Source organism: Camellia sinensis, chromosome 4 (genome assembly GCF_055761805.1).
Source record: "Camellia sinensis isolate YWXY chromosome 4, ASM5576180v1, whole genome shotgun sequence".
Classification (NCBI taxonomy): domain Eukaryota; kingdom Viridiplantae; phylum Streptophyta; class Magnoliopsida; order Ericales; family Theaceae; genus Camellia; species Camellia sinensis.
The window spans coordinates 220,981,857-221,053,945 of record NC_138964.1 but is presented as its reverse complement, the minus strand read 5'-3'; the positions used below and the strand labels follow the sequence as shown (position 1 = coordinate 221,053,945).

At 35.4% G+C, this 72,089-nt stretch overlaps 2 protein-coding genes across 2 annotated transcripts; one reads left to right on the top strand and one right to left on the bottom strand.

The window, feature by feature from the left end:
• Window positions 1-55,555: 55,555 nt before the first annotated feature.
• On the top strand, window positions 55,556-58,964 carry LOC114316243 (pectate lyase). The gene is made up of 4 exons (XM_028262905.2): window positions 55,556-55,760; window positions 56,838-57,578; window positions 58,291-58,429; window positions 58,558-58,964. The coding sequence occupies exons 1-4, from the start codon at window positions 55,642-55,644 to the stop codon at window positions 58,777-58,779; spliced, it is 1,221 nt and encodes a 406-aa protein (XP_028118706.2). The 5' UTR covers window positions 55,556-55,641; the 3' UTR covers window positions 58,780-58,964.
• A 5,341-nt stretch (window positions 58,965-64,305) lies between these two features.
• On the bottom strand, window positions 64,306-64,755 carry LOC114316302 (uncharacterized). Its single transcript, XM_028262973.2, has one exon. The coding sequence runs from the start codon at window positions 64,753-64,755 to the stop codon at window positions 64,306-64,308; it is 450 nt and encodes a 149-aa protein (XP_028118774.2).
• Between the last annotated feature and the right edge of the window lie 7,334 nt (window positions 64,756-72,089).

Sequence of the window (72,089 nt, the reverse complement as noted above, 5' to 3'; positions counted from 1 at the left end):
GCCGGTCTCAAGAGCGCGCTTCAGATGCAAGCATCCAAACTAATGGTTTACAGTGATTCCCAGCTTGTGGTTAACCAAGTTTTTGGGGTTTACGAGGCAAAGGATGACAGAATGATGAAGTACCAAGCTCTGGTCAGAAACCACATCAAGCGATTTCAAGCGATCAGGGTCCAACAGATTGGCCGAGAAGAAAACGGCCGAGCAGATGAGTTGGCCAGCCTTGCTTCTATGGTCGACAGCACATCTCCCAACCCTCTTTTGATTGAATTCCTTCCGAGGCCCAGCATTGAGGAAGCCGGGCAGACAGAAGTACTCTGCGCCGAGCTAGGTCCTTCTTGGATGGACCCCATAATCCTCTTTCTCAGAGAATGGACCCTTCCAGCCGACAAGAAGGAAGCGCATAAAGTGCGGGTGAAGTTCGAGCGGTTTTGGCTCTCTCCATCAGGCGCTTTATACAAGAAGTCTTTCACCGGTCCCTACCTGAAGTGTGTGCACCCGAGTAACGTGAAAGCCTTTGTCACGACCCAAACCCGGCCCTATGGGTTTAGCACCGTAACCGGCCAGTAATTCGAGATTACCGAAGGCCTGCCTAATAGTAATCCAGTAAAACAGAGTACAGGGCCTGGCGGAAGCCAATACAGTAAATAAACAATGTCCAATGAGCTGTGACAGTCTACACATACAAGTACAATCATTCAGAACAGGGATCTAATTCCTAATAAACGGTACAGTAATAGTCTATACAGTCTATACAGTAAACAAAACAGTTACAGGGACAGACGGGGAATATTAAAACACCCCAAAGCCGAAGCTTGAACGGCTTAGAACCTCACAGTGAGGCACAGTGGTTGGCTGACAAAACAAAAGCTTGCCTGACGCTCCTAGCAGCGGTCCAGTGCCTGAACACCTACATATATATATGAGCAGTGAGCTAAAGCCCAGTGAATAACATAATGCGTAAAGAGGTTTAGGATGAATGTCTTTTCAAAATTTAAACAGTTCATTGATTCAGTATATCGGTCAGTCAGTTTGTGGCTCATATTGATGCCGTAACAGTCATTTAGAAATCATAGTAATCGTACGTGGCACATCCGTTAGCAGTACTAGTAGCAGTGTCAATACAGTAGCAGTAACGGTAACAATAAAGTAGCAGTAACAGTAACAGTACAGTAGCAGTAACAGTAACAGTAACAGTACAAGCAGTACAGTAACAGTAACAGTACAGTAGCAGTAACAGTAACAGTAACAGTAACAGTACAAGCAGTACAGTAACAGTAACAGTACAGTAGCAGTACAGTAACAGTAACAGTGCAGTAGCAGTACAGTAACAGTAACAGTACAGTAACATTTCAGAAAACAGTACAGTTCTTATGGATTCAAGAGGTGTCTCGCACAGACTCTAGAGGTGGCTCACTCTGTAGCACTTAGTTCCGTGCAGCACTTTGCTCCAAGTTTCACAGATTATAACAGTCATATGTGGTACATCCAATAGCTAAACAGTACAGTAGGTCTTAACAGACCAGGTCTTAATAGACCAAACAGTGAATGATGGCCATCATATCAGTAAACAGTAGTGGTTCCAACATGGGAACCGACAGAGATCTCTGTAACAGTAACAGTAAGCAGTAGTTGCTAAGGATGCCACAATACAATTCAGAATATAGGTCATACATTCATTCATTCAGTTAACAATAACAGTTCAGAAACAGTTCAGTTTAATTGTTCAGAAGATAATCATTTTGAACATATCTTTACACAAATGTTACTCACAGAGTTCTGGGCTATAGTAAGCTAGAGCGTCTCCTCGGAAGTCAACCCTACACAGTCAACAGATCGAACACACACTAAGCTACACAGTTGGGAAAGATAATAACTTAACCCCTAATTTGCCTTGGTGTGCTCTACATCTATATCCTCATTAAGATGTCTTAAACTAGGCCTAGGAATGCCTAGAATGGGATGAGGATGCAAAGATGCACTCAGAAAACATTTTTAGAAAATCAGAGGTCCCGCTCGAGCGTGGATTTCCCCGCTCGAGCGGACATGCTGACAAAGGTCTACGCTCGAGCGTACATTACTCCGCTCGAGCGGACTGTAAAACAGTGCAAGATGCTGGGAGCTCGAATTCCACGCTCGAGCGGCACTTCCCCCGCTCGAGCGGAAGTGCGAAATCTGGAAAACCCATATTGCACCTCCAAGCTCAAAACCAAGTTCAAAAGCATCAAAACTCGACCTCTTGGGCTAAATTTCCAGAAAACATTTGTAAACTCATAGTTAAACATGATTCAAAACTCAATTTGAGAAATCAAAGCCCAAGGGTGTTTCATTCAATCCCAATTTCAAACCAATTTTCAAGAACAATCCTCAAACATGACATGCATGATCTTAAGTCATTTTCAAAGCTTTAATGCTGTTTCAAAAGAGCTCAAACCTTCAAAACAAGATGAACTCATGGAGTATGACCAAAAGATGGACATGCATGTGACAATTTGCCATGAATTCAACTCAAAATCCAACAATATTAACATGCATGCATGAAATGAGCTTCAAATCATCAACAATGAACCAAAACATGACTTAGTTCTACAATGAAGCATGAATCATGCAAGAACTAGCTTAGTGGCAACAATAAGAAGATGAGTTTCCTACCTTAGTCTTGTATTCAAGGTCAAGGAGCTCAAATAAGAAATCTACACTTCAACAATTCTTCAACTTCCAAGCAATTCACAAGGTAGAACTCAATCTCTCTCCCTCTCCCTCTCTTGGTCGGTTAAGTATAAGAAATGAGCTGAGCAAATGTTTGATCTAGGTGTAATGAGGCTCAAATATGTTATATTGAGTGGGCCACTAAGTGTGGCAATTTGGTAATTAAGTCCAACTCTTTAATTAGCTTATTTTAATCTAATTTAATCATACCTAATCAGTTTTTCAGGTAAATACACCATAAAATCACATTAATCATGACGATCATAAAACATTAATCGGTTTCTAATTCGGCCGCCGATAAGGCCTTCAATTAGCAGTTTAAACATATAAGCATGAACAGATAATCATACAGTCAAACAGATAGAATGCAATTTAACTAACATATATTCAATCAATTCGGTTTCCAATTTCAGTCAGTCAGTTCAGTACTTTTACCAGTCCAATTATCAGTCATAATCAATTCAGTTTAACGGTAATCAGTGTTTATTGGTAAACAGTAACGAGGGTTGTTACAGCCTTCCTTTACGAAATTCACGAAGGCATCTGTGGCAGTCATGTATGGGGCAGGTCCTTGGCCTACCGAGCTATTTCGCAAGGCTATTGGTGGCCGTGCATGCAAGCCGACGCCTAGAAATATGTTCGTAAGTGTGAGAAATGCCAGAAGTTTGCCCACCAGATCCACTAGCCAGCCAGGGAACTTCTTCCCTTCACCAGCCCTTGGCCCTTTGCGATGTGGGGGCTAGATATAGTGGGGCCGCTACCAACTGCACCAGGCAACCGAAAGTTCTTCATCGCAGCCACAGACTACTTCACCAAATGGGTTGAAGCGGAGCCTTTGGCATCAATCAAGGAGAAAGACGTGAAGCGATTTGTCTGGCAGAATGTGGTCACGCGGTTTGGCGTCCCCAAAATTCTGATCTCTGATAACGGCACCCAATTTGACGGCCGTCTGTTTAGGGGGTTCTGTGAACATTTGAAGATCGAATTCTACAACTCTACTCTGGCTTACCCGTAGTCCAACGATCAAGCCGAGGCTTCGAACAAGACCATTCTTGATGGACTGAAGAAGAGGCTTGAGAAAACCAAAGGAAAGTGGGCTGAGGAACTCCCCAGTGTCCTTTGGGCATACCGAACAACCCCGCGGCGATCTACCGGGGAAACTCCTTTTGCTTTGGCATATGGGATGGAGGCGGTCATCCCTTTAGAAGTTGGTATGCCCACCCTCAGAAGTGAAAGTTTTGAGCCCGAGCTGAACGCCGAAGCCATGGCCTTGGAATTGGACCCAGTGGAAGAACGCCGGGAAAAGGCTCTTATCCATGTGGCCGCCTACCAACAAGAGCTTTCAAGGAAATACAACAAATCCGTGCACCCCAGACCGTTCAAAGTGGGTGATTGGGTCTTGCGGAAGGTCATGGGCAATACCCTGGTGCCAAGCGAAGGCAAACTAGGGGCAAATTGGGAAGGACCCTACAAGATAACCGGTCTGACGGGCAAGGGGGCATATCACTTGGAAGACTTGGATGGTAGAGGAATACCCCGGCCTTGGAATGCAGCCAACCTCAAGTTGTATTATTTCTAGCTTTTGCTCTCTTTTTTGTGCAAAAAATTTTTTTGCCTTACACTTCATGTAATATTCATTTTTGTCAATATATAGAAGTGACTCATCTTTGCCTTGGCATTTTTTTTTTTGTTGCTTTGAGTTTTGCGTATTCTCAACTGAGATGATTTACTTCGGCTGCAAGAGTTGATGTTTTGTTCAACTTAGGTACTCTCAACCGAGATGTCTATTCCGGTTGAAAGAGTTGATGTTTTGTTCAACTAAGGTACTCTCAACCGAGATGTTTACTCCGGTTGAAGGAGTTGATGTTTTGTTCAACTTAGGTACTCTCAACCGAGATGTTTACTCGTTGAAAGAGTTGATGTTTTGCTCAACTTAGGTACTCTCAACCGAGATGTTTACTCCGGTTGAAGGAGTTGATGTTTTGTTCAACTTAGGTACTCTCAACCGAGATGTTTACTCTGGTTGAAAGGCTTGATGTTTTGCTCAACTCTGGGTGTACTACCGAGATGATTTATTCCGGTTATATGAGTTAGTTAATGAAATTTGTCTTGCCGAGATATTTTGTCCTGTTGAAGTTACTCAGCTCTAGGACCGTGCAAACACTTGGTAAAACTAGATCTTTTTCATTAATAAAAAAAAAAAGTACAAAAGGAGGGGCAGAGAGCCCGGTTACATGTGCAGAGCAAAAAAATAAAGAAAAAAAGAAAACTACACAAGGGGGGAAAGATTAGTGAATTCGTCATCATCTGTCTCCAGGTTGACCGTTGTTTGCTCTTGGACACCGGTCTCAGTTTCTCTGGGCTGCTCTTGGCTGCTTCCTTCCTCGGCATTGGCCTCGATTTCTTTGGCAAGCTCTTCCTCGACCTCAGCTTGCAACGCGCTGAAGACATCGTTGGCATAGGGCACGAGGTACACCGACAGGAAGGCAGCCGGCGAAGAGGTAAATACATCGGTCTCGGGACCTTGACCGAGTTGAGCACAGGCAGACTTCCAGCTCGTTTTGAAATAAATGTCTTGAGTTGCAAAGACCTGCTTCATGTAGCTGTCCTCGGCTTCCTTGAAGCCGGCGTTGTTAGCATCTTCGCACTCCTTCTCCCTTGACTTCTTGAGTGCATCCAACTCGGCCTGGAGCTCATCTCTCTTCTTCTCAGCTTCGTCAAGCTGGCCGAGCAACCTGTTGTTGTCAGCATTGGCGATTTGAAGTGAGGACTTTGCTCAGCCGAGCTCGGTTTGAAGACTCTGGACTTGGCCGGCAGTGTCATTCGCCTTTTACTGCAGTCGATGGATTCGCTCCATGATCAAGTGTTGCTTCTGGATGGCTTGCAAGAAGAAAGTCTGATAAGAGAAGAAACCGTGCAAACACTTCGTAAAAATTTTAGTGAAAGATTGAGACTTACCCTAACCATGGACTTAACAGACGATTTCACAAACCGGGTGTCAGGAACGTGGTCGTTGTCGACCACGTCACTCGGTAGGAGAAGGGTTTTGGAAAGGTCAAAGGCGAGCAGGTGCTCTTTGTCACCCTTGATGGAAGCGGTAGCCGGTATGTCCTTTCCCCGGGGCTTTAGCTGCGATCGCCACGGTGGTGTTGGGTCGACAGTGAGGGTGGTTAGCTCGGTGGTTAGCTCGGCAACCAGCTCGGCGGATGGGTCTGCGCGAGGCCTTTTGCCAGCCCGGCGAGCTTCTTGTCTGGGTTGCCCGGCACCTGGAGATGCCAAGGGGACCACGAGGCCGCTGGATTGTCCGGCAGCTTGAGAGTGGGTGGTGATGCTCGGTATCTCGGCTGAGGTTGCTCTGAGGAGGTTCTTGATGTGGCTTTGTTTTGCCATCTCTTGTTCTTCGGTCAGCCGGATTAGCAGCACGTCGGTAGAGTTGGGTCCGGAGGAGGTGTTGGAGCACGGAGAAAGTCTGTAACTTTGCTCCGGCGTGGAGCTGAGTATCTGTAGGTTGGAGTATAGTCGAGCAACTCGTTACAATCCCGGTGGCTGTAACGGAGCACGGTCCGGATGGCTTCTACGTTGGGATATTGGTAGTTGGATTGCAAGGCTTGAATTGCTGCAAAAGAAACAGGAAAAATGGTTAAGTACAAAATGTTGAAGGCAGGAAATTAACCGAGCAAATAGCGCGGTTACATGTGGAACCAAAGTTCTTGCTGATGAACCAGGCCGGTACATCGGCTGTTTCATAGTTGTCGGACACCCAGAAGAAGTCGTCATCATGTAAGTCCTTGTCCGGGGTGCCGGTCACTATTTTCTCTTTGCCCGGTCTTATTTTTAAATAATAGGCCAGGCCGTCGCCGGTGTGCCCAAGGGTGTATTGTCGTAGTATCTCGGCTAGACCTAAGTTTGTTCCTAGTCGATTGTTTAGCTCGTGCACGCCGTTGATTATTCAGTAAGTATTGGTCAAAACTTGGGTGGGTGCTAGCCCGGTGCGGCGCAGAAATTCGGTCATCAAAGGGTTGACCGAGAAGCGGAGGCCTCCTTCAATTACTGACAGCACGGTGAAGGGGCATTGGTCAAGCTTGCCCTAAGGGGTTGTTTCCATCTCGGCGAGCTCCAAATGGACATCTGCCAGGATACCATATTCTTCCCTGAAGGCGGCCAAGGTAGCAGGTGTGTCCACAAGGAAGCGGAATTTCCCCATGTGTGACCGACTAATTTAGCTCGGTTGAGGTGGTTTGGCACAGGCTGGGAATTAGTGGCTGCTCGGTCCTTAAGAGCCTCAGAATTGGTCTTTGGTCCTCTTGGACTCTGCAGGAAAACGGAGGGTAATTGTAAGTGGGAGCGTGGTCGCGCAAAACGAGCTAGACTTGAGCTCGGTCATGGATTGTGCCAAACCACCTCGGTCGTAAAGGTTAGCCAAGGAGCTCGGTCGCCCAAGCGAACCAGAGATTAGCCCAGTCGAGCGGCCAAGTCCTTTTTGCTACCCCGGTTTCTCCTAAGGTTGGGACAAACTAAAGATTTGCTCGGTCTAAGTGATTTTTTGGATCGGATGAAGATCTGGAGCTCGGTCCGCCCCAGATCTTCATTGTTCATCAGGGAAATTGAAGAACAGCGAAGAAACTAAAGGGCATTGAAGGTTTTGGGTGGGAAAGACCCTAAAACCTATGGATTTGGTGCTATAAAGAAAAACATACGAAATGAAAACAGTAATAACAAGGGCTGGGGGACTTACCAGTGTAAGGCAGAGGCTCCTTCTTCGAACGCGAGTTCAGGGATGACGAGAGAGAAAGGGCAAGGGCTCAGAGACGCTTGAAACGGAGAAATGTCAGTGAGATGAATCAAAGAGGGAGGGGGCATGTTTATTGAGGAAGAAAAACCGCTCAAATTCGAATTTCAGGGGACGACTGGGTTGGCTGCTCGAGGACCAATGAGAGATTGACACGTGACCCCATTAATGGCAGTGTCAGAGTTGAAGACTCAGGAAGGTCAGACGAAGCGTCGACCGAGCAAGACAAGGAACCAAGCGCGGAAATTAGCCCGGTTTGCCTCTTGCAAATTATCGACCGAGGAAGAGTTTATCCCGGTCAGAACAGGTAATCCCGGTCACCCTGGCACGGATGGAATTAAGGGGCAATTGAGAGGGAAAAATATGGTCTGGATTGGGCCATGGTAATACCAGGCAAATTATGGGTCGAACACATTTGGGCTGTGGTATCCCAAGTCCACCCAGAAGTGATTTTTGCTCGGCAATAGCAAGGGCATATGGAACCGAGCTACTTCACCTTGTCGGCATGGAGGCCGGTCAAATGAGGGTTCCGCGGTTTATGCGTTGCATGGTTGGAAAGCACGCATCTATAACTCGGCGTAAAGGCTCATGCCTGAAGCTCAGCAGGAAGGACTTTGGTTGACCGGTATGACTAATCTCAAGCTTGGCTTCGCCGAAATGCAGTAGAGCATGGCTGGAAAGGAGCTCGGTTGTGGGGGGCACCTGGGCATGAATCGCATCATGGATGTTGACAGCCGAGATGTTGAAGCCCGGCTGCGGAGCTCTCAGAAGAGTGGGCTGGCAGTCGGGTTAGGTGATGTTCAGCAAGATTTGTGCTGACAGATAGGGTAGCAGAACCACGTGTCGAGAGATCACTGGGAGTAGATTTGGGGCGCAGAAGGTATATAAGCAAGTCTGCGCCCCCCATGCTGGACACACGAACATTTGGTAAGAGAAATACTTACACTCGACTCTCTCTTCACTCTCTCTACCCTCAGGTGTGTACTAACTTGATCGTCGGAGGGGTTTTCCGGCCACACACCGCCGAGTAGCTCACTGCTGATTGTGCACGCAGGTGATCGGATAGAAACGGAGCTTGGAAGAAAGGAGTGCGGGCTTGCCTGAATATTTACTCCCCGCACATACACTAATTAGTGTATTAACTAGTGTACCAATTGATGATGTGACATAATTTAAGAGGTTTTTGGTATTTGTAATTTGTATAATGAGTGAGATCAATAATAGTGTCATAACTAGTGTTGATATACTAGTTAGTACTTTAATTGGTACATATAACACCACCGTTTGAGTATTTGTAATATTACTTTTATTAATAAGAAAAACTTCGTTGGTAATGTATAGGTACTTAACAAACAAAACCCTCTCTCCTTCAGAGCCAAATGAATTTTTTTTTTTTTTTGTTTTTGTTTTTTTTTTGTCAGTTGAAAACACGTGTTCTTGAAATAAGTTTAGGTGATACTTCAAATTAATAGCTATTTTAATCTCAATTATAGAACTCATATTGTTTTTGTGTTGAATAATGTTATATGTACTAATTAGTGTACTAATTAAATTAGTATATTAATGGATGATATAACATAATTTAAGAAGTTTTTGATATTTGTAATTTGTATAATGAGTAGGGTCAATAATAATGTCATTACCAGTGTTGGTACACTAGTTAGTACATTAATTGGTACATGTAGTACTACTATTTGAATATTTGTATTTTATATAATAAGTAAAATCAATAATAATAATATAATACTAATTGATACACTAATATGCATATTAATTGATATACGTAAAACTATCGTACTTTTATTAATAAGAAAAACTTCGTGGGTAACGAATGGACACTTAATAAACAAAACCCTCTCCCTTGGGAACCAAGGTGGGTTTGGAGCTAAAATAGTCATAAAAAACAAAATAGACTATTTTAGTCATAATAAACAAAACATCACATCCAATCCATAATCATTACATTATTCTCTCACAAAAAAAGTCAAAAAAGCCAAAAAGCTTTTCCCAAACTAAGTTTTTTAGCCCAGGCTAAAATAGCCAAAAAAACTAAAAAATCAAAAAATCAACCCACTTTTCAAACGCCACCGAAGTTTTTTTGTTTTTTTTTTTTTGTCAGTTGAAAAAAACGTGTTTTTGGAATAAGTTTAGGTGATGCTTCAAATTAATAGCTATTTGAATCTCAATTATAGAGCTCATATTTGTTTTTGTGTTGAATAATATTATATGTATCAATTAGTATACTAACTAAACTAGTGTATCAATTGATAATGTGACATAATTTAAAAAAATTTTCGTATTCATAATTTGCTTAATGAGTGAGATCAATAATAATGTCATAACTAGTATTAATACAATAATTAACATACATGCACGTAACACCACCGTTTTGTGTTAGAATTTTCAGAGATAATATAAATAATGAAACATTCTCCAAGTGCACTGAGTAATTTCTTGCTCATAGAATTCTGAAATTTAAAGTTGGGTGTTACGTTTTGGGAAAATTACAAGCAGTATTATTGATTGGATTTATTTATTCATAATCCCAGAGTAGATTTTTATTTCATTTATTATTATTTTTTTACATATTTGCTAATCGTTTTGATAAAAAAAAAAATTTTAAGACTTTTTAAATATGTTGATTTATTTTTAGTTTACTAGTGTTAGTTTGTATTAAAATATAATAAACGGTAAATTTATCATTGAAAATTAAAACATAACTTTTAAATAAATAAATCCAACCCATAAGTTCGGCTCATGACTATCCAAGTTTTACTAAGGCCTCGTTTGGGAACAGACTAATTTAATAACTTTTTAACTATTTGGCTAAAATATGAGTTAAAAAAAATTAGTATGTTTGGGATAACTTTTTGACTTTTTACGAAAAGATGTGCAAAAAGTAGAGAGAAAAAAGAATCTTTGACTTTTTGGTATGGATTGACTTTTTGGCTAATTTAACTTTTTAGCTTTTTGGCTAAAAGCGAGGGTTCCCAAACGAGGCCTAAGTCCAAGAGTTGGAGTGTTTTTCAATCATCCATGGCCTATCGCATCCTAATTGGGCCCAATGAATCTAGTTAACAAAGACTGAACTTAAAAGGCCTGAGCCGGGAAAGAGAAGCAACTTGGGCTTAAAATTTTTGAACCCTTGAACTTGTAGCCCACAAGAGTGGTTGGAGGTGTTCAGATCCTAATTTCAAAAGCCCAAACAGATTTCTCTTTAAATTGGCCCACTCTTTGTTTCCATATTATTTTCTTTTTGGCCCAAGAACATTTTTGAAAATTCAGAAACAACTCGAAAAGTATCCTTAAAAAATTTAATTTTTTAATTTTATTTGAATAAAAAAAATATAATTCATTTAAACTCATTTATGCAAAATTTAAATAAATGAAATTAAAGGAATTGAGATTGAGTTTTGCGACCACCAGTGAAATCATTAAAAGCTCATTCCAACTTGGGCATGAGATGAGATAGGCAAGCACAATCGATCCATCAAAACTTTTCGGACTCTCGAAGAAACTATGGCCCACAAGTTAATGAATAATAATAAGGGGGAGTTATGGATTGGTCCTTTGGACCGGACTTAACTCCTATGAGGTCTTGACTTAAAAAAGATTTAGTGCATCTTCCCATTTTACCTTTGACATTCAGTCCAAACAAAGAAATTACTCAACCGTTCTACTCTCTCTCTCTCTGTCACAACTGTTCAAATATCTCTCTCTTAGCTGGCCACCGAAGACCACTTCTGACTGCCGGCGACCATCATCGACTTCCAATGACTCCTTTGACCTTTATCTTTGACTGTCGGCATCCATTACTAACCTCCAGCAACTACCTCCGAATTTTGACAATATTTTTTTGTGTGGCCATTTTCCATCTCCACCATGTCAATATCGCCAATACTTCATCAAACAAGATGGCAACAAGAGAAAAAGAGAAGAATAAGGATAAAGAAAATGAAAGAGAGAGATGAAGAATCCTTACCAAAAAATAATTCTTCACATTTATAGATTAACACAAAGAATCAAAGACAAATCTAGTAAAAAAATTTTTATCACTGACACATTCAGTAATAAATTTAACCACTGTCTGCTTGTTAAAAATTAAAAAATCTCATCATTATCGTCACAAATCAACACAAGATTCAAAGACATCTTCAGTAATAAATTTGTCAATGACAGTTTGTTAAAAAATTACAAAAATAAAATCTTGTCATCATTGTCGCAAATCAATACAACATTCAAAGACATATTTAATGTTAAATTATCACTAATAAACACATTCACTGAAAAATTTCTCACTGACTGTTTGTTAAAAAATTATAAAAAGAAAATCTCGTCATCATTGTCACAAATCAACACAAAGATTCAAAGACATATTCAGTGATAAATTTATTACTAATGGACACATTCACATAAATTTTTCACTGACTGTTTGTTAAAAAATTATAAAAAGAAAATCTCGTCATCATCGTCACAAATCAACACAAAGATTTAAAGACACATTTAGTGATAAATTTATCATTGATAGATACATTCATTGATAAATTTCTCACCGACTGTTTGTTAAAAAATTACAAAAAGAAAATCTCATCGTTATCGTAACAAATCAACACAAGATTCAATGACATATATTAGTGATAAATTTATCATTGATATATTAAACCTTTATTTGCAACAGATTTGGTTTGAAAGAAATAAAGAGAGAGTGAGAAATGGAGAGAGATGCGAGATTTGGAGAATCAATGTTGCTTGTAGTCGTTTGAAGTTGATTTCACAGTAGAAACAACTAGATCAATGTAGATCTAGGAGGGAGTATAATGTGAGATTTGGAGAATCAATGTTGCTTGTAGTCATTTGAAGTTGATTTCACAGTAGAAACAACTAGATCAATGTAGATCTAGGAGGGAATATAAGGTGAGATTTGGAGAATCAATGTTGCTTGTAGTTGTTTGAGGTTGATTTCACAGTAAAAACAACTAGATCAATGTAGATCTAGGACAGAGTATAAATCAGTGATGGCGAAGGTTGTTGGTAAATAGTGGCGGTGAATTAGAGCTGGTGAAGTATAGACCGGTGACGGTGGAGATGGTTGGTGAACGATAGTAGTGGTAGTGGCCGGCAAAGGGGGTGGTAGTCAGTGACAGACAACGGTGGTGATGGTGGTGGTATGTGGATGGTCATGACCATGGCAACGATGGTGGTATTTTCTAGAGATAAAGAGAGAGAGAGGGAGACAAAAGAAGGGTTCTGAAAAAATGATCAAGAAAGAGAAGTTAATAAAAATTGAGAAAATTAATGAGTAATAAATTCAATGAGGGTGTTATAGGCAACTAAGGACTTAATAGTACATTTATATAATAAGGGAGAAGGGTTTTTGAAAATGTCTAATTTGTCTTAGAGATACATTTTGATCCAATGGTTTAAATTGCCTCATCTAAACTTCATTGGTTGAGATGTCAAATATCTCGCCCAAATGCTTTTTGAGCATCAATGGTTGAGATCAATTACCATCAAGATCTAATGGTCCAAAATGTAAATTGAAGAAAATCTCTCACTCTCTCTCTCTTATCTCCGTCACAGGTACTCATCTTCTCTCTCTCTCTCTCTCTCTCTTTGATTTCAAATTTTGAACTCTCTCTTTCTCTCTACCTGCATCGGAGCCCATCCCTTGCGATGACCACGGACCATCACGACGCCGATGACCACTGACAACCTCTCCTTTTTGTGTCATCCTCTCTCGACGACACCACCGACCACCTCCTCCTCTCTTACCTTCCTCTTTCATCTCTCTCCTCTTACAAGGTAAACTAGAACTTCCAACTTTTGCAATTCATGATATTTTTGTGGGTTTGGTCGTTTCTAATTGCTTGAATCTGGATATTTTTGTGGGTTTGTAAAGTTGAATCTGGATATTTTTTAATCTTGTTATTTTTGTTGAATCTGGATATTTTTGATATGTGGGTGTTTGGTTGGGTTGATTTTGAAATGAGAAATGAGTTTTTATTTTTGAAATAGGTTTTGTTTCTTAAATGGATTTAAATTTAAATTTTTAAAAAGTTTTGGGTCTGAAATGGGTTTCACTTGATATATATACATGTATGTATAGTCCAGTGTATAAATGCGCTTTTTTCTCAAGTTCATGAAACCCCATATTTCATCTCTTCTCATTTCATATATACATGTATGGATTTTGATTTCTGAAATGGGTTTGTCAAGGCTTGAAGCAAAGATTTGTAAGTTTGTTCACGAGAGATACACAAACCTAAGAAGGCTATATTTAGCTCCGAATTCAAATTCAATTAACTCTCAAGTAATGCAATTAACTCTTAGGTAATTAATTTCTAAGCTTTCTCTAAATTTTTGGTTTTGATTTTTGTTCTGTCTCTGCTCCATTTGTTAATCAAATTGATGGGTATGTTAATTTCGTTCATGGGTTTCATAGATTTTTCGAATTGGGTTATAAATTCTATTGAGTTTTGTTTTTTTTGATGTTTTTGTGAAGTTTAAGGTGCCATTCATGGGTACTATGTTTCATGAAATTAACTATTCTGTTTTCATATCCCTATTATATAAAAAATGGGTATAGGCTGATATGTTGTATTTACTTTCCTAAGATTTGAATCGGAGAAAGAAAGAGAAACTTTTGTAGTGGGGAATAAAAAGAAGATATTTGTAATATGTTTCTCTTCAATTGATTGATGTTTGGTCCTCTCACTTTCTTTTTTTTCTCTCTATTTCTTTGAGGAACATGTACGTGTGTTTAGCTAATATTTGTTTGGGTTCAGGAATTTGCTTACATTAATTTTAAGTTTGATTGAATTAGCTGGAAATTCTATTAGGTAGTTTCAATTATATTCTTAGCAACAAAATTTGATGTTATCTGCCACTTTAACAACAAATTTAGTACATCACTAAATTTGTCTTTCTTGGATTAATAAAAATCTTGGTGGTATAATTCCAAAGGGAATAGTTACCTTATGTATATGATTTTTTGCTTCTTTTTTTTTCTATAATTTTTTTTAAAAAAAAATTCTATTAGTAGCCATGCCTATGAGCTTTATATCTTAATAAATACTATTCAATCATCATTTTTGGTGCTTCAATTTCCCATGGGATTGAATTGTGGAGGTGCTAATATGACCTTTTTCTTTTCTTTTCTTTTCTTTTTCCCTCTCCTGTAGGAATATTGCTTAAGATTAACATAGTTATGCTTATGTTTCTTTTTAAAAGATATATTTATGAAAATGTCTATGTTATGGATGTGTTGTATAATCTTCGTAGGTGTGTTTGGATTGTGGATTTTGATAGGATTATGAAAAGATAGAGGAAAAGAATGAGTGAAATGTGAATGAAGTATAAACTAAATTATTTTTCTATTTTTCTTTCCCTTTCCAAATCCCTATCTAAATTCATGATTCAAACACAGTTTTAGCATTAAAAGAAAGTAATAATGTAATTCCAAGTCTGATAAAATGTTCAAATGAATGTTATCTATTGTTGTCTATTTTGACATATGTAAGTCGTGAGTATTGCACTTTAATTCCATTTGTTGAACAAAAATAATTTAAGTAACTCATAATGCTTTGAGTTTTATAGGTGAGTAAAATTGCTTTTCAAGCCTCTCTATCATGGTATATGCAAGATTTTGGTATGAACCTATCACCAACACTATGACGCTCTAATTTTGACATGGTAGTTAGAATGGAAATGAATGCCAAGTTCATATTCTATATATTTTTAGACTTTGCAATGTGTGCCTTCTAGAAATCAATAGCACTTAAATGTTTTGACATGAACAACATAAGTTAATTCATATTTCAAATTCATTATTCTTTTATTTGAAGCAAATGGGTTGACTGGTTGATTAAATTCTAAAATTTTTGAAAAATAGATTGGTTATTAATTGCTGAAATTGTCTACCTCTAAATTACATTTTAGACTATCATGGATGTAAAAATAAGCAAAATTTTAAGAAACATATTCTTGAAATTGAAAGCAAATACTTTATAATTGATGTATTTTATGGATATGAATTGTAGTGTTGGTAGACGAGAAGGAGGATGTTCATGGAGAGGAAGTATTCTTTTTTACACAAGGCACACAGACCAAGTGAGCCTTTTAATTTTTTCCCTAGACGAGACAACATGTGAAAACAGGGAGCTAGACTGTGTGGTGGTGGTGAACTAAGATACATTATATATACTTTTGAGCAGTTAGAAAGTTTATTACATACTATGTGGCATGATTTGGAAATACTGAACATTAGGCATTTTTTCTACTAAATAGGTTTTCTGTTTTAATCCATCTAATCTAACTTTATTTTTGTTTTTTAAATTTTAATTTCTTTATTTCAGGTATGGATACTGGGATGACTATTAAATGACTTTCAAATCCTTTTGACTTTGGCTTTTTTTTTAGGGCAACAATTTAATTTTTAAAGTTGTCTTTAGTTTATGTAATTGATAACTTTTACATTAATCATCTTTTCAATAAATCTTTGGTTTAGCCGCAGTCAGCCATTATATGAATGCAATGATTTTTGTTGACAACTTAACTTGGTAAGTTGGATCATAGAATGGATTTGCTTGACTTAGGTTTGAATATATACCATATATGCCTTCCAAGTTTAAAGTTTCACAACAGTGATTGTGCTTGATTGCTATTTACTACCTCCAACTTGGTTTGTTTCTTTATATGTTCATAGAAATGATTTTTCATGCTTTTTGGCACTCACATTTGTAGATTGAAATGTCACATTTGTTTGGTTACTAATTCATAGTTGTAAAGAGCATGCATTTGTCTCCACTCTCTCAAGTTGGCCCCTCTATAAAACATGTATTGGTACCATTCCATCAACAAAAATAATCATGCTTAGTTATGTGAGGTTGTGTTTGAATCATAATAAATTTATATTTCCCTCATCTTTTCCTTTTCCTTTTCAAATTCCTATCTAAATTTAATTTGATATTCTCGGACATTTCAAGTTCTTAGCTGTTGACTGTTAACTACCCTAAAGAATTAGTGCTTCAACCTATTTTGTTTATTTCATGTGCTCTAAGAGGGTGCAGACTAATTTACATCTTTTGATTGCACCATTATAAAAATTTTGTATCCTTGAAATCAGAATTTTGTTTGAATATTTGATTTGATGATACATAAAACATCTTAGGATAAAATTTGTCTTTTATTTATTTATTTATTTACAGGTTTTTGATCTTAAAACTTTGTTGTGGTTTAATCTGAAGCTAAACATTGAACCAAATGAAGCAAAAAAATTTTCCAGTATATCTGGTCACAATATGGTAAGATATTAAGACAAAATTTTTATTCGATTGCTATTTTGTGTCTATCTGATTAAATAGACATTCACTTTCATAAAAAAAAAAAAAATACAATTTTTTGAAAATGTCCATCGCTTACAATCAGTTAGAATTGTTCATATCATTATCTCACTTTACAACATTAGTTCTATGCGACACATCAATGGTGTACCACACATTAAAGTAGGTGGTCTTTTTTTTATTTATATTTTTTAAATATACTTCTTTTCCCCTTTATAAGTTCCTTCTAATAAAATTTTCTATTTTCTCGAAGTGACAGGTGTTTAAGACAATTTCAGTCTCACATTCAAGTTTGGAAGTCTTGAATCTCTTCTTTTATAAGGTTTCATTTTAATTTTTCTTTTTATTTTTTGAGGTTGCAGAGCACTGGTTAGTGTGTATTGTATATTATTTATTTTAAATTTAATTTTTTATTATTGTAGAGCACTAGCTAGTGTGCATTGTTTGTTATTTAATTTTGAATTCTATTTTTCTGGATTACATAGCAGTGACTGGTGTGCTTCACTTGGTGTTTGGTAATTTATTTATTTTTTATTGTTAAGTATTAGATATATGTACAATAGCTTTGGCTCGTATTATTTGGTAACAAATGAATAATGAAAACAAAATATTTTTTATTAAACAACAAATATATATACCTGTGCCTAGTGGTTGTTATTTTTAATTGAGTTATGTAGAGTATGTGATACTAGGAAAATTGTTGGAAGTGTTTTAAAAACAATATATGTACCCGTGCCTAGGGGTTGTTATTTCTCAATGTCTTAGTTTTTGGCATGTTTTTTTAATAAATTACAATTGTATTCAACTACATTTTGATCTTAATAATTATTTGCATCGTGTCTTTAGGAAAGTGAGCATTGTTTTGAGGATTACAAAAAGTCCTGAATTTATGAAAACTTTGATATATAATTAAGATTGCAAAATTAATACTTTTTCATAACTTGCTATCTCATGTAATGATTTTTTTTTCTTCTCATTTTTGGCTGTTTGTTTGTGTAATATTAGATAATTTGATAAGCTTGAAGGGATTGAATTAGCTTGAAATCCAGTAAAACTTCATGATGTCTAAGAAAGCCCTGAAGATCTAAAGAGGTATTGTGAAATTCATCTGCTGAGGACCTTGACTAGATTAAGTTGTTTTTGTTTATTAAACTCTATCTTTCATTATGTATGTGCTTGGGTTTCTCTTTCTGTTTTTAGGTTTGTGTTCTGTTTATTTTTTTATGTTCTATTTCTTTTTTATTTTCCTTTTTGTGTTTTGTGTTTTTTTTTTTTAGTGTTTTTTTGTGTTTTTTTCCCCCTCCGTGCATTGCTGCCAATAAAATCTCACATTGTTGTGTTCAAAATACCACTTGAAATTAGGTTGGCCCCTCTTCCATCTCCTCATTTCTCTCTAAACTTGAGAATTTTATTCTGGGTATTATGCCTATTTTGGTACAGTCGAGCTCTTTTATTTTGTATCTTTGTACATACACCATGTTCTGTAAATTGCCTCAATTAAAATAGTTTATTTTCTTTTGGTTAAACCAGCTACTTATATTATTCAACTTTTTTGTTGGTCAAATAGTGAGTGAATCTATTATAACAGGCCAAGTAAATGATTAAACAACCTTTTCTATAGAGAATTTGATTAGCAGTGTGTCAATGCTCTAAGTGTTGGTAATGTCTATGTTATGACAGAATCAAATAAGATATTAAATTATGATAGATTCAATCACTATTTGGGGGGAAATGGTAGATTCACTCACAATACTTGGCCTATTATGATATCTTCTTTCAAATTGTGAATGATATATTACTTGGGGGGAAAATGTAGATTCACTTACATTTTTTATAGAGAGTTTGATTAACTATGCTTGAATATAACGATCCCGGTTTTTTCCTTGATATTTACTCTATTCCGGACTCACTACTACAAAAACAGATAAAGATCACACTTTTTTTGTGTGATGTGTGTTATTTAATCACACATTTTAAGTTTTATTAAAGTGTGATTAAAATGGGTCATTTTTAGTCACACATTTTAAGTGTGATTAATAACGTTTAGATCACACATTTTAAGTATAATTAAAAATATTTAGATCACACTTTTTAAATGTGATTAATAATATTTAGATCACACCTTTTAAGTGTGATTAAAAATATTTAGATCAAACTTTTTAGTCGCCAAAAGCTCATTCGTGAAAAAAAAAATAAAAATAAAAAATACACTCACTAGCTTCTCATTTGCTCTTGTAGAGATTCAAACCATCAATCCCTCTCACACTATAAACTTTGTACAACACACTCTTTCCATTACGCCTCTATAATACCACATTATTATATATGCAACATATATTATTTATATAGTACATAGACCCGTGTTAATATAAAAGTATATATATAAAGGTAATTATTTTTTATTAAACATAATTTATGTAAAAATAAATTATTTACTAGAAAAAAAAGAGAGACCACTTTTGGCGACTAAACATAATTTTAGTCGCCAATTCTATACTTTTAGCTACTAATTATTTTTTAGTTGTTAAAAAACTTAATTCCCGGGCTAAAATTACCACTTTTAGTGACTAAACTTCTTTTTAGTTGCCAAAAAGCCTCACTTTTGGCTACTAAACATCTTTTTAGTCGGCCAATGCCTCAGTTTTGGCTACTAATTTTTTTTTAGTCACCAAAAAGCCTCACTTTTGGCTACTAAAATTTTTTTAGTCGGTAAAAGCCTCGCTTTTGGCGACCAAACATCTTTTTAGTCGCCCAATGTCTCACTTTTGGCTACTAAATTTTTTTTAGTCGGTAAAAGCCAGATATGGGCAACCAAACAGATTTTTAGTTGCCAAAACCTATACTTTTTTGGCTACTAATACTTTTTTAGTCGCCAAAACCAATACTTTCAGCGACCAAAGATGCTTTTTTAGTCGCCAAAGATGCTTTTTCATGTAGTGGAGTGTGATTAAATATATATATATATATATATATGATTACACTTATTTAAAAAGTGTGATTAAAAAGTAGTAATGTATATATAATCACACTTTAATTAGAAGGTGTGATTAAAAAATATATAAATAATCACACTTTAATTAGAATGTGTGATTAAAATATATATATATATATATATAATCACACATATTTAAAAAGTGTGATTAAAAAGTAGTAGTGTATATATAATCACGCTTTAATTAGAAGGTGTGAGTAAAAAATATATAAATAATCACACTTTAATTAGAATGTGTGATTAAAAAATATATATATAATCACACTTATTTAAAAAGTATAATTAAAAGTAGTAGTGTATAATCACACTTTAATTAGAATGTGTGATTAAAAAAAAAGTATATAATCACACTTAATTGAAAAGTGACATAAAAAATGAATATTATCACACTCAATCAAATTAAGTGTGATTAAAATATCAATCTAATTTTTTTTTATCACATTTCCAATAAAAGTGAGATATTTTTTTTTTATCAAAGTGTGATCTTTAACTATTTTTGTAGTAATGACTCGAGTTCCGTGGTTGTATGTTGTTGTCTCATCCTTGTTTCCATCCTTAAATTCTTTGTATTTGAGTTTTGGGATGTGTTGGGCAGGGTTGTAACAGGTTAGTTGTGAAGTGAAACAAATAGTTGTTGCCCAAAAATTGGCTTCTTCGCTCGGGCAACCCTTTTTGCGCTCTAGCGAGGCCTCGGTTTTTGCTTCTTTGCTCGAGCGAGCTTTCTTGCGCTCGAGCGAGAATTGAGAGTCTTTAGGTTCCTTTTCAGATGTAACTTCTGCTCGAGCAAGCTTTTTTGCGCTCGCTCTCGAGCGAGCCTGGTCTGGTGTGTCTCTTCGCTCAAGCGAGAACTCTTGCGCTCGAGTGTGTGTCTGCGTCTCTTTTAGACCTGAAGATTGGTAATCTTCGCTCGAGCGAGATTTCTTGCGCTCGAGCGAGCAAGCTCTATGTTTTGTGTTCCTTCGCTCAAGCGAGCACTCTTGCGCTCGAGCGTGCGTCTGGGTTGCAGACCTGAAGCTTTGAATTGTGCGCTCGAGCGAGGCTTATTGCGCTCGAGCGAGGTGTTTGTTGTGTCTGGTCGCTCGAGCGACCACTTCTTTGCTTGAGCGAGCCTCGCATATATCAGATCGTAGCAACAGTTCTCTTCTTCACTTTTTAATCTCTTTTCATCTTCAAACCCTAATTTCGGTTGGCTCTCTTTACACACTCTCTCTCTCTACAAATACGCCTTGTTCTTGGGTCTCTCTACCTTAGTCTCTTTGTAAGAAAGTTAGAGCTTTGCGTGGGTTACATTTTGATCCGAAAATTCTTGAATTTAGAGCATCTCAAGTTTTTTTCATCTTCTCTTTCGGGCTCTTAACTTTGAGATAGGGATAATCTACTCTTTTTTATGAGTTTTAACATAAATGTTCGGCATTTGTATAAATGTAGAGATTTTGGAAAGTTAGGGTTTGATTTGAGATTATGAAAGAGGGGTTTATTGGCTTTGGATTCCATTGTGAATGTGAGGTTTTGAAATGGGGTTATGGGTGTATAATTGATGGAGTTGAGCCTTAGAAGTGTTATTTGAGAAAGAAGGAAAAATACCCTAATTGGGATTAAATGAATTATTTGTCAAAATAATGAAATTAATTATGGGAATATATAATTGAGATGAAAATGATGAAATTGGGGAAAAATGTAATTAATTGGTATAGTTGGGTTGAAAATCGCTTACCTATGGAAAATGTATTAATTTATCTGTTTGATAAATTTAATTATCTATTTAGAAATAACTGTTTTGGGCTATCGGTGGAGGATAGCCATGATTGTTGTAGAGTTATATGATGATTAGGTAAACTAAAACTAATCAATTGGAATATGTCATTGAATATGACTTTTGGAATAACACATTGAATATGTGCATTAAATGATCATTGTATATGATGAAGTATTTAAATACATTGCATATGTATCTTTATTTGGGAGGAGATAGGGGATGTACTCTATGGTTTGAGAGGGGATAGTGGATGTACTCCATTGTTTGGGAGGAGATAGGAGATGTGCTCCATTGATAATTAAGTTGGCCGGAGTGTCCAGGGTGAAAGTCCTGAAACCTTATACACATCTGAATGATGTTGATGATTGAAGTGTTAATAATATGAGTTGCAGTCTCATTTTGAATTGTTGATGAATTGAAATGTTATCTTTATGAGTTGTAGTCTCATTTGAATTTCTTGGATAAACGAACCATGTCAATAAAGCGAATTGGAAGTAGAAATGAAACCGGGTTAAAAATGAATATCAATGTGAAGGGTTATGAAAATGGTGTAAACCAATGTACATGTGTTGAACATTTATCAAATGCTAATGTTTTAGTTATTTCTCATATTTAGTTTAGCATATCTCTACTGGGTTTGGCTCACCCTACTTAGGAGACCATTTTCAGGGACAGGTGACATGCCCCCTCCAAGATCATAGCTTGGGAGGTCTCGAGGCTGAAGTCTCTGTTTTGGTTGTTTTGTATATGTTATATGTTTTCATTTCAGAGCCAAGGGCTTAAACTTGTAAAGGGCTTCTGACTCTTTTTTGTTGTTCCTGTTTGGTGAAACTTATAAGCTGATTATTTCAGCTTATGGCTTAATTTAAGCTAGAATGGTGTGTTTGGCACAGCTTAAAGCACCAGATTATAGCTTAAAAAAAGCCATTTTCGGCTAATTTAGAGAAGCTACTCTGGAGATGCTTACAGATTTCCGCTTAAGCGCGCAGCTGTTTGGAGGGGCATGAAATGACTTAAATGCCCCTCCAAAACTTCAATAATTACGGTTATGCCACTATATAGGCCCTCTTTCGTTGCCTTAGCCCACTCCTCTCCTCACACTCCTCTTTTCATAAGGCTGAGCAAGGAATCCGTAAAATCCGTAATCCAATCCGGTCCAATCCAATCCGATAGGTTTGGATTGGTTTTTTGAATCCGTGGTTCGGTTTCGGATTGAAATTTTCAAAATCCGTAGGCCACGGATCGGTTCCGGATTGAACCCCACGGTTCCGGATTGGAACCGATCCGGACCATCTAGAAATAATCTATATTTTTATATTATATACCTTCTCGCACCATATAATTTCTTATCTGATATAAAAACTAAAATGTAACTTAACCTAATCCAGCAACCTCACCTATTCACGCCTCTCACTCTCATCTCAGGTCTCTACATCGATGGTGTCTCTCTCTCTCTTCTCAGTCCCATCTCAGACTGAGTTCTCTCTCACACTCTCATCCATCTCAGATCAGATCGATGTGCTGCTGCTCGTCTCTCTCTATCGGTGAGCTAGCTCTCTCTCTCTCTCTCTCTCACAGTGTTCTCATCTCTCATCTCTCTCTCTTTCTCTCTCTCTCTCTCTCTCGGATCAGTGACTATTTTTGTTCCTTTGTTCCCAGATCATCCATCTCAGATTATTTTTTTTTTTTTTTTTTTTTTTTTTTTTTTTTTCTGATTTCATCTCTGTTTTGTGTTATTTGTTTGATCAGTCTGATTGTATTTCATGTAGATATTTTCTCTATTTTTTCATCTTTTATAAATGAAGGGAAAAAGATTATAGAACAGGGGTTGTTATATGCTCTTGTTTTTCCATTTTTTCCATATTTTCTCGACATTGGAAGAAAGGAAAAAGTTATATGCTCTTGTTATGTTGGTTGCTGCTATTATTTTTGTTTGTAATCAATCTCAAGCAGGTTGAGGCATTAAGATTGGGCTTGGGTTCTAGGGGAGAGCCTCTACAAGAACACTTCTGAACTTCTTCATTAAGAGATGGGGTACATGTAGAGGCAGTGTTTGGGTGACCCTACCCTACATCTGCCTTGATTGGTGGTTCATTGGTGGTGATGGTAAGGCTAGTACTCTTTGATTGAGACTCACCTATGCCACTGTTTGGTTTGATGGAGGTTTTAGGTAAAGATGAGAGACACATCTACAAAGTGTGTTAATAAAATATATTTTTTGATTGGTTTAAAATTTTTGAATGTTTAAATTTTGGTGGGATCAATATAGTTTTTGAATATGAGATTCATAATTTTGGACTAATTAGTTCGTGACAGATTTATTTTTGTTCATGGAAATGTAGTGTTGCAGTTTTTGAGAAAGCAGCCAAAAAATTTCAAGCTGATTTGTGTTCTAACTATGAGAAATATATGGAAAAGAAACACATCTGCAGAAGAGTGGAAAAGAGAAAAGAATGAGAGAAAATAGAGATGTACAAGTACTGTATTTGAAATTTTAGTGGACAACTCATGGAGTTCTTCCAAACTTCAATTTGTAATTGTATCTTCAATCTCATTTCAAGTCATGTGTACTTATATAATATTGTTTACAGATTTTCAGCAGCTATGTTGCTATTGGAATGGAAATGCTATTGGAATGGATGTTGTTTATTTATATTGTTTACGGGCTGCTATTGGAATGGATGTTGCTTAATTATATTGTTTACAGGTTTTCAGCAGCTATGTTGCCATTGGAATGGAAATGTAATGTCTATATTTTTTTTGTTATTTAATTATTTAAATCCATGGTCCTAAACCGATCCAATCTGTGTTTCAACGGATTGGTTCGGATTAGTTCCACAATTTAAACGGATTGGATTGGTATTAATTTTTCAAGAACCGTAGATAACGGATTGGTCCTGGCTTTCTCCCAATCCGGACCAATCCGGTTCATGCTCACCCCTACTTGGCGACGAAAGACGATCCTCCACATCCCTCCAAGATCAGCCGATCGAAGTTGAAGATTTCTCCAAGATTTGCACCAAAAAGGTAAGAGTTCATGCTTTTTGTTTGTGATATATATACACACACACACACACACATTGAGCTAGGGTTTACATAGACCAAAATCAGATCATACTCTCTCTTCTTCCTTCGATTCACCCTTTGGTTTCGAGTTGAAGCCGGCCTCTCCGTCTGAATTTTCCTCTTCCATCTTGCCCTTGGCTTTGCCTTCTCTCTTATCTGTCATCTCTCTCTCTCTCGAAGAAATGTATCCTCTTTTTCTGAAGCGGAATTGGTTTATAAAAATAAGTAGCAACTGTCTTTTGTGATCTCAAGTTCTTCTTGTTTTGTACGATTCTTCTTACTGGAGGAACTCTAGTCGTATATAACTGAATATATGTTATTTTCTAATTCATACCAAATACAATGACTATTTTTTATTTTATTTTATTAATATCCTGATGTTGTTGCAAGAATTTTGTCAAATTGCATTATGATCTTTAAAAGTAGGTATCATTTTCTAATTCATACCAAATGCATTGTCTATTTTTATTATATTAATATCCTGATTTTGTTATTGCATTATGACTGAATATATAGATGTGGAACTTCTTCTTATTTCCCCCATTTCTTTTCTCTGAAATTTGTGTGTGTTTGTATGTGAAGTGTGAACTGAAGTTGAAGAATGTTATTTATATATTGATTTTATTTTTCTGTCATTCAGTTTATTTTCGTATATAGATGTGGAACTTCTTCTATTTGATTTCGTTATTGTGTTCAAGTGTTGAATACCCAAAAAAAAAAAAAATTAAGAAAAAAGATATTTGTGTATCCCTTTTTGATTTTTAGGGAGTTTTGTTATCTTCTTTACTACAACTTACACTTTTCATCTTGATTTTGATTTTTGATTATTTAGGAATGGAATTATGAGTATTGTAGTATAATAAAAGTCTATGATTATCAGAACTGTTGTTGAACAATTATCAGTTATAGTACAAAGCTCCCTTTCTATCAGAACTGTTGTTGAAAAATTCTATCAGAAAGATCTCTTGTTATCTTCTTTACTCTTGTTATCAGAACTATCCATGGTTTTTAATTTCAAACTATTGTTTTATGCTTTATCGTTGCTCATTACTCTATCCTAAAATTTCACTATATGACGTCTTACAAGTTATAACTTAGTATAATACCATGATAATCAGTGCAACTTTGAATATCACCTTTATTCTTATAAATTGGAACCAATGTACTTTTCCTCCATTCAACAAAAGTCCTTGTAGTATTTAAGATTTTGTTAAACTAATTGGTCAACCAAACTATTCCAGCATCATCCAAACATTTTCAAACTTGATCCAAATTTCATCTAGTCCTCCAGCTTTTCCCATTTTAGGTTTGGGTTAGGAAGTTGTAGCTGAACCAAAAACATGTTTTGTATCAATAAGGGTTACTTAATCCAAAGTGTTCAAAGTGTAGTTGAACCAAAAACAGTTTCAAATTGTTTTTTTTTTTTTTTTTTTTTTTGTCTTTGCAAGGCCAAAGTGTGCAAATATTTTCATTTTAGTATCAATAAGGGTTACTCAATCCAATCCATGAAAACTCTTTCCGTTTACATAGTTGGTCATGGACAATAGTGTTAGTCATGTATAACATCTTTAAGTTCTCAATCAATTTTAGATGATTTGGATTCAATTCTTCCTAATTACTGCAGAGGCATGTCATCCTCTAGTAACTATTCTTCCAGTGCTGAGACCTTGGATTTGAGGTACGAGGCTTTGAAATGATAGTGTGGTGTAAGAGCTGCCATAAGGGTTACCGAATCTGAGAAGCCATCAAAAGGAAGACTGTATGTAATTTGTGAGAAGAGAAATTATCAATTTTGGAGGTGGTGTACCCCAAAATCTGTGACGATGGTAGAGAGGCAGAGGAACGAGATAAATCTTTATCAAAATCAAAACATCGAGATTGTAGGACTAAAAGTAAAGAACCAAATGCTTGAGCAATCCGTAACATTTATGAAGCAGCTTGTTGTGGGTTTGCTCACAATTTGTATTGTTCTGTCAGTTGCATTACTCTTCAAATGATTGTAGGTGGCTTTTAGATCATGTGTTTTTTTGCTAAGATGTGTACGCAATGATGAGACGTCTATTGTAGTTGTGATGTATGGTTATTTTGTACTAATCTTATTTTTTAATGCAACAAATGATGAATGAGTATGTGTTAAACATTTTTTTTTCTTTCATAGAATGAGTACCCAAGAGGAAACACAATCTGAAAATAAGAAGAATAAGGGAAAATCCTCTCAAGTACCATCTGTTAAAGCTCATTGGGATGCAAAATCAAATGAAATCTTTATTAAGATTTATGTTGAGCAAGTGAAGGTCGGACATAGACCTAGTACACACTTAGATAGGGTCGGGTGGGAAAATGTCATAACTACGTTTAAAACTATGACTGGAAAAGCATACCAACGATTACAAATGAAAAACCATTGCAATGTGTTGAAAAAAGATTGGCTTTTATGGAACAATTTGTTAAGGGGTGAGACAGGCTTAGGCCGTGATACATTGACTGGAGCTATATCTGCATCTGATGAGTGGTGGCGCAAGAAATTTGAGGTATTTAAATTGCTTAATGTACATATTCTATTTTTTTTTTGTTTGTTTAAACACACCAAATTTTGATACTTGTAAATGTTAAATTTTTTCTTTGTAATTGTTACAGAGGTATCCTGATGCTGCTAAATTCCGACGTATGCCGTTGCAATTTAGTGAAGACTTAGACATACTATTCACAGATGCAGCTGCTACAGGAGAATGGGCATACACTCCTAGCTCAGGGGTCATGCCTGACACTAATGAGAATGTGGAGGAATTTCATACCCCACATGATGCTGAATATGATGATGATGATTTGGAGGTGGTTCATCCTTCTGAGTTAAACAAAAAGCATTCATCAAACACTGATGGTTCATCAACCAAGAGCAAGACAAAGAAGAAATTTACTGGTGCAGCTCTAATTAACAAGACACTTGATCATATAGTCAATGTGGTTGAGTCATCTTCAGCAACTTCAACACAGACCTCATCAAGATATCCTTCAATTGCAAAATGTTTGGCGAAGTTGGAAAACATCCCTGGTGTGTCCCCGGATGATGAGCTGTATGTATGGGTCGCCTGATTGTTCTTACGAGACAAGCGTCGTGAGTGCTTCATGACTCTTCCTACGGATGAAGTTTGGCTTAGGTTTCTAAAGTTGGAGATTGAGATGGAGAAGACCACCACAGGTTATCGCGGCTAATTGTGGACTGCCCGGTTGTTCTTAAGACTTTTATTAGTAATTGTGGACTATTCTGTTGGACTTTTTATTTTACTAATTGTGGACTGTTGCAATATTTTCCTAATTTTTCCTTTTATTAATATTGACTATGTTGGACTTTTAATTGTGGACTCATTATTTCGAATTTTATTAATATTATGTTGGACTTTGTTAGTTAAATGGTTGAATGGTTGGTGGATAGGTGACATTTTTTCAGTTGAATGGTAGGTGAATGGTTGATAGAAATGAATGTTAGTTGAATATGAATGGTAGATGAATGGTGAAGATTATATGTATGTATATGTAGGTGAATGGTTTACTCAATTCATTTTTGTGCTTTACATTTTTTTCCTTTACATTTGAAGCTCTCCAGGTATAACTTTGTGAAGTTGAAGGTATAATTTTGTTGAAGTTGAAGGTATAATTTTCTTGCTTTACATTTTAATCTTTCACCTATGTCATTTTTGTATTTTCATATTTCTTTATATGAATGATGTTTATCTGTCCAGGTATCCTGAATGATATTTACATATTTCTTCATTTTGGTATTTACAATGATGTTTAACTCTTGCCCAATGGTGCCGTTCTCTTCATGTGTCTTTTTTTGAAACCTTACAGTTACTTATAAAAAATACAGAAAAAGGAGATGACTAATATAGAAACTCATTTCAATTTGTCACTAAATATTTTGATGATTAATCCTGCTCTCCCTAATTTGATTGATTTTCATTAATCACAGCCATCATCATTTAAAAAAAAAAGGTTAGTAAAAAGATTGAACAACAGAGATCAGTAGCAATTGAATCTACATGTCTGCATCATCTATGGCATTCTCTATAACATTAATGCAAAAGCCCACAGATCTTAGCAATGTAACTAGTCTCAATGACATCAAGTATCAACCATAACAAGTGTAAGCATGTATGATAGTGAGGAACAATAATCTGTTGTTACTCAAGGAAAAAAAACATTTGCTCAAATAGAAACAAGGTTGTTCTTAATAGAAACACTATCAAATAACTTTACTTTATCTCTTAGTCACTTTTATTTGTTCACGTTGTTTTGAATCTTGCTGTGAATATAGTGGGTTTGATTTAACAATTTAAATTGCCAATTTTGAATTTTTATTAACTCTTTATCTCACCCTATTTTGGTTTGAATTGAATAGTAACTAAACCTTTTATAGAAACTAGGTATTTTAAAGATGAGTAACAATGATGAAGAACAATGGAATGATGACCATGATGATAAAGATACTGACGATGAAGGCAGCACATCGCAAACCCAACAAAATAATAATATGCTCTTAGCTACGGCGGCTACAGTTGCAGCGACATATGCAACAAATTATTTGATAAAAGAACCATGTAGGACATCTTGTTTAACAGGAGGGATGTGGATGGTAGAATTACAAGAAGGGAATTGGACAAGAATATTTGAAAATTTTCGAATGGAAAAAGAGGTATTTTATCAATTGTGTAATTTGTTACAGACAAATTATGGCCTTCAAACTGGACGACAAGTCTCGGTTCAAGAGCAAGTTGCAATATTTTTGTTTATTGTTGGTGGTGACATTCGAAACAGAAATGTCCAAGAAAGATTTTAACATTCCGGCGAGACTATTTCAAAATATTTCAAGAAGGTGTTAAAGGTTGTTACAATGATGTCCATTGATTGGGTAAGGCCTCAACCGACTAATGGTGTGCATTCATATATCTAATGCAACCGCAAATATTATCCTAATTAATGTTGGTAGGATATTTCTACTAATCTGTGGCTAAAAATATTTTTATTCATTATTATATAATAGGATTGTATTGGAGCAATTGACGGAACACACATCAAAGCATATATATCTCCAGATAAGCAAGCTCGTCTAATAAGTAGAAAAGGATATGCGACTCAAAACATAATGGCCGCATGTGACTTTGATATGTGTTTCACATTTTGCTTACCAGGATGGGAAAGAAGTGTACACGATACTCGGATCTTCTTAGATGCAATTAGGAATCCTAGTTTTAATTTTCCAAAACCACAAAGAGGTAACTGTTTTATATTTGATTGCTACAATAGATGCACCACACTCACATCTTCATATTTATTTTTACATTTGTAATTGCTTACTTTAATTTCATTTTGGAATTTTAAAATAGATGAGTTTTACTTGGTGGATGCTGGTTATCCAAACATGAAAGGATATCTTGCACCTTACAAAGGAGAGAGATACCATCTAGCTCAATTTGAACATGGTCAACCCCCCCAAAGTGAACAAGAAAAATTCAACCAAGCACATTCATTACTTAGAAGTGTAATAGAAAGAACGTTCGGGGTTTGGAAAGCAAGATGACCGATGATAAAGGATATCCCACCAAACTACAAGTGGCCGACCCAAGTCAAACTTGTTTGTGCAACAATGACAATTCATAATTTCATCCGACGAAGTAAGCTCCGCGATATTGCATTTGACTCTTATGATAGATTCACGGATTATGTGCCTAATGAAGAGGAAGGATCTTCGTTTCAACAAGCACGCCATGGAAATGATGTTGTATGTGATGACAACGAGATGGAAGTGAGGAGACATAATATTTGTATGTCAATTTGCAGACGAAATTAAGAGTTCTATAAATATCTATGAAGTTTTATTTTTTTTTTTTGCCTTAATAGTAATTTATTGTATTTTTATTGCAATGACATTTTTTTGTTTTCTTCTCAACTCAATATTATTACAAAAAAAATAAATAAAAATTTGAGGTAATGAAATGTACCAAATTAGGTACTAATTAATCAACTTCCATTAATGAAATAACTTTTTCAAAATTTAAAAAGAAGAAAATGACAAAAATGACAAATTTCTTGTTCATAAGGGCAAAAATGACAATTACATAGCAAAAAGCTATTTTACAGCTTATTTATCAAACACTACTCTGCTGCTTAAATCTATAATCCCACAGCTACACCAAACAGGTTACCAGCTTATACTCACAGCTATAAGTTATAATCTGTTAAATTATAATCTATAATCACTTTCCCATAGTTCTACCAAACGGGGTCGTTGTAACCAAGTGTTGACTTGAAAAATTATAAGCCCGTAGGGTATTTACTTTTGTTGTTAACATATAATACTTTTGGTAATGAACACTCTGATGAATGAATATATTGTATTCTCTTATGCCTATAAATATTATGAATGAATGATTTATGGTTTTATTTTGAGGGTGTTGCATTGAATGCTCTAAGTACTAGTAATGTCAATGCTATGACAGAATCAAATAAGATATTAAAATTATGATTTATTCACTCACTATTTAGGAAGAAAATGTAGATTCACTCACAATACTTGGTCTGTTATGATATCTTCTTTTAAATTGTGAATGATACCTACCTTGGATATTTGGTTTTTCATACTTATAATGGGAATAACCAAGAAATTGATATATATATATATATAGATAGATATTTTTTTTCCTTTCCTTTCAATGCTTTCTGGAATAAAGAAACATACATCTGATATCCATTTGCCCCTTTTTTTCTCTAGAATGAAAAAAAAAAAATTCCTCTATGTTTATGTACCTTCTCTTCTCATCTTGATTGTAACCCATTAAGTATTTCTTATCCATGACAGTTATTTATTGAAATTAATTTTTGTATTTTATTATTCGATTTTGATACTAAAATTGTTAGAAGTTCTCCAAGTAGAATAATATTTATTTATATTTTTTTCAATGTCTTTATCAAAAATCAAAAAATATTACAGATTCCATAAATTTCAACATAATACATATAAATTATAATAAAATTTTGATCACAACATTATTTACACAGTACCTTCAGGCACGGGCATACACTAGTAAAAATATAAGTCAGGACCTAATAGGTAATAAGGTTAGAAAGAGAGACTGGCTGGTAAATTACCCTAATAATAATAAGTACAATACAACTATAATTACACCATCTTAAAAATAAAAAAATAAAAAATAATTATACAACTATGCCATTTTAAAAAAAAAAATTAAAATTTTAATTTTTTTTAAGAGTTAAAAAAAAATTAATGCCCATGATTGGTTTAATTTTCAAAAATTTGTTTCATAATTTATTTTAAAAAGTTAAAAAAATTAATTTTGTGAAAAAAATTAAAAAATAAAACCAAATATGGCAATGCATTTGGAAATTTGTTAAAAAATAAAAAAAATTGATGTGTCATTTTACTTTTTTAATTAATGACAAACAAGTAGCTATTCACTTTTTAAGTCGAAAACTAACTTTTTGTGAGGCTTCAAGCAAGGTTGTATATATTAATAATAAACAGAAATCCTATTATTCCAGGAAAATTGTCTAAGATTTTTTTGAGTAACATGTTTTGGTGGTAGAGATTGAATTAGTGGGTTATGAAATTCAAATATGAATAAATTTGATAACATTTTTTTTTTTTTGGCTTTGTATATCCAATAATTATCCAATTCAAGCCCCAAAAATTTGTAATTTTTTTTTTAAAGAAAAAAAAAAAAGCAGAAAAACTAAACCAAAACAGAGCCACAGGCAAGTCAAGCATCCTTCCGCAAAATCAGTTATGTGGGAAGAAAAGAAAAGAAAAGAAAGCAGAAGGGAGAGATAAGTGTGGATTATTGACTAACTCGTGTAGGCATGACTGACTACCACTTTTCTTTTTTGTCGTGTCCCCAAACATGCCTTTATGTGTGAAATTCCAGACTACTGCCTAACACATGCAATCCATTTCCAAAAGTCAAAAAGAGATAATCAAAGAAGCAGCCAACCAAAACGAATCGAGATCCTCACTTTGCATTTTTTTCTTGCATTTCTTATTTGTAGGGTTATTGGACTCACTTTTAGGCCCAATTTTGATAAGATTAATGCTTCCTACCCCCACTGGGGGTCGACTCCCAGTGAGGTGTCGGCCCCGGATTGGTCCAAAAAAAAAATTGTTTTTTTTTTTTTTTTTTTTTAAGTTTTCAGCCAGTGGGGGCGCGCCACGTCACTGGGGGCGCGACCCCCACTGGGGGTATGCAGCGCGGTTGTTTTGATAATGCGAATCGTTTATATTTTAAGATTTATTCAGTATATTATACCTATAAAAAATCAAGTTGATTGAATATTAGAAAGCATGTGTTCAAAAAATTATTTATTAAATTCTTTAAAAAAATAGTTTTTTGTTCGAGTTTTCCGAACACATACTTTCTGATATCCGATCAACTTGATTTTTTACACGTATGATATAATGAATAAATCTTAAAATATGAACGGTTCGGATTATCAAAATTGAGCCTAAAAATAAGTCTAATAGCACTGCAAGTAAAAAATGTAAGGAGAAAATGGAAGGAGGAGATCCTGATTCAACCAAAACCATAGGGAATCATTATTAAGGACACTCTGTTCTTCATTCATACTATTCTACTCTACCTGTTAATTGGTGTCCCTAAACTTACTGTTTACAAATGGGTTTTAATTTATAAGTTCTGATATTCAATCATTAACCAGAAGCATTTGCTTATCATGAGGTTAATTAATCTCATGAGAGATGAAAATGAATTGAGTCGAGTTTAGTATGAAGTTATCAAGTTTGATTTGATAATTTAATAAGTTTAAAATTATCTTCAAGCTTAACCTGTTTATATAACAAGTTGATTTCGAATCATTTTTTAACAAGTTGAGTTTGAGTGAGTAGTTTGATTTTTTATAAGATATATAAACTTATCAATTATAAAGCAGTAAATTGTTTAAGCTAGACTTAAAAATTTAATGAGTCTAAAATTGTGTTTAAATTTAATTTATTTACATAATAAATTGATCTTATACAAATTTTTAAAAAATTAAACATAAGTTAAACTTGAGTTATTTGATTCGTTGAACAATCATAATGAGAGCCAACAAAAGACAGACTCCTATTGACTGTTTAACTATCATAAGGAGAGCCAACAAAAGGAGGACTCCTATTGACTCTTTAGAGCGTGCAGTTGATCCCATTTTGTTCAAAATATTATTATTGTTAAAATAAATGGATATATATTATTGATTGATATATTGATTTACAAGATTGTTGTGTATATTGATATTTTTATCTGTATATTACAAGTCCTATATATAGAGAGGTTTTGGGAGTAGTAGGTGTAGAGTGGGTGGTGGTAGTAGGTATAGTGGAGGTGGTAGGTGGAGTGGGTGAGGAGTAGTGGAGGTGTGTAGTGGTAGTGGTAGGTTTTAGTGGTGTAGGAGGTGTACATTAACAGCCCCCCTCAAACTCAAGGAGGATAGGAACTAACCAACTTGAGTTTGAAGAGAGTCACAAAACAGAAAAATAAACTGAAAAATAAAACAGGATAGGAGACACAGTATGGTCGTGTCAGACCGATGTAGCAGACAGTTTATGGGGTCATGTTGGACCGTTGTAGCAGACAGTTTACGGGGTCATGTCGGACCGTTGTAGCAGACACTGTGTGGTCGTGTCAGACCGATGTAGAAGACAGTTTATGGGGTCATGTCGGACCGTTGTAGAAGACAGTTTATGGGGTCATGTTGGACCGTTGTAGCAGGACAGTTTACGAGGTCATGCCGGACCGGTGTAGAAGACAGTTTACGGGATCATGTCGGACCGTTATAGCAGACACTGTGTGGTCGTGTCAGACTGATGTAGAAGACAGTTTACGGGGTCATGTCGGACCGTTGTAGAAGACAGTTTATGGGGTCATGTCGGACCGATGTAGAAGACAGTTTACGGGGTCATGTCGGACCGATGTAGCAGGACAGTTTACGGGGTCATGTCGGACCGTTGTAGAAGACAGTTTACGGGGTCATGTCGGACCGTTGTAGCAGACACTGTGTGGTCGTGTCAGACCGTTGTAGAAGACAGTTTATGGGGTCATGTCGGACCGTTGTAGAAGACAGTTTACGGGGTCATGTCGGACCGTTGTAGAAGCTGACCGGAATCAATGTCGGGACAGTTTATGGGGTCATGTCGGACCGTTGTAGAATGTTGTGGTGGTGTACCAAGGGGGCGACTTAGGGAGTGCGCCATGAGTGACTTATACATGATACTGTGTATAACCCCCCCTCAAACTCAAACAGGTGTGAAGATAGAAACCTATTTGAGGTTGAAACAAAGGGATTGATAAAGCTGGCCGGTGTAAAAGACACTGTATGAGGGTGTATATAGGCTGCCCAAAAAATATACATGGATGTAGATATCGAGCCCTCAAAAGTCGTGCCCTCAAAAGGTGTGCCATCAAAAGGCGTGTCATCAAAAGACGTGCCCGAGTCATGAAAAGGTGTGCCATGAAAAGGCGTGCCAGGTTGTCGGTGTCAAAAGGCGCGCGATGCGCGTGGCTGTCTCTGTGTCATGGTCGTTATAAACCGAAGCGGAGGAGGCAGAAACTAAGACAGAAAAACTGAGAGAAACCTCTGAAAACTTCTTCATTTTGCTGAGAAAGAGAGGTCATTTTGCTGAGAGAGATAGGCTGTAACACTCTGTTGCTGTTGCCCAGAAAATGGCTTCGTCGTCCCGTGGGCTGCTCACTCTCTTTCCCGATCTCAACGAGTCCACAGGAGAGAGAACTGGTGCGGTGGCCAGTGAACCTCAACCAAACACCGCTGGGTTTGCTCCTCTGAACTTTCCGATGCGGTCTGTGGAGCAAAAAATGGCAGTGCAAACGGATGTGGAGGCGAATCAGTATACTTTGAAGGCATGTGTGGAAAGCATGACGGCGGTCACAAATTTGTCGCACCGGCTGCAGAGTAGGACAAATGAGGTGCAGCAATTAAACTCCCAGCTGGCTCTGCTCCAACGCATGTATAAGGATGCGCGAGCAGAGATAAGCGTGCTAAGGGCAGAAAACAAGGAGCTGAAGCGGAAGGCCACCGTGATGTTCCGATTTGGAGGGCCGCCATATGCTGCAGTGGAGGAGCAGGGAGTAGTGATCGTGCCCAGTGGACAAGGAAACACGGAGACCGGACTGGCACGGGACACCCAAGATAAAAGTAAGAAGAAGAGACCTGCAGTAGAATAGAGAAGGGAAAAGAAAAATCCCATTGTGGGTGTTGTTTTTTTTTTTTTTTTTTTTTTTTTTTTTGTTTTGTTTTGTTTGTTTGTTTGTTGTTGTTGTTGTTTTTTTTTTTTTTTTTTTTTTTTTGTGTAAAATGGTGATCGGGGTGAGGCCCGATATGAATAAAATGAGTTTGCAGTTCGTCTTCTTCCTTCTTCGTCTTTTTTTTTTTTTTTTTTTTATTTAAGAAAATAAATAAATAAATAAAAATAAAATAAAATAAAAGAAAGAAAGTGGAGCAACGTGGGTGAGGCGTAAAAGTGATGATAATGTTTTGTGAGTGGAGAATAAAGAAAAGAAAAGAAAGGATTCTGTTGTGTGGGTTGTGTATGTGCTGGTGTATGTGTGTGATGATTAAAAACATGTTGGCATTAGAAATCCCGTGGGTGTGTGTGAGTGTGGGTCACAAGAAAAAGAGGGAGAGAGAGAGAGGTTAATAAAAAAAAAAAAATGCAAGATGAGGAGAAGTGAGACTGTAGAGACGACAGAGAGTGAGACTGTAGAGACGACAGAAGGAGGAGAAGTCGAAGAGCTCTGTCCATGGGCGGCCCGTGGCCAGTAGGGATTGAGTCTGGGCTGTGGCGCGAGAGATGAAGGTTGACGGTGGTGGCGGCGGCGGAAGCGGCGGCCGTCTGCTGCTGGTGGCGGTGGTGGGGGAGGTTCCATAACTAGATGGTGATTTGTTTGACATTTTGGATCCACAAACAACACAGATCAACTAGATGCAGAGAGAGACGACTGTGATGATCGAGAAGAAGATGTTTCGGAAAGTTTTTGGAGAGTCCACGTTGAAGGACACGGTGAAGGCGGTTTTGATCCCCTGCTACGACCTCACCACGCGATCGCCGTTCGTGTTTTCGCGCGCGGATGCTGTGGAGATCGACGGCTATGATTTCAAGATGGCGGACGTGTGTTTGGCCACGTCGGCGGATCCGACGGTGGTTGGGGCGGTTGAGATGAGCTCGGTCGATCGGCAGACTAAGATCGCCGCCGTCGGTGGTGGTGTTGTGATGAATAATCCAACGGCTGCGGCAATTATGTTCGAATTCAAGCAAATGGCAATGGAAAGTTTGGCAAAAACAGATCTGGAAAACGCGAGATGCATACGATGAGGAGAGACGACCTCGTCGGCGGAGCCAACTCAGATGTGTAGAGGTCCGGCGGGCGGCCAAAGCGAGACTGCCGCCCGCCGGTGAAGCAGAATGGTTAAGTTGTTAACCTTGCTCTGATACCATGTTAAAATAAATGGATATATATTATTGATTGATATATTGATTTACAAGATTGTTGTGTATATTGATATTTTTATCTGTATATTACAAGTCCTATATATAGAGAGGTTTTGGGAGTAGTAGGTGTAGAGTGGGTGGTGGTAGTAGGTATAGTGGAGGTGGTAGGTGGAGTGGGTGAGGAGTAGTGGAGGTGTGTAGTGGTAGTGGTAGGTTTTAGTGGTGTAGGAGGTGTACATTAACAATTATATTATATATTTTGAGACCGTGGATGGCAGTTTTAAAGGCGAAAACTACTCCAATCAATCAAATATATGCTTACGATTGAAACATGTCAATTGAGAATTTAAGGGAAAAAAAAAAAAAAACAAAATTTACATGTAAATCTTAATAAATATATTTATTGTCTAATAAGTCTTATAATAATTAATGATATTTTTATCAAATACTAATAAAAAAGTCACTAATTGTTAATTTCTAGCGACAATTTGAAAATTTTGTCACAAAAAATGTCACTAATTATAAGTTTTGGCAACATGTTAAAAAAATTGTTACAAAAAAAGTCATTAATTTTTAACTTTTAGCAACAGTTTGAAAATTTTATCACAGAAAAACGTTATTAATTTTAAGTTTTAGAGACAATTTATAAAAATCGTGAGAAAAAAAACCACTAATTATCTATTTTTAGCGACATGTGCAAAAAATATCACAAAAATTTATTTTTAACGACGATTTTATTAAGGCTTATTTTTAATAAAACTTGATAAGAATTAAATCCAACTATTAAGACCTATCGATAATTTATCTCACAAAAAAAAGGGTCAGACGTAATCAAAATGCAGATGGAAGGCTTGATTTGTGTATGCCACACTCGTTTTTCAAATTATGATTTAAAAGTTTGGCAATGCCATGACCCTTATTTGACATTTTCGGTATAAATGCACCAAGACGACGGTTATATATTATCTATTTATATATATATATATATATATATTTTTGACCTACTTATATCATCAAATACTTAGGGATGGTTTGGGGTAAGTTTATTTAGTGATTTTTTTATTTTTGATTTAAAAAAAATATGTAAAAAAATAGAGAGATAATGTGACGACTTGTAGTAAATCACCCCTTAGTAAGTTAACGGTATAGTAATTATTTTTAAACAAGAGAATACCAAACGATAATAAAAAATTAATGATATATAGTTGGTGTTTAGAAAGTGAGTTTTTTTGTAGGTTTTTTTAGTTGTAGGATATTATTAGAGAATTTTTTTTTTTTTTTGTGTTTGGGAAGATAGTTGGGTTTTTTGTGATTGAATTTGATGTTTATGAGAAAAAAAGTGAAATAATTATGAGATTTAATTTAATATTTTATTTAGATTTATTTATTTTTTGTTTTATAACCAATTTTTCTTTTAATGAAATAAAAACAAAAAAAATCCAAAACCCAACTTCTGAAACAGCGCCATAATAATTTTATTATATTATATCATGTTTATGATTGATTGGGCATAAAACAAGGAGAAGGAGCCTCAGAGACTACAAAGTTGCCATGGTGAAGGACTTTTGCTTTTCAATTTTGTTTTATATTTTTGAAGTAACACTACAAAAATTTTGACTTTTTGTGACGTCATTTTACCGTCGCAAATACTCATAATGCCATCTCAAATATTTTTTTGCGATGGCAAATGGGGGGTCGCAACAAAGGACGTTGCTAAAACCTTTTAGCGATGGCACCATGCCGTCGCCTTTTTTTTGCGACGGCAAAAGTTGCCTTTTGCGACAGAATTCTGGTGTTGCCAATAATATGTAAAAACTTGAGATTTTTTGCGACGGCACTGTTTTACCGTCGCTAAAAGCGTTATTTGAGACGGCAAAAATGCCGTCGCTAAAGGGTTTTTATTGCGATGGGATACCTGTCGTCGCTAAAGATTATTTGAGACATCAAAACATGTCGTCGCTAAAGATTATTTGAGACGGTAAAAAATGCCGTCGCAAAAGGTTTTTTGTTTCAACAAAATACTTTTGATTCTAATTTTTTTGAGACGGTGCGGTGCCGTCGCAAAAAATAAAAAATAATTAAAAAAAAAAGCAGCAGCAATAAAATCATTAAAATATGAAAATTACTTGTATTAAATGAAAAATAACTAAAAAAGAAACTAATAATTACATAATAATCTAAAAATTTCAGTATAAAAATAACAATTCATCCATAATAAAAATATTTTTGCATTCATAACAACACATCAACAAAATTACCCCACTATATAATGTTGCATAATACAAATATAATGCTTGAATATATAATATTGTTCACAATTCAAAATAACGTAAATTAACAACAAAAGTTTTCCTCATGATTCTTCTGTGGGTAACAAAAATAAAAGTTAGTCACATTCTTCACACGCCTGCACTCCACAAGAAGTAAACTCCTACTCGAAAAATATCTGAAAACAAAAAATAAAAATAATTAATGATAATATAATTATATGTTAATATTTTAATTATAAAAAAACATAAAAATTTAACTACTATATAATTACAAAGATAATTAAGTAAATAATTTTGGCTAGACAGAAATTCGGCTCTGACTCCCAAACGGGAAACCTGATTCGAGTCCCATCTTCTCCCATAATTTTGGCTAGACAGAAATAATTTTTATTTCTTTTGCACAAAGCATGTAATACATCATTTTCACTTTCTCATCATAAACATATAAATGCTTATATAAGTACTAGTGAGAGAGCTGCGTGCAAAGCACACTTGCTAGTGCCCATTATATAAATCCATTATTGTTGGAGGAGAGAAGAGAAGAGACATGTCAAGAAATTGTGACGTAAAATATATATTAAAGTTGCAATGGAAATATGTTGAGAAATTGTTATACACAAATAAAACAGAGATGAGACAAAAATTTATACAAGAAGGTTTTTTGGGAACCAGTTTTTTAGGTTTTTTGTTTTTTTTCAATAAAAGACAAGAAGGTTACAAAACTAAAAAAAAATAAATCCAAACAAAATATCACATCAGACCCCATAATCATTTCACTTTTTCTCTCACAAACATCACATCTAACTACAAAAAAATCCATTTATCTTCCCAAACACAAAAAAAAAATTCTCCAATAATATCCTGTAACTAAAAAAACCTACATAAAAACTCACTTCCCAAACACACACATAAAGCAACCTACTACCATTAGAGGGTGTGTATTTTTTATGCTTTTTGGTAAAACTTACACAAGGAATAACAGGATTTAGAGGGGGAGAATTTTGATAAAGAATATTCATCTATACATACTTTGAATTGTGATATTTGTTTTGATGATTTCAATAGTGAAGTTACTAGGTCAATGATTATTACTAAGTTCATCATCATCTTGTACTTGTAATCTTACAAGACAAAGAATCGCGCTGGTATTACTAAAAGGGAAATGTAACTTTACTATTTTGATAGTAAACCAAGTCCTATTTCAGATAATATTGTACAAACTAATTCAAGAATCTATATTAGTACATTTCATTATAAACTTATTTTGTTTCAAAATAGATTAAATTACAAAAAGTAGTGAACCAAAAACAACTTCGCATACTAGTGAAACTGAGCAATCAAGAACAAAAAACTTGATTATCAAAGCTTCATTGGTATTTTCTCAATCACTAATCAACACTTGATGGAAATAAGTTGACTGACCAACCTCAAAAACATAAATACAGCAGCAACATCATTACACCTTAGCTTCACAATTTTACACAACAACACCTTAATCAAAATATATATATATATATATATATATATATATATTCTCTACTATTATATAAAGGCTTCAATTAGTGTCTTGAAACCTTTACTTTTTATGTCAAGTTTCTTATTTTTCTATTAAAAAAAATTAGAATGAGAAGAGTAGAACTTCAACTTATGACCTTGAGTCTATTAACTAAGACTCTAACCACTTGAATGACACAACACATGTGAAAATATGTTTTTAATACTTATTTAAATTGCGCACACATCACATATGCCAACCGCTAGTATATATATATATCAATAATCACAGAAAAAATCCTCAACAATATTAAGTTTCAAGGACATGAATAGAAGAATGCAAAATAAAAATAAAAAGAAGAAGAAGAAAAAAAAGGGTGACCTTGGTAAGTCAGAATTATTTCTTTGCTAAAAAAAGAGTGACCTTGGTAAGTCATTAATTAAGGGAAAACTTGCATGATCTGGCCTTGGTAAGTCAGATTGATTTGGTATTCCTATCATTTAGCATAAGTTGTATTCCCAGATCAGATCAAACAATAGAATTTATAGATCAGAAGAAGTCCAAGCAATTCCATCACTAATTAACCAAAAGCATCAATAGACTACAATTATATAGAAAATAAGCTCTGGAAACCCTGTTAAATTATAAACTCACTTTTAAATTATAAATAAACCCTATATATATTCAAGTCATCTTAGATAAATAACCATCTATCAACTGCAGAGTCACAAAGTTGAAGCACAATTCAATAATCATCCTCATTTATACTCATAACTTTCAATTGATTAGGGCAAAATAACAAGTTGCAGTACTAAGCAAAAATCAATTGAAAGTATCTTCCAAATATAGCCCGCAAAGCTTGATTATTCATAAATTGAAACCCTATGGCCAGTCGGCTCTTCAATTTGACTGATTAGAAAAAGATTTAAGTGTTTTGGATCTGAGATCATTTGCATTGAGTTAGAGAGCCATGAATGAGAGTGCAAGGCTGTTCAAAAAAATAAAAATAAAAAAAGAAAAGAATGAGAGCGCAAGGAAGATGGGTTTGTCTCTGGCCATTGTGGAGACGAACCGACTGGCCATAGGGTTTAAGATCTGTTCGGATTATAAAACTACATCATTGTTGTTCCAAGGATACATAGTCACATAGAGATATAGAGGAACCATGTCAACCCAGTCGATAGAGGAACCGACTGGAATGAGAGAATCGAAAGAAGAGTCAAAAGAAGCGTACCGTCTCGCCGCCGAACTAGTCTCGCTGCCGCTAAACCAGTCTCACCGCCGATTGAAACCCTTCCCCTTCAACCCCAGTCTCTCTTCAAACCCACTATCTTCTCTCTCTCATATTGAGGTTTGCTCACTGTTTTGAAATAGTGTTGTGAAATTAAGGGCTCTACAAACCTGAAAGGAAATGAAAAAAAAAAGGAGGGGAAAGACAGAGGGAAAAAAAAAAAGGAGAAATTAAGTTTGGGCAGGCGGGGTGGGTGAGCCAGTGAAAAAATGAGGGAAATTTATTTTATTTTTGTTTTTATGATTTTTTTTTATTTGGTAGAAGTAGGGGTAATATTTTAATGAAAAATATTTTTCGTTAAAATAAAGTTAATTTTTTATGGTCAATGAAAAATATTTTTTGTGGCCCATTTTTTTTTTTGTTACTAAAAATCAAGAGCTAATTTTTTGTGGTAGAGGAGAGGGAGCGACAGTAGTGGTGAATGTGGTGGATAAGAGGTGATGGTGGTGGTGGTGGTGGTGGTGGTGGCGAAGGAGATTTGTAGTGAAGTTGTGGTAGTGGTAGAGGAGATGGAGTGACAGTGGTGGAGGAGAGGTAATAGTAGTAGTAGTAGTAGTAGTAGTAGTAGTAGTAGTAGTAGTAGTAGTAGTAGTAGTAGTAGTAGTAGTAGTGGTGGTAGTGGTGGTAGTGGTAGTGGGGTGGTAGCGATGGTGGTAGTAATGATAGTCGAAGAGGTGGAGTGACAACAGTGGTAATAATGGTGGTAGTGGAATAACATTTGCAGTAGTGGTGAAGATGGTAGAGGAGATGGGTGGTGAGAGAGAGATAAGTGAGAAACAGATAAAGAAGAGAGATAGAGACAGAGATAGAGACAAAAACAGAGTGATGAGTGAGAGAGAGACAAAATGGTCACTAAAAGTGCATTTTCTTGTAGTGGAGAGCTCGGTAAATAGAGAAGAGGGGAGGGAGAGAGTGAGCAAGGTGAACACAATAGGGGAGAGAGACAGATAGATAAACAGACACAAAAAGAGAAGAGTGAGAGAGAGACAGACAGACATAGAGAGAGAAAGGGAGAGAGAAGAGTGATGAGTGAGAGAGAGACAGAGAGAGAAAGAGATATATATAGAGAGAGAGAGACAGAGAGGGAAAGAGATAGAGAAAGAGACAGACAGATAGAAAAAGAGAGAGAAACAAGAGATGAGGGAGAGATAGACAAAGAGAGAGAGAGAAAGAGAGTGAAAATAGATGATCGAGAGAAAGACAAAAGAGTGAGACAGAGAGGGAAAAAATATGAGTGAGAGAGACACAGACAGAGATAGAAAGAAAAAAGATGAGCGAGAGAGATAGAGAAATAAAAGAGAGGAGATGTGTGGAGAGAAGAGAGATAAGCGAGAGACAAAGAAAGAAAGAGACACAGACAAAGACAGACAGACAGAAAAGAGTGATGAGTGAGAGGGAGAAAGAGAAGAGAGAGAGAGAGACAAAGATAGAAAAAGATAGAGAGTGAGAGACAGAAAAAGAGATATAGAGAGAAGAAAGATGAACGAGAGAGACAGAGAGAGATAGAGAGAAGAGAGATGAACGCGAGAGATAGAAAGAGAAGAGAGATGAGAGATAGAGAGAAGAGAGATGAACGAGAGAGATAGAGAGAAGAGAAATGAGCGAAAGAGACAGAGAGAGAAAAGAGATAAGTGAAGAGATAGATGAGTGAGAGACACAGAGAGAGAGACAGATAGACAGACAGACAGAGAGAGAAGAGTGATGAGCAAGGGAGAAAGAGAGAAAGAGAAGAGAGAGGGGAAGATGAAAAAATTGGTGAAAAGAGACAGACAAAGAAAGAAAGAGAAAAATAGCAAAAATAAATAAACGAGAGAGAGACAGAGAGAGATGAGCAAGAGAGCGATAGAGATAAAGAGAAGAGAGACAGAAAGAGAAGAGAGATGGACGAGAGACACAGAGAGAAAGAGAGAGAGAGATAGACAGACAGACAGAGAAGAGTGATGAGTAAGAGAGGGAAACAGAAGAGTTATGAGTGAGAGAGAGAAAGAGAAAGAAAAGAGACAGAGACACAGAGAAAGAGACAGATAGATAGACAGAGAAGAGTGATGAGTGAGAGAGAGAAAGAGAAGAGAAACAGAAACAGAGATAGAGACAAACACAGAGAGACAGGAAGATGAAAAAATGGGTGAAAAGAGAAATGTTATATCAAAAGAGTAAGACGACGTCGATTTTTTTTTTTTTTTTTTGTGACAGAAAAATACCGTTGCATTTATTTAAACCATTTTGTGACTACATATATATGAAGTCCTCTCAAAGCCACAATATATATATATATATATTTTACTTTTTTTTTTTTTTTTGCAACAGTATCTATTACAGTCGCAAAAAACTCTTCTTTTTTTTTTTGCGACTGTAGCTGGTGTCGTCGCGAAAACTCTATTTTTTTGCGACAGCAATCTCTGCCGTCGCAAATACTCTATTTTTTTTTTTGCGATAGCAATTTCTACCGTCGCAAATACTCTCCCTTTTCGCGACAGTATTTTCTGCCGTCGCAAATACTCTATTTTTTTGCGACGGCAAGTTGTGCCGTCGCAAAAAGTTCCGTTTTTTAAGCCCATTTTTCTTATAGTGCAAAATTTTCACTTGGAATGGTGAAGGACTTTTACTTTTCAATTTTGTTTATGTTTTTGAAGTAAAATTTTCATTTGGAGCAAAGTAAATGAACGGATTCGATTAGTGTAGATTTAACGACCTTTTGTGTTCACACATCTAATTTGATTAGATTATATTTCATTTTAAAAAAAAAGGAGTAATTACCGTAAAAAAAATAAAAAAAAAAAAAAACTCAGGTTTGACCATTACCAAAATAAATCTTGATTTTTTTTAATTTTACCAATCCAAATCATAATTGTTTTCAATTTAAACAATGCCTATTTTCATTAAGTAAAATTAATGAAAAATTATATTTTAGTTATTGCACTCAATGGAAAAGATATTTTAGACATTTTTATATATATGTTCATTGAGTTTAATAGCTAAAATATCAATTTTTCTGTTGATTTTACTTAAGGAAAATAAAAAATAGATCATATTGAAAACAAATTAAAATATTAGAGTCTAAATTAATAAAATTAAAATTTTATTTTGTTATAAGAATCAAATTCTAGGTTTTATTTTTATTTTTATTTTTAGTGAAATCTATGTGATGAAACATGAAACAGATAAGAAAATACTGGTTCGATGAAATATAACGTATGTAACTGTTAACGGTAGATTCTTTTTATCTTTGCTAAACTGTAGAACAATAAAAAAAGTCATAGGAGGGAGGAGTATTTGTCAAAAAGAATGTCAATTTCGGCCAAATACTTTAAGGGACAAATTACATCAGTGTTCCTTATAATTAATCTTTTGTATATTTTGGTATTTATATTTTTAATTAGTTTAATTTTGACTCTTAATTTTAAATTTCATATCAATTTGGTCTAATTGATAATGTCATTAATGTTTTTGATAAAAAATTATCACTAAATTGATTGAAATTAATTACGTAAGTTTATAATTTTGTTCTTAAAAATATGACACATTTGCATATTTTTCATAAAAAATGCTAAGAGTGATTATCAATTGGACTAAATTGAGACAAAGTTATAAATTCAATATCAAAATCAAGCTAATTAAAATTACAATGATCAAAATGACACAAGAGTTAAGGTATAAGAATTATCATCATAATTATCTCTACTTTAAACATAAAAAGACGAATAATTTACTAAAATATAAGAGGCCTAATATAATTTGTTTTTAAAAAAATAATGATATTTGAATTTAGACACATATGATTTTAGTAAGATTTTTAGTACATGCAATAAAGTCAAAAGGAGGGGGTTTGCAAACACAAAAATAAGTCGCTTCTTTTTTAGAATTTTTTTCTTCATTAGTTTTTTTTTTTAAAAAAAAGCTATATCAATTTTTTTTTTTTTTTTTTTTTTTAAACTTTCAGTCCATCTTGTATAGACAATCCTAAAAGGTCAAAAAATAAAAAATAAAAAACCAAAGAATTCTATTATTTTGATTTATTTTTGTCTTTTATGAATTATTTTTGAACTTTTCAATTCATCTCTTCGGAGTAAAATTTAGAAGTCAAACATTTTTAAAAATTTCACCAAAGACAAAAATAAGACAACAAAACAGTCGCCAATTGTGTTTGATTTTCTTAGAGGCTGACTTTCTAACCGTAGAAACTACCAAATGGGTACTCAAACAAGAAAAAGCAAAGCTAATCGTGAAATTTCAAAGCAAATTGGACAAACGTTATCAAAATGCAGATGGAAGGCTTGATTTATGTATGCCGCACTCGTTTTTCAAATTATGATTTAAAAGTTTGGCAATGCCGTGACCCTTATTTGACATTTCTGGTATAAATGCACTAAGAGGACGATTATATATTATCTATATTTATTTATTTATTTTTGACCTACTTATATCATCAAATACTTAGGGATGGTTTGGGGTAAGTTTATTTAGTGATGTAAACGTCCCCGAACGTCCCAGGAGGGAAATCACGTTTTGTTCATTGGGCTCACTACAGTTCAGGACTCAAAGTCACGGTCCTGTATCTAATCTCGCAGAGTGCAATGCAAGACCGATGAATCATCAAAGAGTCCAAATTCGGCAAATCATTTTTGAAAACAGATTTTTTGAAAGAATTGCCAAACATGGACTGCTTTGCCAGATACAGAGTTGCCACTTAAATATTTTATTTTGAAAAATTTAGAAAACTCTGACTTGTTGCCTAAGGCCACGTGTCCGTCATCACCAAAGTTGTCTCGGCTCGGGAACTTGGGTACGATTGGGGAAGGTCACTTCGTGAGCACCCCCGCTCGCCCGATCAAAGATCGGCCTCTACTAACCATGATATCGAGTTTTGAAAACATTATGCGTTCTTATTCCGGTTATTAGCCTAGATTTATTATGTGATGCACACAACATACAAGTATAGACTGGGTCGCCTGAATTGGAACGAAACATCTCATGTTTGTTTTAAAAAACGGTTTGCTACTCGCAAGTAGGCTAAAATGTGGATTTGCCACCCTCAGGTGGGCTTAGAAAACAAGATGATTTGCCACTATCTAGTGGGCTTAAAACTCACAATTGATGAATTATTCCAATCCAAATAACCTAACCTTCACCCACAGGCACTCAGGCAGTTATGTCACATAAGCAATTAGCCTCATGGTAAGCATGCTATCATGGCAGTCACTCACACGCATGCAAGGATGCTAAAGCATAAAACTTACCGAGTACTCCAAGCCAAAACAAAAGCTATGTTAGAAATCCATGCATGATCCTAACTATACAGAAATGCCTAATGCAACACATGCAAAATGCAACTAAGATAAGCTCGGCTATTCTAAGATGGCATATGAAATGCTACAGCTAACACATATTCAACTTGGAATTGAAATACTATGCAGTTAGTATGATGCGCCGAGCCCGGTGCATGCAAGGCAGATGAATGGATGCAAACATGCTATCATACTGTATGCTAATTGAAACATGCCCTAATCTAACCATCATAAGCTGGTAAATAAAAGGGAGAAAGACGTGGGGTTGGAAGACATACATCACACTCACGCACACTTATTACAATTGTGCCCTCACTCGGAGGGTCCGAAAGAATAATACAGTCCGAAATGAATAACGAATTACAGCTAATTATTACACATCTACTAACTAACTAACAAATTAGCTAAGTAAGCTATAAACTGACATGCAAATGGACTGCCCCGGCTCTGTTTTGGATGACAATGAATGCATGCATACTCGATGCGCTTTGTTGGTAAATTCCATCGCGATGCCTTGTCCTGCCATTGTTTACAGCTGATTTCAGAAACTTACACAAAGCTCCAGGAGGCTGAAACTCCGCCTGGGGAAGGTTGCCGACCAGCTCTTGGCTTGGGAAACACCTGCCAACCACCCCTCATGGTGAAAACCAAAAAAGGTGGTCGGCCTACCAGAAAACCTGGTCGGCCGACCACTTTCTACCCCTAGACTTTGGTTTTTCTGCAACAAAGGCAAGAAAGAGAGAAAGCAATGTATTTTCAACATATGAGTGTGCGACCACTCCTCCCCGTCCTTGCACAAGCTCTAGGGAGTGTGGCCCTCGGTTCTCAAGCCACCAATCACGCATCTCAATGCATGATGGCCGAGAGACCGAATTGCACGTTTTAATATAACATGAATGCAGGTATGAACATATGAAGCGAACAATTTTATCATAGATAATCAAGAACGTCGGGAACTGGGAATCGAGGCACGTTTCGTCACTTTGGAGTACGAAACGCCCCTCGTTTCCCGTGCTTGGACTAAACCCTATTCCAAGCACCATGCAAATGGAATGGCATGCACAATGCAACTAACATGCAACCTAGCATACGCCATGCCCTGTACTAAAATGGCATACACAATGCTCTAAGATGCAACCTAGCATACGCAATGCTATGAATTGAAAAGGCATACACAATGCATAATGGACTTATACCAACATGAGTGGACCTCAGCCACACTTACATCAGTGGCCATTAGATGAAAATGAGACAACCGAAATGCGTGCACACACGCACGCAAACCGAGGACCGAACCTAAGGCATAAAATACCACTCTACCAAGGCATGACAAGGGATGCAAGATGGCTTATGAACATGTAATTTCCAGCACTAAAATATGATGCTAAATGATCCCGAAACATGGAAATATGGCACCCGATGCATGGAATAAGCCCCGAAACTCAAAACTAGTCCAATGCATTGAACCACAAGTATGCAAAGAAAGCATTATTTGATCATGAAGTCTAAAGACAGAGCAAAGGCAGTCCCAAAACATGCACATTTCTAGTTTAGAGCATGGCCAAAAGATGCTAACATGATGGACTCAAATGGCATGCAAATTCGGCTAGCAAGCATGATTTACATGGCATGTATATGAAGCAAATGAGAACTCATCAAACCAGCCAAAAACAGTGAATAAAACATGCCAAAATATGCCCAAATAATCACTGAAATGCAGCCAATGCATGCAAAAATGAGGGGCTTCTTTGGAAGGCCATTCAAGGGGTTGTTAAGCACATACAAGATAGACATGAAGCATGGAAAAACTAACTTTGGAAATGGATTATGACAGCCCTAAAACTCACAAAATTGGCTCTGAAATCAGTCAAGGAAGCATACGATGAAAGGCCCCCTCAAAAGGCCTTGAATGGAATTGTTCTACACATGCATTATAGACATAAAATATGATCAAAAGGGCCCCAGACAGACCTAAGGCAGACCTTAAAACCCTCAAAATTGGGCCTAAAAAGTGACTTCAATGCATGCAAAATAGAGCCCATTTGGAAAGCCAATGATGCTAGTAAAGAAAATGAGGGGTGAGAGGGTCATCCCTCTATGATTTCAAAGCTCGAAACCTCATCAAAGCCACTGAAAATCCCCTGGATTTCAGTAGCTAAGAGGCCAAAACAAGTCCAATACAAATGCTCTAATGCATAACCCTAAATATGAAGGAATGAAACATGCAAGGAAGGAGATGACTCCAAACAGAAAAGTGACCTCAAGAAAACTTAAAGAGGAGGTCAAAACAAGACTTTTTTCAGTTTATAACAAATCTCGAAAATGTTTACAAGTAAGGCTAAAGTATGATGCAAAAATAGCCCTAAAAGAGAGATAGAGGGTAAGGGGAAGTAGATGACCTCAAACAGCAAAGTCCCCTAAAAAAAAGTTGAAGAAGAGCTCAAAATATGACACTTTCTAGTTTATGACAAAGCCCAGAAATACTTGCAAGGGAAGCTAAGTAATGAAGCAAAAAAATACAAGTTTAAGGGAAATAAACACTTACCCTTGAAGAGCCGACCTCCAGCAGCTTTTGGACCAAGTTGGTGAGCTTTCAACCTCTGCAAATGACTTCCAAGGTGCTGGAATGGATGATGGAGGTGTGGTGCTAAGGGTTGTAGTGCAAATGAACCAAGAAAATTAGGATTTTGGAGCTTGGAATAGTGACATTGGAGGAGGGAGGTTATAAGCCTTAAGCAAAAATGTCTAACCATTAGATATGAAGAGGAGGGACTCTCTTATAGAGAAGAGAGGTCAAAGCTTCTCTTGGAAGCTTCAAAGATCCTCCATACACGTGTATGGAGGATGCACCAAATGCCCCCCAGCTGGCACAGCTGTAAAGTATTCAGAGAGGGCAAAAAGCAAGAAGCAGGCCGGCCAGTTCAAGTGGCCGCCCGGCCACTCCCCCTGGTCGGCCGACCAGGGGTCAAAAGGTTCAAGCCCCAAAGCTGGTCATCCATGAAGCCCTTGAAGTTAGCTTTCCAATGCCACAAACCTTGCATTAAAATTCCTCCTGTGCAAAAAGTTATGCCAGTTTTGGTGAAGCCGCTTAGATTCGGTCCAAATGGACTTCAACCAACCATATCTCCCCCACCCGAACTTGTCCTTAGGCGATTCTTGAGTGAAAAATGAAGCCCCAGAAGTAAGCTTTCCAATGGTGGTGGCCTCATATCTTAATTCCTCCTGTGCAAAGAGTTATGCCCATTTCGGTGAAGTCGCGCAGATGTTTTCTCTCCTTCCCGGATTCATGATGAACCACTTTTGACCAAAAGAGCTGGTCGGCCATCTGATTTTCTGGTTTACCATATGGCCACATTGAAGCCCCAGAAGTTAGCTTTCCAATGGCGCCAACCTCGCATTAAAATTCCTCCTGTGCAAAGAGTTATGCCCGTTTCGGTGAAGCCGCGCCGATTTGGTCCTATCCGGATTCATGCCGAACTTCTCCCAAACTAGTTTTGCTTTCTCTTCTCCTCTTTTCTTCAACTTCAAACCACTAAGTAAGGTGTTTTGAAATATTTTTCAAAGATTTCATCTCTCTTTCATTCATTTCCACTTTGCCCTTACTCGGTTTACCAAAAAGCGCAACATTTGACAAAATGCGAGCCTCGGAACATCGTAAAAACTTTATTTCAAAAACGTTTTGAAAGAGAGGGTTTTAAGGTCTAAAATATTTTGATCAAGATTGTTTTGGTCCAAAAAGGGGTATGAAGTTGAGATTTGACTCTCCTCTTGCCGAAGAAATCGACTCTTTGCACTACACAACTTTCAAAACCATCAGTCGTGTCCAAGTCTTAAAGGCGGTCAAAAATGGGGTATCTACAAGTGACTTTTTGATTTTTTATAAAAAAAAAAAATGTGTACAAAAATAGAGAGATAATGTGACAACTTGTAACAAACCACCCCTTAGTAAGTTAATGGTATAATAATTTGTAGGGACATACTTTTTTAATGAAAACACGTGGTCGGGGTGTCACCGAAGTGCTAGCCGATGTGTCACCAAAGTACCAGGCGAGGTGTCACATGTCCTGGTCGTGATGCCAAGATGATCTTGGCTAGACCGAGGTTATCTGCAAGAATATCGGAATCCGGAATAAGCGTATAAGGGACAAGAGTCCTAAAGTGAGAGAAGACTTCAGTTTGGGTAAATATAAGACTCTTAGAGAGTTTATCACAACCCTATTGGGAGTCCAAGATTAGCAGTAATCCTAAGTCCAGTAGAGCTAGGCTTCTATTGGGACTAGGATTGTATTGGCTATAAAAGGGAAACACCCCCATGGGTCTAAGGTACGCAATTTATATTCTGAATAGTGAGTTAAGTATTTTGATAACTGACTTGATCGTCGGAGTACCCCGGATGGACGAACCACCGCAGGAATCTCTTCTTTCTGTTGCAAGTCGTTTGGGCTTAATTTATTCTGCCGGTACTCTCTAGCTAAGTACTAATTTGGCAGTGTGGTCGAAAATTGACACACACATAATTATTTTTAAACAAGAGAATACCAAATGATAATAAAAAAATTAATGATATATAATATTTTTCTTATGTTATATCATGTTTATGATTGATTGGGCATAAAACAAGGAGAAGGAGCCTCAGAGACTTCAAAGTTGCCATGGTGAAGGACTTTTGTTTTATATTTTTGAAGTAAAATTTTCATTTGGAATGGCGAAGGACTTTTACTTTTCAGTTCACTACAACAAAAATCACCTTTGGCGACTAAAAACCCTCTTTAGTCGCCAAAAGTGGATTTTTCAGATTCAGCGACTAAATTTTTTAGTCGCCCATTTTGTCGCCAGTACTTAGTCGGCAGAGGTATTGGCGACTGAACAAGTTTTAGTCGGCAAAAACAGGTGTTTCAGCGACGAAAGTGATGGTCGCCAATAGTGAATTACACTTTCGGAAATTATACATTCAGCGACTAATATTTTAGTCGCTGATAGCCATGAATCGCCGACCAAAGTGATTAGTCGCCCAAAGCAACACTTTTGGCGACGACTAATTTTAGTCGCCAAAGGTATTCCGTGAAAAAAAAAAAAAAAACTTATTTCTTTGCATTTTCTGAGTTTCGAACCACTGACTTCGCCATACATTCTAAACCTTTAACCAAACACTCCCTCCACTATGCCACTATAACATCACATGAATGTATATGCAATATATATTATTTATATAGTATATTAATCGGTATTAATACAAAACTAATTTTATAAATATAATTATTTTTATTCAATATAAATTATGTAAAAAATAAATAATTTATTAAAAAAAAATTTAGGCCACTTTTGGCGACTAAAACCATTATTTAGTCGCCAATTCTATTATTTTGGGCTACTAATGATTTTTTTGTCGCTAAAAAAATTAGTTCCAATTAAAAATATGCAGTTTTGGCGACTAAACTTGTTTTTAGTCGCCAAAACGTCACCTTTTGGCTACTAAACTGAATTTTAGTCGCCAATACTCAGTTTTTAGCTACTAATTTTTTTTGGTAGCCAAAAAGCTTCACTTTCAGCGATCAATATGTTTTTAGTCGGCAAAACACCTACAATCGGCGACTAATCTGTTTTTTAGTCGCCAAAACCATCACTTTTGGCGACTAAATTATTTTAGTAGCCGAAAACTGTCACATTCGGCGACTAAACTACCTTTAGTCGCTAAAACCCCCAGATTGGGCGACTAAAGTGCCTTTTAGTCGCTAAAAACCTTGTATTCAGCGACTAAACTGTTTTAGTCGGCAAAAGTGACCAATTTTGGCGACTAATTCCATTTTAGTCGCCAATTCTACTACTTTCAGCGACGAAAAAAGAAACTTTAGTCGCCAATTCTGCTATTTGTTGTAGTGGTTTTGTTTTATGTTTTTGAAGTAAAGTTTTCTTTTGGAGCAAAGTAAATGAAGGGATTCGATCACAGTGTAGATTTGATGACCTTTTGTGTTCACACATCTAATTTGATTAGATTATATTTCGTATAAAAAAAAAAGGAGTAATTACCACACACAAAAAAAACTCAGGTTTGACTATTGTACCAAAATAAATCTTCATTTTTTTAATTTTATCAATTCAAATAATAATTATTTTCAATTTAAACTATTTGTCTATTTTCATTAAGTAAAATTAATGGAAAATAATATTTTAGTTATTAAACTCAATGAAAAAGATATTTTAGACATTTTTATATACATCTACATTAAGTTTAATAGCTAAAATATCAATTTTTCTATTGATTTTACTTAACGAAAAAAAAAAAATAGATCATATTGAAAACAAATCAAAATATTAGAGTCTGAATTAATAAATTTAAAATTTTCTTTTGTTATAAGAACCAAACTCTATGTTTTTTTATTTATTTATTTTTGTAATTATCCAAAAGAAAAAAAGAACTCATTATTTGCTACATACACATATAGGAAGTTAAAAATATTAAATAGTAAAATCTATGTGATGAAACATGAAAAATAATGGTTAGATGAAATATAATGTATGTAACTGTTAACGGTAGATTCTTTTTATCTTTGCTAAACAGTAAAAATACAAAAGTCATAAGAGGGGGGAGTATTTGTCAAAAAGCATGTCAATTTCGGCCAAATACTTTAAGGGGCAAATTGTATTGGTGTTCCTATATTTTATTTTATTTTTGTATATTTTAGTCTTTATATTTTTAATTAACTTTAATTTTGACCCTTAATTTTAGATTTTTTATTAATTTGATCCAATTGATAATGTCATTAATATTTTTGACAAAAAATTATCACTGAATTGGTTGAAATTAACTCACTGAGTTACGTAAGCTTATAATTTTGTTCCTAAAATATGACATACATGCATAGTTTTCATAAAAAAAATGCTAAGAGTAATTATTATCAATTGGATCAAATTGAGACAAACTTATAAATTCAAAGTCAAAATCGAGCTAATTAAAATTATAAAGATCAAAATGACACAAGAGTTAAAGTATAGAAATTATCATCATAATTATCCCTACTTTAAACATAAAAAGACGAATAATTTACTAAAATATAAGAGGCCTAATATAATTTGTTGTAAAAAAAAATAATTAGTGTGTTTTGTTTTAATTTTCTGAATTCAGTTTTCTGAAAACTGATTTTTTTTTTTTCGTGTTTTTTTTTTTGGTGAATAATTTTAAAATTTGAAGCATTTTTTTACTTTTTAAGATGCACCTTATTTATATGTATCTAAATAGTAAAATATTTATGAAAAAATATTTTAAAAAATTAATAAATACACAAAAATACAAAAAAAAAAATGCACTGAATTTTCATATATATCTTTTGTATTTTTGGTATTTAGTAAATTTGTTTCACAAATATTATACTTTTTAAGTGTATTTATATTAAGTGTGTTTAAAAATTAAAAAAATTGCTTAAATATTAAAAAAAATCATTGAAAAAGAAAACGAAAAATTAAAAATAGAATTTTTTAAAAAGTATTTTCTAAAAATTAAAATCAAACAAACTAAATGATATTTGAATTTAAACATATGATTTTAGTAAGATTTTTAGTACATGCAATAAAAGACCAAAGGAGGGGGTTTGCAAACACAAAAATAAGTCGCTTCTTTTTTAGAATGTTTCTCTTCGTTAGTTTTTTTAAAAAAACTATATCAATTTTTATTATTATTTACTTTCGGTCCGTCTTGGGTAGATTAATTTAAAAAGTAAAAACACAAAATCAAAAATTTCAAAAAATATAAAAAAATAAAAAACCAAAGAATTCTATTATTTCTGGTTTATTTTTGTCTTTTATAAATTATTTTTTCACTTTTCAATTCATCTCTTCTGAGTATAATTTAGAAGTCTAAAACATTTTTACAAATTTCACAGAGACAAAAATAAGGCAACAAAACAGTCACCAATTGTGTTTGATTTTCTTAGAGGTTGACTTTTAACCGTTTAAACTACCCAATGGGAACTCAAACAAGAAAAGCTAAGCTAATCTATTCCTGAAATTACAATGCAAATTGGACAAATGGGACCCCACCATGTTACAATTTTAATCACGCCATTTATCTCGGCGCCAATCCTTTATAAACCCCTCTCACTAGCCACCCCTACTCACCCACCTTTTTCCAACTTGAAAGAGGAAATGAAAATGGCAAGTCTTGCTCTTTCTTTACTTCTCCTCGCTTCTCTTCTATCTCTTCTTGTCCTAGCTTCTTCCTCACCAGTTCAAGACCCTGATCTTGTTGTACAAGAAGTACACAGGTAACTATTACTTTGCATTATATTAAACTATATAATATATGGAGTGAAATTCTTTGTCTCAAATTTATGTTCATCTGTTCTTCACGCATTTTAATTACAAGCACAAACATGCTTAACATTTTTTTTATTTTGAAATTATTTTGCTCACAACACATGCACTTCAGCTGCACAATCGTGTTTGAGATTTTCATAATTTGAAGTTCTAATCAAATCGTATAGGTGGGAGTGCATTTGGATGTGAAGTAACTACTCTACATAAAAATAAGACAAGAAGTGGAGCCTATACCCTCTTGTGTTTCTATTGTGAAACTTTACAATTGTGTTTGGATTAATAATTTGAGTAGCAATTTGTAGAGAAAAAGTAAAACAAGAATTACAATAAGACAAGAAGTGGAGCCTATACCCTCTTGTGTTTCTATGGTGAAACTTTACAATTGTATTTGGATTAATAATTTGGGTAGCAATTTGTAGAGAAAAAGTAAAAGAAAAATTACAATTCAGTGAATTTTTGAAAAAATATTTGTTTATATGAAAAAATTTAGAATTTTAATTATTAATATTTATAAAGTTCATCACTTATGTATAATTTTTTTTTTTCTTTCTAAACTTACACTAAATTTTATTTTCCCTAACACTGTGTTTGGTTTTGGGATTTGGAAAGGAATTTATAAAGGGAAAGGGAAAAGACAGGTAAAATGTAAATAAAATATACCTACATTTCATATAATTTCATATAACTTTTATCTTTTTTTTTTCTAAATTTCTTCTCAAATTTCTTAACCAAATATAGCGTAAAAATAAAAGAGAAGAAAAAAGTGAAAAAAAAAAACTTTCATAGGCTTTGTTTTTTTGTCATTATCATTTTCTCACCAACCCAACTTACATGTTTCAATTCTACGCAAATAGTTTTTATTTTATAGCTTAAAATAATTGTACTACAAGCACGGAAACTAAAAAGTTTTTTAAATAAAATCTTACAAAAAAATGTTGTGTATTATGTGTTCACTTCTACAACTAATTTATGTACTCTTAGACGTAGGCTAAAAATGTGTAATCTTAATTTTATTTTGGATGCAGTCGCATCAATGCATCGAGGAGGAACCTAGCTTACCTCTCCTGCGGAACCGGCAACCCAATTGATGACTGCTGGCGGTGCGACCCCAATTGGGAGCAGAACCGGCAGCGGTTAGCCGATTGCGCCATTGGGTTCGGCAAAAACGCAATTGGCGGCCGAAACGGAAAAATCTACGTAGTCACCGACTCAGCCGACGACAATCCAGTAAACCCAAAACCCGGAACTCTCCGCCACGCCGTAATTCAAAACGAACCCTTATGGATCATCTTCCAGCGAGACATGGTCATCAAACTCAGTCAAGAACTCGTCATGAACTCGTTCAAAACAATCGACGGTCGAGGAGCGAGCGTCCACATCGCCAACGGACCCTGCATTACCGTCCATTATGTCACCAACATAATCATACATGGAATCAACATTCATGATTGCAAGCAGGCAGGGAATGCTAACATACGTGACTCCCCACAGCATTCTGGGTGGTGGACCGTATCAGACGGTGATGGAGTTTCCATATTCGGGTCGAGTCATATTTGGGTTGATCATTGTTCGTTGTCCAACTGTCATGATGGATTGATTGATGCGATTCATGGATCAACGGCTATAACGATCTCGAACAATTATATGACGCATCATGATAAGGTGATGCTGTTGGGGCACAGTGATTCGTACACACAGGATAAGGATATGCAGGTTACCGTAGCCTTTAATCATTTTGGTGAGGGGCTCGTGCAAAGGATGCCTAGGTAAATTATTCAATATCCATGTTCACTTTAATATATATTTTTTCCCAATTTTTTTATTTTTAAAATTTTGATTATATATGTTTTTGTTTAATAGTTTTGCCAACTAAAAGAAAAATAAAAGTTTTTCAAGCAGTTAATAATCTTTTTCGGGATAGCTTTGAAAAAAAGAAAAAGCGTTGTACTGTATCAAAAAAAAACGACTACACTGAGTTGATGATAAATCAAAACATTAGATATTTTCTGATTAGGCATTCAATTGAAGAGGTCTTATTGGCTTTTGTCAAGCCGATTTGAAAGATTTAAAACGTTTATTTTGTTGAGTTGTTGATTAGAACGTTTATATAAAAAAAATTAAAATAATTGTATGGTTATAACATCACATTTAATTTAAAAAAATTTAACTGAACATGTGCATACCAATATCAGAACAACTAACATAAATAATCGCATATCCAAATCACATATACATAGATAGTCTTTGTCATTTATTTTTTAAAAATAAATGGGATCCGATATTGTACCTGCTAATATATCTAGTCAACTTATTTATTTATTGCATAAATAATCTAATAAGTAAATCTTACGCGATAGAAAGATTTAAATCACTCAAATGAACTTGGATGCTCAACTAGATAGAATCCATTTGCATAGAGAACAACATATAGATGTGTAATGTTTATAACTCTTGCATGTGTTTGACAAATATCTACAGGTGTAGATTTGGATACTTTCATGTGGTGAACAATGACTACACTCACTGGGAAATGTATGCCATTGGTGGTAGTGCAGCTCCTACAATCAACAGCCAAGGCAACAGATTCCTTGCACCCGATGACAGAACCAAGAAAGAGGTAAGAGAGATAACATAACATACACAAAGCCCTCTTTCTTCTCTCTCTCCCCCTGCATATTTTTAAAAATATAAAAAAATTTACTTGCACAAAAACGAATTACAGAATGGATCACACTCCTAATGCAGGTGACAAAATATGAGAACACACCGGAGAGTGAATATAAGAACTGGAACTGGAGGTCGGAAGGAGACCTAATGTTGAACGGAGCATTTTTCAGGCAATCGGGGGCAGGTGCATCTTCCTCATATGCTAGGGCATCGAGTTTGAGTGCTAGACCATCTTCATTTGTGGGTGCGATGACCACCACTGCTGGTGCACTCAATTGCAAAAGAGGCTCTAGCTGTTAACCAAATATGATATGTTAATGGACAACAACCCTAGCTAATTAAAATAAATTATAAAAAAAAAAAAATTAGTAAGAGAATGGTGTGAGATGCTTTCTGCTTCCCGCCAGTGTGTTTGCTTTTAAACACTATGTCAGAGTGTTGACAATGTTCTCTGGCTAATGAAAATAGAAGTTCAGATTTTGTCATATAATTCATGCTACTCTCTCTCTCACATATATATTTTTTCATTTTTAGTGAGATTGCAAATTTTTTTCCCCTATTGCTTAAAATTAAAAAAAAAAAAAACATTTACACACAAGTCTAAATTATAAATTTATGCTCCATTAAGTTATAAGATTTTTTGAACTTTTAAGCCCCGTCAAATTTTTAATAGTTGGAATTGCCCTTTAAACAATTATTGTTTATAATTTATGATTATTTATAAAGGAATATGATGATTTGACATTTATTTTGATTTTCAAAACTTTAAAATATCAACTTTCAAATTGAAATCTTTTTTAAAAAAATTATGCGCAAAAAAAAGAAAAAAACTAATTTTTTTTTTTTTTGAAAAAATTAAAAAAATTGAAATATTTTTTTGTAAAAAAGTGAAAATTTTGTATATGATAATGGAACATTGATATGCAAAACTGAAAAAAATAAATAAATAAATAAATAAAAATTAATAATGTTCTCAGTTTTAAAACTGGAAAAAAATGATAATGTTGTCGGTTTTATTAGATAGTTCAATCAAACTAATAAGTAGAAGGGTAAAAACGTTTAATCTCACACTTTTTTTTTATCAATTAGTAAAACAATTATCTGGAATATTACTATACAAAATTGATAATATTTTTAGTTTTAAAAATTAGAAAAAACTAATAACATTCTCAGTTTTACTAAATAGGACATATTGGTTCAAAAAATCTTAAATAGAACCTGAGTTATCATAACATTTGTAAATAGGATTTTTAGATAATTAATTCAAAAAAAAAAAAAATTCCTTATAGATAGTTTGTATTCTTCATGAATGTGATTGTTATGGGTGTGGGGCATCATCTTTGAGAAATATTTTTATTTTTATTTTTAGCAAAAAAATATTATTCAGGGAAATTTTAAAAAATTATTAATTTTTTTTAAAATTTTAATTATTAATATTAATTAATTTTTTATAAATAATTTTTTTAAAAATCACTAATATGTAATTCTCCCAAATTTTTTAGTCATGAGAGGCCACCAAATAGGAAAAGCTTGATCCAAGATAGACAGTTTGGCCCGTTAATCATGGGTAATCCCCTTCCAGTGGGCCCAACTTAACCAAGCCACGAATTTCTGTCTACTTTCGTTACCGACCCAAAAATAAATAATAGAATAATATTAGGAATTATAAAAAAAATATCATGAAATACATCAAAAAGATTTTTCATTTATTGATTAGTGTGTGGTGTTTTGTTATATGTATAATCCAAATGTGAAAAAAAATTTATGATCATTTTCATGATCCCTATCAATACTCCAAATAATAAATAAAATTCTCAAAAATAAAAACCATATGGGCAAATTACACTAATAGTCCCTATGGTTTGAGCCTTGTGTCATTTTGATCCTCAACTTTTCAATTGTGACACATTTGACTATGAATTTTGAATCTTGTTCCAAATTAAAACAATTGAAGATATCATTAGATTTTTCAAGGGTAAAATCGTCAATTTGATAAAATATAAACTAATTTGACAAAAATAAATATCAAACAAATATTTTTAAATTTTTTAAAATTATTTCTACCCACTAAAAATAAAATTATGTAAAATTGATAAATTTTTTAGATATTTATTTATTTATTTACCAAATTAATTTTTATTATGTGTTTGGATGATGATCGTGTAAAATTAATTTTTAAAAATTAATCATGTAATTTTTATTAATGTTTATCAATTTTACATAATTTTATCATTGGCGGATAAAAATAATTTTTAAAAAATTAAAAATATTTTTTTGACATTTATTTTTGTTAAATTAGTTTTATTTTATTAAATTGACGATTTTGTTCTTGAAATTAAACAATGGTATATTCAATTGTCCTTATTTGAAGTAAGATTCAAAATTCAGGATCAAATGTGTCACAATTAAAAAGTCAGAGACCAAAATGACACAAGTCCCAAACTATAGAAACGGTTAGTGTAATTCACCCCAACCATATTTATCATTTGATGTCTTCATATTTTATGTGTATTCGAAACATACATATAAGAATTGAAATGACCCTTTTGTGGCCATAGGTAAGTGTATGCTTCAATCTATTGCGGCAAATCTGGTCGTTAACTTAAATGCCATGAATAAATAAATAAACATTCTTATGTGTGATATTGATCATGGACATCGTATATGTTATTAAAAACTAATCATGTCCATAGTTTACTTTAAAATGTTCTGTTTACATGGTTTGGACTCATTTTAGATTGTTAAGAACTAATCATGTCCACAGTCTACTTAAAAATTACATGGATTTGGACTCATTTTAGATTGGACAAATAAAAAATGGGGATGCTGCTGTGCATTAAGCACAGCGGCAACTACTATGCAAGAAAACAGCAACGTTTTCTGTTTTCATCATAAATGGGAAGACAATCATAAACAAATAATCCAAATAATAATGCAGTAAAATATTTATGTACTTTAATTTGCTTTCATGTATCATTATAATTTTTTTTTAATAACTTAGTGTCCAGTCAAATGGACCAATTAATTTGGAGATTAATCTCACGGTCTACTTAGCGTGGGTTCTAATTAAAATTGGGACAAAGTCCTGTATGGACTCATGCTAAGAAATTCTTTACAACTAGAAAATTTTAAATTTGAGACTATGAAGGGAGCACACTCCTATGTCCCAGGCCTTGACAATATAAATAATACTATATGTACCAATTAATGTATTATCTAATGTACCAATTGATGATGTGACATAATTTAAAAAATTTTTGATATTTGTATTATGATTAATGAGTGAAGTCAATAATAATGTCATAATTAGTGTTGGTACACTAGTTAGTACATTAATTAATACATATAGCACCACCATTAGTTTAATGAGATCTATTTTTTATGTTGGTTATTAATGCAATAATAATCCAAATCTCAAGAGTAATTTTACATCTGCAGTATTTTTTTGTCACAATTGCATTGCTAATGTACATAAGTAATGAGACTCATTAAACAAATACAATAATCACACATGTGATGGTAAAATAAATATAGTAAGTGTAGCACTAGTCTAATCAAAATAATAATACTATGAAAATTATATTTAAGAACCAAATTTTATTTGTCATATTATGTATTATCGTTGTATTAGTTTAATGAAACTCAACACTAATTTTTTCACTAATGCATAAAGAAAATGCTAATCATACAAAATTTTTATTTAAAAATGTTATAAAAAATTATATAACAATGACATATATGTAATTATGACTCATAGCGATGGCCCTTTTGATTTCTAATGAGATATTATAAATGGTCCTTATCATTCTTTATAAAATTATTGTATAAAAAAATTATTTGTATAGTATTACCCATGCATAAATGATACATCATATGTAAATAAAATCAACACTATTAGATGTTTTGTAATTCATTTTGTACAAATATTTTTTCTCAAACAAAAATATAATATATAAATGTGAGTATTAATTTTTAATTTTATACAAACAAATCATGTGCAGCATTACTCAAGTTGTATACTATAATAATTTTTGCCATGTGAAGGCTTAGGTCCAAGATAAAAACGTTGTCGTTTTCTTGCACAGCAGTTGCGGTCGTGCTAAGTACACAGCAGCATCACGGTGTTGCTGTGTATTTAGTACAACAGTAACTGCTATGCAAAAAAACGATGACAATGTTTTCTTTTTTCATCTGTGCATGGTGCTTGGTGTGCACCAGCATCCCATTCTCGGGCAAATAAAAAAAAAATGAAAAGAATTATTTGACTTATCTTTGAATGAGGTAGATGTCATGTATATACAATTTTAAAAATGATATAAATAATGAAACAATACCAAATCAGTGATTGATACAATCACAAATTATATGCATAATACTAAAAATAAAAAGATTCTATATACTCTAATTTTTATATTTAACAAATAACACCATACAGTGGTGTGAGGAAAAACATATTACAAATTCATGACAAAGTTTATAAATTTTAATAATTAAATTGATAAATTTTACGATGAATTTATATTATGTTTTTGCTGACACCAGTGAATAATAATTTCCCCTTTTAGATTCATCTTGGTTGACTGAAAATATTTAGTTTGTGAAGCACATGGAGCATATTATTCATATACACATTAATTATTAATTGATCAAATTATATTTATCTTAAAAAATATATAGGGTAAATATGCTGTCGAGAATACATCGTTAATTTTTTCATGTAAATATAAATTGATCATATCACTATTGATGTCAAATTAATTAATTTATTTTTTTCTTTTGCATAGATGACCAGTTTGTCGGTCTTAGAAATTAGACTAGAGACAGAGCTTGGTTTTTATTTGAAGAAATTACATTCCAGTGGTATGTTTTCAAAATAATTACTGATACATAAAAAATTATAATTTTAATTATTAAAATTTATAATCATTGATCTAAAATAATTTTTAGAAACTTACGCTGGATTATTATTTTCCCTTCTTATTTTTAAGGGTAAATTACAAATATACCCCTGAAGTTTACTTAAAATACGAATTGTCCTATGTGGTTTGGAAAATTACAAATACCTTCATGTCAGAATTTTTTATTTAACAGAATTAATTGAAAAAGTAAAATTTCTAACTGTTCACTTATACAATAATAAAATTATCTGAATTATTAATTGAAATAAAATTTTAACATTATTAAAAACTGTTAATCAACTTGATGATTTATTAATAAAAGAACCTATTTGTTATGAAATTAGAAATCTTAGAGAGCATAATGTAATTTTTAAAATCATAGGAGATAATTTGTAATTTAAGTAAACTTTAGGTGTGTTTGTAATTTATCCTATTTTTAAAGAATTGAAGGACTCATTTAATTATTAGAATGCCAACATTATTTCATTACTCAAAATAACAAATAAAGAATTAATCTGCAATCCAGATTTATCTACCAAGAAAATTTTGGGTGGTTGATTGGATGGTGGAGATTAATTTGTGTGTAGTATGAAATCTGCGTGAAGTTTGAATAAATCTGAATTATAAGCTAAAAATTTTGAATTGAGATAAAGGTGCGTTTATAATATTAGTGACACATAAATATTTGAGCTCAAAGAGCAAACCAATCTCAACCCATTGAAGTGACCCCTTAAAAAAGTTACATGCTAGCTTGCTTTACAAACCATGCATGAATACAAGAAGATTGTCATCAAAAGAGGTCACCGCCACCAACAATGGCTTCCTCTACTAAACACATCCTCCAATCCATCTCCCCCTCCCAAAAAAAAAAGATCAAAACACTCACTTCTTCCCTCTTTTTTTGTTTTTCTTGATTTTCTTTCAATGCTTAGAAGAAGAAACCGGCAACGGCGGCAACACCGGCGGTGACGGATGCAACCTTCAAAGCGGCGGCGCCGCTTGCGGGTGCCTCAGCTGGGGCAGCATCGGCGGCGGGAGTGGCTGCGGTGGGTGAGTTGGATTCGCTGGCGGGGGCTGGTGGAGATGAGGTTTCAGCCCCGGGGCCCTCTGTGGCGACGGGAGTGGGAGAAGAGGATTCGGGGGTGGAGGCGGTGGGGGTGGAGGCGGTGGGGGTGGGGGTTGGGGCGGCGGAGGGGGTGGTGGTGGCAACCGGGGATGAAGCAGGGGCTGAAGCAGGGGAGGTGGAGTTGGCCACAGTTGCGGTGGTGGGTGCGGCGGCGACGGGGGAGGTGGCGGGGGCTGCGGCGGGGGATCGGGCGGAGACGGAGCTGACGACGGCGGCGAAGATGAGGGCGAGGACAACGAATTGGCGGGCCATTGTTTTGGTTGAGATTGGATTTAAGTTATACAGAAAGTAATGAAATAGTAGTAGTGAATTGGAGGAAAGCAGTAATTTCTCTAATGAATGAGATTAGAGAACTACTGCGAACCTAAGAATTGAGGAATATGGTGGTGGTAGGAGGGGTTTTATACAGGGTGGTAGAGATGTTGGCAGAATGCATGGAGGAGAGGGCATGCATGTGAGAGAGAGAGAGAGAGAGAAGTTTTTGGTAAATTTGTGTGGTGATCCTGATGGAGTGGAGGAGTACGACGGAGGGTGGTGGTTTTGCTTGACCGAGTCTGGTGGTGCATTGGTTGGTAAAAATTGAATCGTGTCAAAATGGTTAAAATTGGGTGGTGGGTCTTAAAATAATGCTATAAATTACGTTGCGTAAATATCAATTTTCAATAGTATTAGGAGTGTTCTGTTCATGTCATTATTTGCTTCTGCGTGATACTAAATTTGGTATCAACTTAATTATGACTGATTTTAATTTTTTAAAATCATAATCAAACTAATTATGTACTAAACCAATCTGACTCAACTCAATGTAAATTGAATCACGAGTCTACTATATTAAAAATAAGTAAATTAATTAATAATAAATGAGTATTTAACATTTAAACATAACACAAAAAGTAAAATATTATTTAATAAAAGTCAATATAAATTAAATCCAACTCAAACTTAAATATAACCAATACAAATTAAATCAATTATAATATAGTAATAAAGTGAACAATGTCAAAATAAATAAATTTTTTAAATATATATATATATATCCAAAGAGATCGACTTGATTCGATTTTTCGATTCATTGGATAATTTAAACACGGTATAGAGTATGGTTAATTTAGATAATGTATTCATATTCTAAATTTGAATAATTTAAACACGTATGGTTAATTTAGATCATGCATTCATATCCTAAATTTTATATCCTCCCAAGTAAAGTAATGTTGCCACTAATATCACATACGGAGAATTACTTTAAAAATTTATTTGAAATTTATAACGTGCGATGCGCGTGAAATTTATTATTTTAAGTCTAACTCATATCTATTTGAATTTTGATTTATTAAGTAAAAATAAAATAAACATAGTCGTTTATATTCATTTTTATAAGTAACTATACAAGAATATTTTTATCCAATCAAAGTGAAAGATGCTAGAAAGTAAACTTCTTTCTTTTCTTAATTTTTTCTTCACAAATTTTTAAAACAAACTTGCCACAATCTTAAAGTATCTTCAATAGAGATATTAAGATTGTGTGTTACTCAACGTTATATGACAAAAAATTAATAAAAATGTGTTTAATTTTATGTGCTAAGACTTGTTAATTTATGTTTTATTTGGCTAAGTTAGTTGGATTAAAAAAACACAAAAAATAAAATAGATTAAATAATTTAATAAAATAAAATATCATATCTAAATCATAATTATTTTATTTTTTCTCTCATAAAAATTAAAATAATAAAAAAAAATTACTAAACAAACTTTTTAATCTCAAACTAAAAAAAATCTGAATCCAGAAAAATCAACTAGAAAAGTTTTTACCAAATTACAACTTTACAAAATGAATGTGTATTGCAATGGAGAAGAATCTCTATCTTCCGGGCCTCATTCTCTCTCTATTCTTTCTTTGTCCCACCCTCTCTATAATTGATTCTCTACAGTTAAAAGTGTAAAATAACAATTAGCATGTTTAAACAGTGAGTAAAAGTCAATTATAAAAAAGGGAATATTTATTGATAAATGTCATTTAGAAGTGTTTTAAAGTCTATGAAAAAAAATTTTAACCTATTTAGTCTCATGTATGTATAGTTTTATTTCATAAAGTTTTTTTTCTTGATTTACACTATTTTCTTGGACATTTATGCCCTTATATTTAATTTTGATACCCTTATAAATATTTTTTGAATGGTTAGCAATTTTATGATGTGAACATTCATATTTTAAAATTTACATTGGTAGGAATGTAAAATTGGCCCGTGGGTGGCCCGAAACCCGCTCGCGAGCCGGGGCGTGCCCGACCCGTTGACAATGTGAATATTTACATTGACATGTTAACATTTACATTAATATGAGTGTAAAATTGGCCCGCGTCTCGTGGCGGCGTGAAACCTGCCCCTGGCCCATGGGCAGCCCGGGGCGGGCCCGGTCCGACCCGTTGACAATGTGAATATTCGTATTGACATGTTAACATTTATATTGATAAGAGTATAAAATTGGCCCGCAGCCCGTGGGTGGCCAAAAGCCCACCCGTGGCCCGGGGCGGACCCGGCCCGACTCGTTGACAATGTAAATATTTACATTGACATGTTAACATTCACATTGATAGGAGTGTAAAATTAGCCCGTGCCCCGTGGTTGCCCGAAACTCGCCCACGGCCCGGGGCAGGCCCGGCCCGTTGACAATGTGAATATTCATATTGACATGCTAACATTCACATTGATAGGAGTGTAAAATTAGCCCGCGCCCCATGGCTGCCCGAAACTCGCCCACGGCCCGTGGGCGGCCCCGGCCCGGCCTGTTAACAATGTGAATATTCACATTGACATGTTAACATTCACATTGATAAGAGTATAAAATTGGCCAGCGGCCTAGGGCTGGCCCAATCCGGCCCGTTGACAATGTGAATATTCACATTGACATGTTAACATTCACATTGATAAGAGTGTAAAATTGGCCTGCAGCCCGTAGGCGTCCCGAAACCCGACCGCAGCCTGAGGCGGGCTTGGCCCGACCCGTGACATTGTGAATATTCACATTGACATGTTAACATTAACATTGATAGGAGTGTAAAATTTGCCCGTTGCCCGAAGCTTGCCCGCGGCCCGGGGTAGGCCCGGCCCGGCCCGGCCCGACCCGTTGACAATGTGAATATTCACATTGACATGTTAACATGCACATTGATAGGAATGTAGAATTGGCCCGCTGCCCGTGGGCTGCCCGAAGCCTACCCACGGCCCGGGACAGGCTCGTTTGGGTCCGGGCCCGAGCCGATAGGTCGAGCCTCGGGTCGGGCCGATGGGCGTGGGCCTAGCCTCAGGCTTGGGTCGGGCTTGGGCGGGCCTGGCCATTTTTTTTAATTCTTTCTACCAAAATTTTATTATTTTCCACAAAAAAAGACACTAGGCCTCGGCACGGGCCGGACATCGAACCGAGCCTTGAATGGGCCTTAACTGGGCCGATGGGCCGGACCGGGCTTCAAAGTGATGGCCCAGGCCCTAGCCTAAGGTCTCAGACTAGGCTCGAGCCCAGGCCGGGCCGGGCCTACCCCGGGCGGCGGACAAATTTTACACTCCTATCAATGTTAATGTTAACATGTCAATGTGAATATTCACAATGTCACGGGTCGGCCCAAGCCCGCCTTGGGCTGCGGTCGAGTGTAGACACCTCATTTTTGACCGACCTTAAGACTTAGACGTCACCGATTGAGCGCTTGGTAATGTTGCATATCGTGCTCGTTCAGAGGTTTCAGAATCTCGGCTGCGAGCCTTGCCTCTGGACTTCCGGACTCTTTCATGCTTCGCCTCGGTTTGCGAACCAGGCTCTGTTTTCTCTGTTTTCTCTTCCCGAAGGGAGGGAGAGATCTCGTAAATCATCTCTCAGTGGCCGTAGGCTGCGTTTCATGGTCGTAGGCCATTTTGCCCGTTTGGAGTCCGGTTTCCGATTTTTCGGAGCCGTTGGTCGTGTGCCTCGGTTCGGGACCGCTTAACCACCTCCATCTGCTCCAATTTTTGGCATGCATCTTATTTGCTCCCTTTTGAGGGACACTGTGCCTCGAGAGACTAACTTCGTGGTCGAACACCACTTCCGGTGCCTAATAGTCAGTTTTCGGGGCCTCGGGCTGGGCGTTTCGGCCCCCGAACCTCCATTTTGCATCGGTTTGAGTTCATTTTTGGCAAGGACCTCTGTTTCACTACTAAGAAGGTCGTAGAAGGGTGGGAGGCCAGTAATTGTTCTGACAACCAGTTTTATTCCTCCATCGCCCTCCGTCGCCCGTTTTTCTCACTTGAAAGCCAATGTTGACTACCCTAAGGCCACTTTTTCCAGCCCTAAACCACATATTTGTGTTGTACACACCTGGGAGGCCACCAATATCACATGGCCGGCCAGTAATTCTGTTTGCCCCTTTTGAAGCCCTCTAAAAAGTGGGCTTTTCTCTCTCCTAGTTTACTTTCTCCAGTTTTTGACCACATGGTTGTATTGTGCACACATGGGAGGCCACCAATCTGGGGTGGCCGGCCACTAATACTTCTTGACCCTTTTGACCCTTGGCCGACCGGCCATGGGGAAGGCCGACCGGCGACCTAAACCCTAGCAAACCAGCCGGCCTTGATCCTCTCTCCAGGTACATTACAGATATGTATTTTGTTTCCCCCCAGATTGTGTATCCGGGGGGCTGCACTTTTGGGGGGAAACTTGAATTCATTTCCCCCCCCTTTTCCCCCCTCTTTTGCCTATATATTAGGCCCCCCATCTGTGTTTTGAAAGGTTATAAATTTTGGTTTGGAGCTCCTACATTGTATCTCTCTCTCTCTACACTCCAACCCTCAAAACCTCCCAAACCCTACACCATTTCTACACCACCACCTAGCACCACACCACCACCATCTATTCCAGCCACTTGGAGCTATTTTCCAGAGCTAAGGAGCCACCAAACTTGATCCAAGAGTTGTCAAAGCATTGGTCTTCAAGGGTAAGTCTTCTATCCCTCTCTTTGGCCCTATTTTTGCTCAATATATTAGTTCCTCTTGCTTGCATATTTGGGCTCCAACCCTAACTGAAAATAGCATTATTTTGAGCCCCTTTTCATGTTTGTTTAAGGGCCTCTCCCTGTTTGAGGCTTCCTTTTTACACTTGCTTCTTTACCTCTCTTGTATGCCTTTTTCTTGCATAGTATTTTAGGCCTATTTTTAAACTGTTTTGAGCTTAGTTATAAACTATAAAGTGGCTTATTTTGAGCCCTTCTTCAACATTGTTGAAGGGATCTTCACTGTTTGAGGATTCCTTTTGTCACTTGCCTCTTTATTCCTCTTTTGGCCTTATTTTTGCATGTTTTGTTAGCCCCTTGTGCTTGTATTTTTGGGCTCCAACCCGAACTGAAAATAGTCATTTTTTGACCCCCCTATTCATGTTTGATCAAGGATCTTTTGCTGTTTGAGGCTCCCTTTTTACACTTTGTGTTTAAACCTTCTTCTAGGCCTATTTCTTGCATAGTATTTTAAGCTTACTTGTGCACTGTTTTGGGCTCGGCCATAAACTGTAAAATACCTTTTTTTAAGCCCCTCTTCAACTTTGTTAAAGGCCTCTTCATTGTTTGGGGCCAGCAGCTGCTACTTGCTTCTTTATCTCTCTTTTAGGGCCATTTTTGCATGTTAACTTAGCCCTATTTGTGTTTGTTTTTTGGTCTTGCTTAAAACTGTAAATATGCATGTTTTGGGACTTCCTTGAATCTTTCTTCATGCTTCATGATCAAATAGTGCATGTTTTGTATAGCTATAGGTCATTGCGCATGCCTAGTTTTAAGTTTCGGGGTTCGTCTCATGCATCGGGTGCCATATTGCCATGTTTCGGGGCTGTTTAGCATCATATTCCCGCGCTGAAATTTGCATGTTTGCATACCATATTTCATGCCTTGCCATGCCTAGTTAAAGTTGCATGTTGTGCCTTAGGTTCGGTCCTCGGTTTGCGTGCATGTGTGCACACATTTCGAGTGTCTCATTTTTCATCTCATGGCTACTGATGTGAGTGTGGCTGAGGTCCACTCTTGTTGGTGTAAGTCCATTGTGCATTGTGTATGCCATTTTCATTTCATAGCATTGCGTATGCTAGGTTGTATGTTAGAGCATTGTGTATGCCATGTTACCTCGTGCATTGTGTATGCCATCTCATAGCATTGTGCATGCTAGGTTGTATATTAGTTTCATTCATGCATGTCATGCATATTACATTGTGCTTGGGATATGAGTTAGCCCGAGCACGGGAAACGAGGGACGTTTCGTACTTCGAGTGACGGAACGTGTCTCAATTCCCAGTCACCGACACTCCGGATTATCCATGATGGAGTTTAGGTTTTGTTGTGTTTATATGTGCATTCATTTCATATTGAGTCGTGTAATTCGACTCCTCGGCCATCATGCATCGAGATGCGTGATTAGTGGCACGAGGATCGAGGACTACACTCCCTGAAGGGTAGTCATGCATACATATGTGAAAATACTTTGCCATGCCCCTTTCTTGCTCTCTGTTACAGCAAATCAAGAATCAGCAGCCTTCCGAAGCTTGGCACGCATCCCAAGAACAATTACAAACAGAGGCTAATTGGGGCATCACAATGGATTTCCGCGCAAGGCCACCCGAACATGCATTATTCATCATCCGAATCAGAGTTGAGGCAGTCCCTGGCTTGCATGCCAATTTATTACTTTCCTAGTTAAATTTGTAAATTAATTAGGGTTTTGTACTTATTTGGACTGTAATTATTTGAGACTGTATATTATTTATTCGGACCCTCTGCGCGAGGGCAATGTTGTAATAAGTGTGCATGTGTGTGATGTATGTCTTCCAACCCCACGTCTTTCTCCCTTTTATTTACCCGCTTATGATGGTTAGATTAGGGCATGTTTCAATTAGCATATAGTATGATAACATGTTTGCATTCATTCATCTGTTTTGCATGCACCGGGGCTCGGCGCATCATACTAACTGCATTGTATTTTCAATTCCAAGTTGAATACATGTTAGCTGTAGCATTTCATATGCCATGTTTAGAATAGCCGAGCCTGCTATAGTTGCATTTTTGCATGTGTTGAATTAGGCATTTCCGTATAATTAGGATCATGCATGGATTTCTAATTAGCTTCTGTTTTGGCTTGGAGTACTCGGTAAGTTTTATGCTTTAGCATCCTTGCATGCGTGTGAGTGACTGCCATGAATAGCATGCTTACCATGAGGCTATATGCTTATGTGATATAACTGCCTGAATACCTGTGGGTGAAGGTTGGGTTATTTGAATTGGAACAATTTATCAAATGTGTGTTTTAAGCCCACTAGATAGTGGCAAAATCATGTTTTCTAAGCCCACCTGAGGGTGGTAAATCCACGCCTTAGCCTACTTGCGGGTAGCACCATCAAACTATTTTCAAACAAACAAACATGAAATGTCTTGTTCCAATTCAGGCGATCCAGTCTATACTTGTATGCTGTGCGCATCACATAGTAAATCTAGGCTAATAACCGGAATAAGAACACATAATGTTTTCAAAACTCGATATCATGGTTAGTAGAGGCCGATCTTTGATCGGGCGAGCGGGGGTGCTCAC

What these genes read in the sequence shown, in the direction of transcription:
- LOC114316243 (XM_028262905.2), top strand. Translation starts at nt 55,642, where the DNA reads ATGAAAATGGCAAGTCTTGCTCTTTCTTTACTTCTCCTCGCTTCTCTT. An exon ending in CTCGTGCAAAGGATGCCTAG is followed by an intron (nt 57,579 to 58,290) that starts GTAAATTATTCA and finishes AAATATCTACAG; the next exon opens with GTGTAGATTTGGATACTTTC. An exon ending in ATGACAGAACCAAGAAAGAG is followed by an intron (nt 58,430 to 58,557) that starts GTAAGAGAGATA and finishes CTCCTAATGCAG; the next exon opens with GTGACAAAATATGAGAACAC.
- LOC114316302 (XM_028262973.2), bottom strand. Translation starts at nt 64,755, where the DNA reads ATGGCCCGCCAATTCGTTGTCCTCGCCCTCATCTTCGCCGCCGTCGTC.